The following is a 72089-nucleotide window of genomic DNA, read 5'->3' on the forward strand; positions in this document are numbered from 1 at the left end:
GATACTCTCACTCGCCTATAACGCCTGTCTATAAAATCAACGCTGTTAATTCTGAATTTTTAAAACAGCTATACTGCCTCATTTGAAAATAATTAGAGATCATGTCTATATGATTTGCGATACCTATAATCTGCAACTTCCTTAGTCTAAAGCTGCAGTACTACTTATACCCTATTGGAAATCATAATTATAGAAACCATGCTTATAGGACTTAATGGCTCTAATACATCTTAACTCTGAAACTGTATGCTACCTAATTTGCTCGTGTACATTCGCTGTTTATATGTGGAGGCTTACTTTGGCTTTTAATTGTCTTTATATGAAGTCCTATTTATTTTGAATGTCGCCTAATTTTATTATTTTGAGCAGCCTAAGTAAGTATAGAACCACCCAAATAGAGGTCCATAGCTTCCTGGACCATAGGCATGGGACGGGTAGTGCACACATATGGTACGATTTAGAATTGAATTAGAGGACCTTTAAGTAAACAACTTTAACATAGTAACTGAGTAGCAGGAGATGATAGTCTGTGCTCGTTAAATAATATGAGCAACACCCTACCTTCTGGGAGTTGCAAAGTATTATTTATGTTGCATGGGGTGATCCTTCAGGCTAAAAAACTTAGGACTCCTCTTTTTTCCTTGTTATCTACACTTAGTCGTTTAACATAAACTTATTTAGTTATATCATTTGTAGTTATGAAGATTTGTACCAATTCCAATGTGTTATAATAAAACCCTTTGACTTTTATATTACTTCGTTATATGATCACTTAGCCTAATGACATAATCCACATAGTGTTAAGTTCGGCTGAGACCCACAGTTGTGGACCTCGAAGAGTGCCTTACACATTTTCTTTGAGGTAATTTGGGCCCTTACCCGATCTTTGGTGGCGTTGACTAATCAAACAGAGCTATTTTCAAAAAGGGTGCCCTAGACCTTAAAAAATCGTTAGGTGGTAGCTCTTCTCTTTTAATGCTTATCCTCCATTTAAAAGAGTTGTCACAAGTCGAAACCCGCTTTCGTGAGAAAAAAAGGTGCAACCATCACCCTGCCTACCAACCAAAGACATGTTGACTGATATGATGACATCTACATTGATATGGTACCCCGGTCGTGATGGAAGCAACTAAATTTGCCCGTAGGACTGGGAGATTGTTTTCATTCTGGCTTGGATCTATTCGACTGCAGACAAAGGTCTGCCACCCTTTTGCTTCAAAGTTGAGGGTGCTCCGCTGAATAGGAACCCCTGCTATGATCAATTGTGGTGGTGGTCCTGGAGCTACCAAAATCTCATCTAGCCATGGGCGAGCTGCATCACCCGTTTGAAACTTCTCCAAATATTGTACCGACTCCACATCCTCGAGCCCCAGATATGCGTTCAGGGAGGTTTGATCAATTCTAACTTTTAAGTTCCTCACTTTAGTCACCTTAGTCCCATTCTTGATGTGCGCCACACTGGCGTAGAATTCCCGGACTATGTGCTCATTGGAATCCACCACAGTTTGAGTGAAGCATGTCCACCCTTTTCTCTCCATGTATTGTCTTGCCACATTCGGGTTGTACCTATCCAAGTCTTTCAATTCAAATTGCTGCTCAAGAGTGAGCAACATCTGAGGCCACCACTCTCGGAACTTGTTGAACGCAGCTAAGCTCACAAATTTGTCTTCACAAACTTCTTTCTTCTTCGACCTCTCAAGGCCGACAATTCTGGTATCACCCCCTCGACCATTGTTTGGAATATCATCATCAGCAGTAGTGGATGGTGCATCAAGGGTATGTGTAAAAGAGGGCTCTAAACCCTAATTGTCATCTTTCAAACCCTCAGAAGTACTATTTGAGGAAGAGGGCTCATCTCGGAGCTGATATCTCCCCTGAAGTTGATGTGGCTTTGATTGAGCATCAGGCAGCTCTTCCACAGAGTTGCCCTATGAGGCTTCCCTAGATGGGACATAAGAACTAGACTCAGCAGGCACTAGAGCTCTCTCGGTTGTTGTCTTTTTGCCTATAACTCTTTGCACGGAGATCGGTAAGGTACCCCTGCCTTGGCCTTGGGAGGGTTTACCCATCCCTTTGGATGTATCACCTCGTCCCCGAGATCTAATCATTGTCTGCAATACATAGCAATAGGAATCAATTATAGTTAAAGTTCAAAGTATCAGACAGTGTAGACAAAATAGTATGCAGGATGGGGAAGTGCGGTCCATACATTTTTGAGTGCGGCCGCAGATGGGTTTGTATGGACCACACAATTTGAAAGTGCGGCTGCATTGGCGATTTTGTTGTCCGCACAATTTTTAGTGCAACTGCACAATAGGAATGCAGCCCGCCCAATTTTGAGTGTGGCCGCACAATTATCACTTCAAATGTGCAACTCTCTGACACTAGAGAAAGCCATGATATACGAGTCGCACAATTCTTCTGCGATCACGGTTCAATTTCTTTAGAATGCACAATTTCAAGTGTGGTCCACACAATTCAAAATCAATCGACAGTAAACTTAGGGTTTCTAATTTTGTACAAAAATTCGACATGGTACTAGAAATTTAGACATGATACACAGTTTACCCATCCCCAAATAGCAAATAGGAAATACCCACACAAATTTAAGCTCACATGTTGATGAATTTGACATTAGGTCTAAAGATAACTAAACTAATTATGAACAAAATTAAGAAAATAAAAAAAAATTCAAAGATGAATTGAACATACCAGTAATGTAGTGATGTTAAGGAAGAATCAAAGATGACGAATGAGTTTTAGATGCATGAATCAGTTGAGTGTGCGGTGTTTGCCTTTGTGTTAATTTTCAGAATTTGTAAAGTTTCAACAGTAGTGAGAAGGCCACTGTTTATAATTAACGTGATTTTCCAAAGGAGCAAGAGACGAGTGCGACCGCATAATTTTATGTGTGGTCCGCACTGTGTTACCTGAAGGACATTTTCATTTTGAAGATCTGTGGCCCGCACAATTTTAAGTGTGACCGCAGAATTTTGTGCGTACCGCACAATTCCTTGTGTGGCTGCATTTTGGCCATTTCTTTGACAGGCAAACTTCAGAGAGTGTGCAATTTTAGCTTTCTAGTTGTGCGGCCGCAGATCCCTTTCTGTTGTGGTATTCAAAATTGTGCGGTCCGCATAATAAAGGTGTGGTCAACACTTTTTCCACACTTAGACAATTTTTTTAACACAGTTCTTCCAAAGCACACTTATTCCTGCAACACTTCAAAGCCAGTTAGGACAAAACAAGACCTGTCTAAAGAAAAAGAAAAAGAAACATGGGTTGCCTCCCAAGAAGCACCTGATTTAATGCCGCGTCACAATGCAGATTACCATAATCACTTGAAATGAATCACTGCCACGACGTGGTCATCGCCAACTTGTCCCAGATAATACTTCACCTTGTGACCATTGACTCTAAACACCTCATCATTTTTATTCTTCAAGTCTAATGCACCAAAGGGTGTCACACGCCTACAACCTCGAACGGACCACTCCATTTAGACTTCAACTTTTCTGTAAACATCCGTAAGCAAGGCTTGAACAACTACAACATCACCTTCTTTAAACTCCTTGTTCCAAATGTACTTGTCATGGAGGTACTTCATCTTCTCCTTGTATAGGGACAAACTTATGTATGCATGATACCGGAATTCATCTAGCTCATTCAATTGTGCCACACTTAAGTTTGCGGCGACATCCCACTCAAGATTCAACTTCTTTAAAACCCACATGATATTATGCTCAAGTTCAACCGGAAGATGACAAGCTTTCTCGAACACCAACCGGTATGGAGACATTCCAATCGGTGTTTTGTAAACTGTCCTATAATCCCATAGAGCATTATTGAGTTTCTTGGACCAATCTGTCCCTTTAGCATTTACTATTTTTTACAAAATACTTTTTATATCCCGGTTGGAAACTTCCACTTGACCACTTTCTTGAGGATGATAGGGGGTCGTAACATTATGAGTGACACCATACTTGGAGAGTAAGGTATCAGAAGCTTTGTTTCAAAAATGTGATCCCCCATCACTTATAATAGCCCTTGGAGTACCAAATCTTGTAAAGATGTTCTTCTTCAAAAACGATACCACACTTCTCGCTTCATTGTTGGGCAAAGCAACGGTCTCGACCCATTTGGACACATAATCAACCGCGACCAATGTTGAAACCTAATTTTTCCTCACATATTTTAAACACGTATATATACTTTCAAAATAGTACATATGCATTTATAGCAAGCATAAGTATTTTTTATAATTTTTCTACAGTTTTAAAAGCTCCAAATCAATTTATTTCTCCTCTTTTTATTATATAAATATCCAATAATTATCCTCCAAATTACTTTTGTGATGATTTAGCCATATAAATTCATTATTTATACCAGCATAGTATTTAAATATTTTTTATGCATTTCTTTGTAATTACATTTACATTTTTAGGCTAAATTGCACATCTTTGCAATAATAGCCCATACTAATGTATAATTACATTATTTATGCATAACATGGTCCTTTATATTTTTAAAATATTAAATAACTATTTTAAATCATTTTAGTACACAAAGTTATTTTTGGTACTCATTTATAATGTTTTTATAAATTATTTAGTTATTAAAAGTGGCTATTTCAAATCTGGCCTTAATTTTCACCCAATACTCTGCCCAATCTCAACCTAAACCTACCCAGCCTAAAACTAAATGCCCGGCCCTGCCCCAATCTCATTTAATCTCGGCAGTTAATCATAGAGATCAACGGCCACAATTAGCCCCTTCCTTTTTAGTCCCAAACGACCCCCCAAACCCTCTCATTTCTCATCAACCGCTGCCCTAAAATCCCTTTCCTCTCAAAATCTCTCAAAACCTAACCCTAATTTACCCACATCGCCGGTCATCTGCTGCCTTTCATGGTGTTTCCCCACCACCACCAGACCTCTAATGGCCTCCCTCACGCTGGTATTGCCATCTCTAAGGTCCTTGAAGGACCTGAGTCAGTCCGTTTGCACCTCTAGACCTTTCTCACCTGTTTCAGGCTGTTCCGATTTGGTTCCGAATAATATCTCCCTATATCGTCATGAATCTAGGGGTTTCTAAGCTTGCTTCTTCATCTATGTGATTGTTCTTCTCAAAACCTTAATTTCTTCATTTTGAACTTCTTAGATCTGTACAGATCTGAGATGGTTTGGACCTACTTAATATGAATTTTACAATAACCTTTTGATTCTTTACAAGAATCGTCTGATTTTTGAATGATTTTTCATCTTTCTCTAAACTAGGGTTTCCAAAAATTTCTTTTTTAAAACATTTGATGATTTGGGTGTTTAATCTTCTGTTTCCTATATGTTATAGCCGATTTTGTTAGCTTTGCTCTAACTTCAACTCATTTACACTAAAACCCTAATTGTTTTCGACTCTTTTGTTTGGTTTATGAGTTACTTATGTACTGCCTTTGTTCTTGCCTTGGTTCTTGTGATTTTCCTTTAGCCATTTAGATGTCTCGTGATTTTCTTATCCTAATATGCTTCTACTAAGTTCTTGGTTCAACTTTTCTACTGATTCTATATGTCTATGTTCATTCTGACTATTCTTTTCTTGCTTTATTTAAGTTGTCTACGATATTTGCTGACTCTTTACGTGATTTTCTCCTTAGTTAAACACTTGATTATTCTGAAGTTCTTATATTCGGTTTGAATTGAGCCCTTTTCCCTAACAAATTCCTTGATTCTTACTACTATACTCGGTTTGATTGAACTTCTTGCCTTAATTAGTTTCCTCTTTTTTTACCGTGAAAATGGTAACAATAATCAAATTTGTAAATGGGACTATAAAAATACGTGATCTATTTTTATGCTAGTTGTTAGAGTAGTTGATGCTAAAAATATGAAGTTTAATGAAGAGATACAAGGTAAAACGGGGCAGTAATCAAACCGAGGGGCTTGCTGCCCGAGCTTCGGACTAGTCGATGAAGGGCCTCGGGGCCAATATCCGGCTCGAGCTCGAGCTATCCGAGGTAATCGGGAAGGGATAATAGTTTAGAATATAATTAAGGAAGGCTCTTTATGTCCAATACCCAGCAATAAATGAAGAACAAATATGAAAGCAATAAATGTTAAGAGTGGCCTCGAGCGAGTAAGAGAGAGAAAAGAGAGAGATATATTATTGATCTTGTGTCAAATAGTTGGAGCAACAGCCGAGCCCTACAAAGTGATGGGGATCCCCTTTATATAGGAGGGAAATCTATTATAGTACAAAATGTGTTAGCTATAAAGGCGTGGAGATAGGATGGTTGGACGCGACATCTTGAAATAGGCCCCGGATAGGTCAGTCCAGTCAGGTTAAGCCACGTGCCTTGGGAACTCCCCTCTCCCCTTCTATAGCATTCCATAGCCGTTGGAATGCAATGCCCTTCGAACTGGTACCTGACGACCCCCGAGGGTGAGTCTCGACCTTGGCTTCGAGTTTCGTGGAGCATGACCGCGAGACGATCTTATGACGGGGAAATCGGGGCCCCGAATTTGCCGTATACAGATAGTCTCCATGTTTCATAGAGTGAAAGCGGCAAGAAATGATAAGAAACGATCCTGAACTCCTGCTTCCTTCAATGTTCTTTCAAATGGGTACGAGATGCCAAGACATACCATGCGCGTTGTTCCTGCCGGTTTCCGCATTGACTACAACGGTTGGCTTTCTTCAATGTACACACGGTGCTTTTATAAATTCTCCCTTCTTCCTTTCTAGACTCCATCTCGTCCCAAAAACCCCTAGTAAGGTCTCTTTTCCCTCGTTCTCGCTCCCTTTCGGGAACGCAATCCCTTTTTTTCTTCCTTCAGATTCTCCCAAGGATGGAGAAAATTTCCACTTTTGTTTCCTAGGAGGTTGCAAGCTCATCTTCTTCGTTTTTCTCTCAAGATGAAGTGGCCACTTCACCCCATGTTGAGGAGTGCGTCTCAGGATCCTTTGCGATGACCTCCGGTTTCAGGGTCGAGAGACCTTCCTCGAAGTCAGGGCATCGCGATCTTGTAACTCAGTATACCAGCTCTATAATGGACGTCGAGAGAGTGAGGGTCGAGTGTCACTGGGGGGGATACTGTGGTCGTGGAGATTCCCGCTCAGAAGGAAGATATTACGGCTCATAAAGTCAGCTTTCTAAGTGTGTATACCTACCCATTTACCTTGGGGTAGGTGGGGTCGTCCTCATCCCCGATCGACCACATGATTTTCGACTTTTGTTGGATCTATCTAGTAACTCTGGGTCAAATTCATCCTTCGTTCTGGCGCGTGGTTTATAAGATCAGGCATTACTCAAACATAATAGAGGGAATGCCTTTCACCCTCAACCACCTGATCCGGATGTATAGTCCCCGTCTTCTTTATAGGGGCTTAATCAAGCTTCACTATCGAGCCCCAAGATCCCTTTTTTCCTATATCAAGGATTTCAAGGACGAGAGATGGGTAAGCCGATTCGTCCGAGTGACGATGTCTGACCTGATTCCAGTGGAAAAGATATAGTTCCGTAAGAAGTGGAACGATGGGCGTAAGTAAACATGATGTCTTTGCTCCTTCTTGACAATATCTCCTTATGCGTCTAACTCTGCTTTTCTTGTCTTTTCAGCTGTGGCGATCTACCCTGGTGCGGTGCCGGATCTCCAGGGTTGGGTTGGCTATTTTTACTCGATTTGCCCGTATACCAAACGAGCATGGCGAGATTTGTCCCGAGCTTGGTGGGAAGCCGAAGACCATGGTGAGTCTCGAGCCTTGTTACATACGCATATTTTGATGCATTTTGCTGTTAGTAGCTTTATCTATCCTTTGTATTTAACCTCTACATTTATGTAGGTCTGGGGGAAATCCCTTTAACGAGGGAGGCACCGTCCGTTGGAGGGGATGCTTTGGTGCTTGGCGAGAAGAAGAAAAGGTTGGGGAGTCTATTTGTTGGGCCTCTGGAGCCCAAGAGGGTCAAGGTGGAAGATTCCAAGCTTGACCCAGTAGTTCTGACCCCCGGGGCGACGGGAAACCCCCGTGCTGAAGGTGAGGGAGAAAGCTACTTTTCAACAGCCCCCGATGAGCGTATAGACTTGATTGATCCTCAGGCCATGGGGATGAATGCTCTCGGACATGAGTCTGATGCCGTCGTGGTCCAACTTCGTGGTGGTGAGGCAATGGATGGAGTATCAAGAACTGCCCCGAGTTGGCAAGTGGCCGGAATTCTTCTCGAGCTGGGACTCCCTTGGCGGGTAGTTTAGAGGGGCCTCGATCTGGGATCCAGGGTGAACAAGGGACGGAGATTTTGGGTGATCCTGTTAACCCTTGATTGTTGTTGATTCTCCTCAGGGGGGAGATCGTTCCATCTCACGAAGTGTAAGACGTCCTTCGCGAGGAGCCTTCTGAGGCAGGAGCACTAATCAAAGGTGGAGATGCACTTGAGAGGTCGGCGACCATTCTCGAGGGTAGTTCCGAGGTCGATGCTTCATTCATATTCGGCGAGATGGTCAAACTTTGTGAGTAGGTAACTTTTGCTAACCTTGTCAGCCGCTCTAGGCTAGTCCGGTCTTCGTTCTCCTAACTTGTCTCTTTATATGGTTTTAGGCTAAAGTGATTTATAACCAGGCTCTTGCCTAGTATCAGGATAAGGTGAGCCGCCGCGAACGCGATAAAGCCTATTTTATCGAGCAAGTTATTCATCCCTTGTTTTTACTATCATTTAAGCCCTAGTGAGATTCCACCGCCTTTAAATTCTCGGGCCTTAATTTGTGCAGTTTGAGAAGAAGAACGCCCTACTGAGAGGGGAGCTTCAGGCCAAGCATGCTGAAATCTCCGAGCATAGTCGGCACATGAGCAACATGGCTTTCGAGAGGGACAACCTTCAGGGGAAAGTTACCTTGATCGAGCATCAGCTCCATAATGCGAAAGAGGATAGTGACAGGTACAAGGGCCTCCATTCCGAACTGGTGGCTGTATTGGTTTAGATCAAAGCTGAGGTCGAGGCATTTATATCTTTGCACGGGGGAGGAGAAGTCGTTGCAGATTCTTGCATTGAGAGGACATTTGGATGAGCTGGCCTGATTTTACCTCAAGCCGCGGATCGTGCCTGGCTGGATTCCCGAAAGCAGACTGTTGGGGGTGCATTGGAAGGCAGCTCGAGTGGTGTTAAAAATGGGGGTGGATCCCCGGAAAGAGAGGATGCTGTTGAGAAGGGGCCGTTAGAGGACTCGTAATCGCCTGGGGGTAACCCTTGGGGAGCCATTGAGGCTGCCGGTTTGGAAATAGATTAGGATCTTTGTTGTTTTTTCTTGTCGATCTCCCTATTTGTATATAGTACTTTCATTTTGGCATATGTATAAAGAGAATTCTGCGGCTTTGTTTCCCTTATTCCCTTTTCTACCCCGAATTCAGCAAGAATTGGTGAAAGAACCTTAGACCCGCGATATGGCATTGTGGCTTGTTTAGGCCGGCTCAGGAGTTGTCACTGATGGGTCGATGCAACCTTTAGTGTAAACTGTCGTTTAGAGCTCTTACACTGTTGCTCAACTGTTTTGTGTTGAGTCTCTGAGCCGGGTTTTGACTTAAGTCTACTTGACCTTCAATCTTTTGTGCCTGCATGAGTGGATGAGAAATGGATTTTATGTGCCTTAGGTCGAAGCGACCTTTTCGGTACGTGGCCCTGAGGCTCGTGAAGATGGAGACGGTGGCTCTTACGTTGTGCCCTTAGGCATGTGTAGTTAACTATTTTGGATCCGGTCTCCGAATCGGGTTACGATTCAAGCTCCTTTTAATCCTCAAGTTTTCAATTTTTTCAGCTGGCGGCAGTGGCTCTTATGCTTTTGGTCGTTGAGACCTTTTAGTGTGTGGCCATGAGGCTCATTTGGCTGGCGGCAATGGCTCTTACGCTTTGCCCGTGGGCATATGTAGGCTTTGTTCTCCTCTCTTTAAGGACTTTTGAAGTGATTTTGCCTGACCCGTCGTCGGTTCGAGAAGAACCTCAATTTCAAGTCGTTATCGGCGATGTTCGAGTACCTCAGAAGGTTTAGCTCGTAGGCTGAGTAGCTCGAAGCCTTTTGATTTGGAGCTGACATGGTCAAAGCCTATTTGCCTGTTGAGGGAAGCCTGTTTTAACCGGTTCTTTTCGAAGTAGATTCGAAGTAATGGCCTGTGATTTTGTTAGCGACGGTCGGGCGTCCTCAAGTCGCGTTAATTTGGTTGGTGCAGCCGTTTTGACCGTAGTCATATGTGTTTGGCCGGAGCCATTTTTTATCCCGAGTGATAGTTTAGGCATCTATATCGAGGGTATGCCCTTTCGAGAGTGTTACAAATAGGACATATAGCCTAAACTTTGGGATTGAGTTTTATGCCTGTAGTAAGGTCTTACAAAATTTTATCATGCATGTTGAGGTCTTACATTTTGTCTTGCCTGTTGAGGTCTTACAGTTTGTCATGCCTATTGAGGTCTTACAATTTTTGTTGCTATGTAAAATAGATCTGGCTAGACCGAGTCTGCCCGCTAGGGATCTTACTGCTACGGGTTTTCCAATGTATGGCGATTGACGACAGTCTCCGAGTCATCGAATTTGGTTAGGCTCAAAGGTTGTCATTCATGAGCTCGGAATTGCCTCATTGGGGCTTTATGAGCCCGGGTTCTGACCCTGAGGTTGTGCAGGTGCCAAATTTTTGACACTAAGTCTCCGAGTATTCGGGACGTATTCGGTGGAGGGACCCCTGCCGTGAGCATGCTGAACTTTCTTATGGAGTACGAGACACTTTTTGCTGAAAGATACACTTTGATTGCTTGATGTGAATACGGCTGCCACACCTCCTTTTTTCCTACACCCCGGAAAGGGTATAAGGGAGTTTTTTCCAACTTAAAGTGACAATCGAAACGGGATTCATTTATTATTAAAAATTCAGAGTCACCACTTGGGATAATTTGTGGTGTCCCAAGTCACCGTTTCAAATACCGAATCGAGGAAAAGATTGACTTTGTTTTACAGTCCGCGAAAATCCGAGTAAGGAATTCTGTTAACCCGGGAGAAGGTGTTAGGCATTTCCGGGTTCCGTGATTCTAGCACGGTCGCTCAACTGTTATAATTGGCCTATTATCTAATTTTAATACATGTTTTAGCCTATGGTTCAATTTTAACTTATTAACCGCTCTTATTCATTTTTAGGAAGATTGCAACGTCATTTAAAATATGTCTTGAACCACGTCACATAAATGCACCCGCGGTCCACGACACATTTTATTTAACGTTGTTGGGATTTGGATTTGGGTCACATGAAATGCACACCCGAGTTTAGGAAGGTAATTTCAAATTACGCGCCTAAAGCAACTACGCATTTTTCAACTTTGCGAGGGCCATAGAAAATTCGCTAAATGGCATGCCTCGAATTCTAAGGATTTAAAATTAATTAAATGAGGGTCATGAGTTTTGATAATTTATTGTGGATGGAGTGGTATAAATTGATAAGTACAAAAGGCCTAAAGAAATGGGTTAGCTACATGTATATCACTGGAGCCTTTTGTTATAGCATACTACAATTCAGAAAGGTGGAGTTGACATTTATGTGAAAATAACAAAAGACAGGTGCCAACTTTGGGTTCATCTCCATATCATCTTCAAAAGACCGACTTTCGTTTTCAAATTCTAGAAAGAAACTAACAAAATTTTATAACAAAATAATGAATCTTAAATGACCATATGAGCACAAAAAAAACCATGCTGAGAACTATTCGGATGAACCAGAAGGAACAAAACAAACATGGACATACAAAAATGCATTTTAAACTTGATTATAACAAAGAACACTTAAAGTAATTAATTTATTTAACACTATGCTAAAGAGAAAGTTGTAGTATCACCACTATAACTTCTACAGTACCATTTTGAAGCAGAGGAAGTTGAATCTTCACATGGTTAATTTAAGAAACTATGCAGCCAATAACATAAACTGAAGATAAGATCCTTCCACTAACGCAATCTATTTTTTTTTAACATCTTAATGTTAACAAATTGTTCAACTTCACATACTTCTTTAAATTTCAAAATATGAACATGGTGCTACATGAGCTTGAAATCTAAATGTAAACAAAACAATACCTGCTGGTTACAAGTCATGAGCCAAGAAAAAAAAAAGTAAAAAAAGAGACTGAGTCATGAACATACTAAAATAATGTTAACATTTGCAAATCTCAATTCACTCAATCAAAGAAACATCATTCATGCGAACAGACTAAATACGAAAGAAACTTTATCAAAAGAACCAAATCAATTTGTTTCTGCTTCAATAAAGATGCTCCGACATTTTTTAACTCAAGAGTTTGAATTACATACCTACAAGAGAGTGAATTCAAATGAATAAAATCTGAAAGATGTAGAGTCAATACAGCAGCAACAACAAAATCTCTATCAACTCTTCTTCAAACCTAAGATTCAAGGCCCGAAATATTGAAAGAAAATTTTAATGAAAATTTTCAACCTAAATTTCTCTCCTCCCCCTCTCCTCTTTTTTTTTCTTTCTTCTCAAATTTTCTCTTCTATTTATAGCAAAATTTTCGAGATTTTTCAGATTTTTTTGTTAAAAAATATTTTATTATTTTATTATTTTTTAATTAAAAGAAATCCCACTTACAAATTGCTTTTATTTTTTTTATAAAAAAAAATCTCACCTTTCTTTACTTTTATTTTTTAAATTCCAACTTTAATTACTTTTATCTTATTTAAAATCCCACTTTTTTTTACTTTTTAAAATAGAATTCCACTTATTTAACTTTTCTTAAAAAAATAATTCACTTTCTTTTGCTTTTATTTTAAAAAAGATACTTTCTTTTACTTTAAATTTTTTAAATTTTCAAATACCTTTATATTTATTTTTTAATTCCAACTTTCTTTTACTTTTATTTTTTTAAAATTTCCACAAAACTTTACTTTTATTTTTTTAATTTTCTACTTTCTTTTTCTTTTTAAAAGAGAATTTCACCTACTTTTACTTTTATTTTTTTTATTCAATACTTCCCTTTTTCTTATTTTTTAAATCACTCCTGAAAATTAAAAAAAAATTAATATTTTTTCGGAATTGTTTTTTATTTTAAAATAAAAATAAAAATAAAATAATAGTAATAGTAATAATTCATCTTTTAAAATTTTGTATTTTTACCCTATAATAAAAAGTGTAAAAAAGCTAAAAATTGTAGGTTAAAACCCCTAAAATATTTACATAGAAGAAGTGATAAAAAATTAAATATTATCAAAAATTAGGTGCTCACACCGTTGGGTTGTCGTAAGCCCGGCTCATACGGACACAGTTCGTTCGATCGTTTGTCCCAGTACATCATTTCCTATTGGAACCTTGTTTGTCATTTCTCGGGAAATGCGTGGACGTTGCCTCGTTAAAAACCTTGTCGGTAAAAACCCATTTCGGGGTAAAAGACTCGGTCGAAGGAAAAGAGTACGACATTTGCTCGAGGATATTTATGGGATTTTACGATCGGATGCCCTAGCAGTAGTATCGCTTAAGCATCGATACATTCCAGTTGCTCGGAAGCTGTTCGCCATCCATGGTGCCAAGCTTATAGGATCCTTTGCCAACTATCCCGAGGACACGGTATGACCCTTCCCAATTCTGGCCCCGCTTCCCTTCATTAGGGTTTCGGGTGTTGAGAGTAACCTTCATTAGGACCAAGTCCCCGATCCCGAATATCTGAGATTTGTTCTTCTGTTGTAGTATCTTTCGATTTACTGCTTCTGGGTAGCCATCCGAATCAGCAAGGCCTCCCATCTTTTGTTAAGCAGCTCAAGGGCCGTTGTCATGGCCTCGTTGTTCAAGCCCTCATTAGTGTTCTGGAATATGGCGCTCGGTTCCTCGACTTCCACTGGTATCAATGCTTCGGCACCATATAATAGAGAGAAGGGTGTTTCCCCGGTGCTCGATTTTGAAATTATTTGATATGCCCACAGCACCTCGGGCAGCGTTTGTCTGCATTTTCCCTTGGCGCTCTCTAGTTTCATTTTCAAGTACTGAATGATGGTTTTATTCGTAGATTTGGCCTGGTCGTTTGCACACGGGTGGTAAGGTGTTGACAGGATTCTCTTGATTTTGCTGTCTTCAAGGAACTGTGTTACCTTGTTCCCAATGAACTGCCTCCCTCTATTGCATGTTATTTCAGATGGGATTCCGAACCGGCACATGATGTGATCCCATATAAAATTGATGACTTTCTTCTCTCTTATTTTCTCGAAGGCCTACACTTCCACCCATTTTGAAAAGTAATGAGTCATAAATAGAATGAATCTAGCCTTACCTGGTGTCGTTGGTAAAGGGCCGACGATGTCCATTCCCCATTTCATGAATGGCCATGGTGATAAAATGGAATGCAGTTGCTCGATGGGCTGGTGGATCATGGAAGCGAACCTTTGGCACTTGTCGCATTATCGGATGAATTCTCTGGCATCTTATTCCATGCTGTCCCAATAGTAGCCCGCTCTGATCACCTTTCGAACTAAAGAATCGGCCCCGGAATGATTTCCGCAGGTGCCCTCGTGGATCTCTCGGAGAACATAATCTGTGTCACCTGATACCAAGCATACCGCCAGGGGGGCATCGAAAGTTCTCCTGTACAGAGTCCCATTTTCGTCAAGCGAGAACCGGGCTGCTTTGGTTCGCAAGGCCCTCGATTCTTTTGGATCTGTGGGTAACTTCCCGCCCTTTAGATAAACGATATATTTATTTCTCCAATGCCATGTCAGGATAGTGGAGTTAATCTTCGCGTGGCCTTTCTTGACCACAGATTTGAACAATTGGACGACAGCTCTGGGGAGTAGGTCTTCTTCTTTAGCAGAAGATCCCAAGTTTGCGAGGGCATCGGCCTCGCTTTTTTGCTCTCAGGGTACATGGATTAAGGTCCATTCTTTGAAGCGACGTAATGTGATTTTGATTTTGTCCAAGTACCTCTGCATTCTGTCCTCTCGGGCTTCGTAGCTTTCGTTCACTTGGCTTACTACGAGGAGCGAATCGCATTTTGCCTCAACAGTCTCGGCCCCTAAGTTTTTGGACAATTCTAAACCTGCAATCATAGCCTCATACTCGACTTCATTGTTAGTTATTTTTGCGGTTTTTATGGATTGTCGGATTATGCCGCCAATGGGCGACTTTAGGACTATACCGAGCCCAGATCCTCTTATATTTGTGGCGCCATCTGTGAATAGGGTCTATACTCTGGAGGACGTGCCCGATTTCAATAAAAGTTCCTTCTCTACCTCGGGCATGAGGGATGGCGAGAAATCAGCCACGAAGTCCGCTAGGATTTGGGACTTGATGGTCGTTCAAGGTTGATACTCGATATCATACCCTCCGAGTTCAATGGCCCATTTGGCCAATCAACCCGATAACCCGGGTTTGTGCAGAATGCTCCGGAGGGGATAAATTGACAGAACGCAAATACGGTGATACTGAAAATAAGGCTTCAGCTTGCATGAGTCACTTATCAGTGCGCGAGCCAATTTTTCCGGATGGGGATACCGGGTTTTGGCGTCCTCCAAGGTTCGACTTACATAATAAACAAGAAATTGTGTACCTTTCTCCTCTCAAACCAGTACGCCGCTTACCGCTATTTCAGATACGGCCAGGTATAGAAGTAGCACTTCATCCTCCTTGGGTGTGTGCAGCAAAGGCGGGCTAGTCAGGTATCGTTTCAGTTCTTCTAGGGCGCGTTGGCATTCTAGAGTCCATTCGAAGTTGCTCTTTCTTTTGAGTAGGGACAAGAAATGGTGGCTTTTGTTCGATGACCTTGATATAAATCTGCCCAGGGCCGTTATTTGCCCTGTCAGCCATTGGACCGATTTTACATTGTTCACCATCGTGATCTCTTCGATGGCTTTTATCTTATCGGGATTGATATAGATCCCTCTATTTGAAACCATGAAGCCCAGGAATTTACCCGAACCTACTCCGAAGTAGGGCTGTGCACGGATCGGATCGGATCGGATCGGATTTAACATATTTCGGATTCGGATTTCGGATTTCGGATTCTGAAAAGGGCAATCCGAATCCAATCCGAATTAACATTGGATCGGATGGGATTTGAAACTTTGGATCGGATAATTTTTCGGATTGTCGGATCGGATTGTCACTTTTCAGAACTTGTTCGAAGTACATAAACAAATGTTGGGAATTACTTTCCAAATACAAATGGAGCAATCACTTTTCAAATACTTGTTTGAACTTCGAAATTAAGTACTTCACATTGTTAACAATGTTCAATTTACAGTACACAACTGATTGAACTGAGTACTCATAAAAATTAATAATGCAACTGAGTTCAAAAACGCACAGCCCTAGGGATCTCTACGCAATACGTCTTAAATTTACACAACTGGACTCACTAAGTAACAATGTTCGAACTGCAGGTTGTCCATCAGTTTGAAGTTTGCAGGTTGTCCATCAGTATTGTGAAGTTTGAAGTAACAATGCACAGCCTTAGGGAAGTTTCTGCAGATTGTGAAGTTACACAACAATGCACAACTGAGTAACAATGTTCGAACTTAACAAAACAAAACAACAATCTGAAATTTACACAACTGGACAGTAAACCAAACTGAAGACCCCAAACAAAACACAATCAATTGTCTTTCAAACCATATTTTCACCCCAAACCGAGAGGACTGAGTCACTGAGATAAAGAGTGAAGAAGAAGAGAGACAGAACCGCGGAAGCTTGGTCGACTGAACTCTGAACTTCACTGGCTTGACTGTGGCAACTGGCAACAATGAACTCTGAAGAGTGAAGGTGAACTAGTGAACTGAAGAGAGGCGGAAAAGAGGAAGCATCGATATAACCTAGGAATAGTATTTAGGGTAGTATAGTATACTTAACCGGGTTAAGTTAACCCTAAAATTTTAGGGTAGTATAGAATTTAACTATTTATATATAGGCCCATATAATTTCGGATTTCAGATCGAATCGGATTAAAATCATGCCAATCCGAATCCAATCCGAAAATCCGAAATTTTATAAAACATAATCCGTATCCAATCCGAAAATCCGAAATCCGAAATCTGAAAATCCGAAATAGAGTATGTCGGATCGAATTTCGGATATCCGATCCAAATGCACAGCCCTACTCCGAAGGCACACTTCTCGGGGTTGAGCATCATGTTGTAGCTTCTGAGAATGTTAAAAGTTTCCTGTAAATGGGTCAGATGGTTCTCTGCACGCATGGATTTGACTAGCATGTCATCAATATATACTTCCATTGATTTACCTGCTTGAAGCTTGAACATTTTATTAACAAGATGTTGATATTTTGCTCCTGCATTTTTTAGCCCGAAAGGCATTATACTATAGCAATATGTACCATACTTTGTGATGAACAAGGTCTTTTCCCTGTCCTCGGGGTTCATTTGGATTTGATTATACCCCAAGTAGGCATCAAGAAAAGTGAGGGTCTCGTGGCCGGCCGTTGCATCGATCAGACGATCGATATTAGGCAACGGGAAGGAATCTTTGGGCACGCTTTATTCAAGTCATTATAATCTATGCACATTCTTAACTTGTTCCCATTTTTGGCACTACTACTATGTTACCCAGCCATTCGGGATACTTAATCTCTCTAATGGATCCGATTTTAAGAAGTTTCTATACCTCCTCTTTGATGAAGGCATGTTTTACCTCAGACTGTGGTCTTCGCTTTTGCTTTATGGATTTGAATTTGGGATCAACGCTTAGCCTGTGAGAGGTTATTTCTGGCGAGATTCCTGTCATATCTAGGTGGGACCGGGCGTAACAGTTGATATTATTACTAAGAAATTGAATAAACCCTATCCTAAGTTCGGGGGTCAACTTCGTTCCCAAGTATACCTTACAATCCGGGAGGTGCTCGATCAAAATGGTCTACTCTAGCTCTTCGACTGTTGATTTGATTACATCCAATTCCTCGGGGGCGACAAAGGTACGGGGGGCAAAGAAATCTTCCTCGTCGTCTTCAAGGGTTTGTATGCTTCCCTCCTCGTTCGAGACGGGGAATGTGGGGGTTGGCGCCTCATGGTGGACCGCAAACATTCCTTTCGCTGCCCACTTTTTTCCATGTATTGTCGTGATGCCATCCCTCATGGGAAACCTTATCACCTGGTGTAAGGTTGGGGGCACTGCCCTCATGCTGTGTATCCAAGGCCTGCCGAGTAAGGCGTTGTACCTCATGTCGCCATCGAAGACCTGAAACTCAGTGTTCTGGATCGTGCCAGATGTGATGATCAGGAGGGTGATCTCTCTTTTCGTTACTTTGCCGGTCATGTTGATGCCATGGAGGATTCGAGGGAAGGGAACGACTTGATTGAGCAGCCCCAGCTGTTCTACTACTTCTGATCTGATTATGTTGGCCGAGCTGCCTGGATCCATGAGCATGCGCTTTATCCTGGTGTTGTTTAAAAGAAACGAGATCACTAGCGCGTCGTTGTGCGGCTCCATCATAGCCTTGAGGTCCTCCTCGCTGAATACGAGGGTATCTTTGGGCACGCGATTTTGGGTCGGTCCTTCTTCCGTAGTGGACATTCTCGTTCGTTTGAATATGGGTCCTTGGGGAATGTTGGTTCCCCCAATAATCATGTAGACGTTATGTTGGAGAACCTTCCCTTACATCCGGGTTGAATCCGGTGGTGTACCGGCCTCTAGGACAGTCGTGTCCTTCTCTCTATTGTTTTCACGGTTCTGGTTTCCTATTTTACTTGTCGAGCTAGGCGCTCTGTCCTAAAATTGAGGATCATGGACCAGAAATAGTGTGAAAGATAACTTGCATATTTATGATGAAACCAATAAGAAAATAATCACTATTATTTTTAGCCCTACGGTGGGCGCCAAAATGTTTACCGTGAAAATGGTAACAACAATTAAATTTATAAATAGGACTCTAAAAATACGTGATCTATTTTTATACTAGTTGTTAGAGCAGTTGATGCTAAATATATGGAGTTTAACGAATAGATACAAGCTAAAACGGGGCAGTAATCAAATTGAGAGGCTTGCTACCCAGGCTTCGGACTGGTCGTTGAAGGGCCTTGAGGCCGATATCCGGCTCGAGATCGAGCTATCGGGGGTAACCGGGAAAGAGATAACAGTTTAGAATATAATTAAGGAAGACTCTTTATGGACAATACACAGCAATAAATGAAGAACAAATATGAAAGCAATAAATACTAAGAGTGGCCTCAAGCGAGTAAGAGAGAGAAAAGAGAGAGAGATATTATTGATCTTGTGTCGAATAGTTTGAGCAACAGTCGAGCCCTACAAAGTGATGGGGATCCCATTTATATAGGAGGGAAATCCGTTATAGTAGAAAATGTGTTAGCTGTAAAGGCGTGGAGATAGGATGGCTGGACGGGACATCTTGAAATAGTCCCCGGATAGGTCAGTCCAGTTAGGTTAAGCCACGTGCCTTGGGAACGCCCCTCTTGCTTGCTATAGCCTGCCATAGCCGTTGGAATGCGTTGCCCTCCAGACCGGTACCTGACGACCCCCGAGGGTGAGTCTCGACCTTGGCTTCGAGCTTCATGGATCATGACCGTAAGACGACCTTATGACGGGGAAATCGGGCCCCGGATTTGCTATATACACTCTTTCCTTATTTGTTATTTACTGATTCTTGCTAACTATTTCCTTAATTGGACCCCTGTTCATTCACCCCTAATTACCTTACTTGATTTCCTTCCTTAAAATATCTTTCCTGCTTTTACCGTTGATTGATTATCCCTTGATTAAAGTGAAGACTTACTGATTTTACATGTGATTGATTCCATGAATTTCCCTAATTGCTACTCACTTGATCCCTTGCCTTATTTTGTTTAACTCTTGATTACTATATAAACTCCCTCTTATTTTAACTGCTGAAAACGAACAATAGTTCAAAAACTATCACTTTACACTCTAAAAGGCTCTCTCCGCTCTATTTTCTACTTGTGATCCCTGTTATTCTAGATGGCTACAAGCCAAGGCTGGGAATTGCACAATACCTTGCTCACATCTTGTGTTTTCTTTCTTTAACTAGGTATGCTTTTGATTAATTTTAAGAATCAAAACCTTTGTATTTACTTACTGTGAGCACGTGATTTTTGCCTCGCATGAATTACTCCTACAGAATCTCCAGAATTAGGATTTTTCTTTTTATTATTTGGTTTTTAGGAATTAATTGCTCAATTTTTGTGTTTGTTTACATTTTGTGTGCATAATTAATTTTATTTAAATCATGAAAAATAGTAAAAATATCACTCACTGCATTTAGGACTTAATTTGATATTTTTAGATTAATTAGTAAATTAGTTTGTTTTATAAAATATGAAAATCACAAAAATAGTTCATTTTGCATTTTAACTCTTTAATTTTGAATTTTATAGTTTTTCTTTAAATTTAGAGTTTAATTAATTATTGTAAATACTATGATGAGTGATTAATCTAATTGGGTAGGTTAATTTGGTTTTAAAAAAAATTAATTTTCGTTTTATTTTAATTTGAAAGGAAAAAGAATTTGAAATTGAAAAAGAAAAAGAAAAGAATTTGAATAAGAAGTCTGTTTGGGCCATTTTTATTTAAAATTCCCCAGGCCCAAACGATTATGCCTCATTACCCATCCAGAACCGGCCTAGATCCGGGTCCAACCCGGTCCAAACCCCTCAGTAACCGAAACGACGTCGTTTGATTACCCTTTGATCACGGCCGTTGGATCTCCTTAATCCAACGGTCCGGAACTGGGGAATCAATAATATATATATGTCCAAACGTTACCCTACCCCCCTCGTTTCATCTCCCTCACCTCACTCTTCTCCGGAGACCCTTACCAAAAACCCTAACGCCGCCCCGAAATCCCACTACCTTAGGCCGGCGGCGCCGGTCCCAATCAACACCAGATCAACACTTCAAACTCCCTTTCACCTCCCCATTCCGAATCATCACTCCTCTTCTTTCGAATCTGTCCGGAACGACTCGACTCTTGATTTAAAAGGAAAACCCTAGCGCTGCCCTTGTTTTCTCCGGTGGCGGTGCCACCTATGTTCAACCCCAAATATCACCCGTCCAACCACCAGCCTTCCCTCAGCCCCAATCCACCACCATTTCTCCTTAGATCCTCACCAAATCGGCCTGTTTTTGAATCTGGAAACAAAAAGAAAAGAAATCCATCAAGCTTTCCAATTTCTTTGAGTTATAGGGCTTGAAACGGGTATTAATTGTTTGTTTTCGTTGAGAACATACAGTTAATACTTGTTTTGAGTCAAATAGGAGTTGTTCGAAGGTTCATCAATTCTGGTCCGAGATTTTCTTTTAGGTATTCTTCTTTTCTTTACCTTTTGATTTTTTACTTTTGCTCTCTTCTCATCTTCTTCTACTTTTTCTTTTATTTTTTTTATTTTTATTTTTTATCTTTTCATCTCTTCAAGTCATCCGTATTTGCATGTTAATTTTAGAACTTGTTTAATTAGTATTTATTTTTTGTTTTTTTAAGTTTCTTTGGGCCCAGAATCGCACGAGTCTTTAAGACTCTGTAAACGAACTGGTAAAGGCCTCTGAGCTTTCAATTTTGAAATGAGACTTCGATAAAACCAACAACCCAAGAGGGGATTCGACCTGAATTCACAGACCCATGACATTTGAATTGGGTCAATTTGGCCCATGTGTTGTCTGGTCTCTTATAGTAAAAACAGGGTTCACAAGGGGTGATTTAGGGATTTAAGCTAAAGGAATAATCTGTAACTAACTGAGGAAGCTTCCTAGAAGCTGGGATGGGGATTTAACTGAAAATCTGAGTTGTATACTAAGGATACTTAAGCAAGAATAAAAATTCAAAAAGGGTAAAAAATGCAAAACTGAATTCATTTGGGTTGCCCTAACGCCTTGCCTATAAAGGCATTCTTACTTGAAGCTAAAGCCAAATTTGGAGGAGAGGGGAAAAATTCTGAAAACAACTAAACGGCTGAAACTTTTTGCAGAAAACACTGTTTCATTGGACTTTAGTTTTGAAATCTGAAATCCTCTTCTTTCTGAATCGATTTCTTGATTATTTGAACTTCAAAATGGCTTGAGACTTAGTCATTGAGATTGGTTTAGAGGTCTGTTGGTTAGACTGTGCATTTGAAACTGATTTCTGGGCTGCAGTACTTCATTTTCTGGGTTCTGAAATTGCTTTGCTGGTTTGCTCTTTGTTACTGGACCTGCTGCTAATTCCATGTTGTTTCACTTGCTGATTCTTCACTTCTTTGTTACTCTTTTATTTCCAGATATTTCTTTGAACCACTGAATGGAAAGTGAAGTTATAAAGTGTGTTTTGATTATGGAAAACCTAGAGTCTTGTTGAAAATGCAACTGAGTTCGTTTTGTGTTTGAAGACCAGTCTGCATAAGTTCATAAGCTGTTTAGTTCTTTTTTATTGTATTTTTAGACTTCGTTGTAGTGTTGGACAAATGCTTCTTTCCATTTGTTCAGTTTAAATATTTGAAGTTTTTGATCATATGTGAGGGTGGTAAAGAATTAGTGCAGTAGAAACTTCTGAAGAGTTAAGCATGCTTCAGATTTGTGTTAGCCTGTTGAAACTAGTGCTGCTATGGGAATTTGTTTGAATCTGTTTAAATTCTTAAGGTTGGGAACCAGAAGGTTTCACATTGTAATCTATCTGGTGTTGTACTCTACTATTTAGAAACCATGTAGCAATTTATTTCATGAACTGTTAATTGAATGGCTTCCAAGTTTAGTAGTTAGCTTATAGTTATTGTGAACAAGAAAAATTGGTATTGCTTTAAGAATAGAGGGAGGCACTAATTTACTTCTATTTTACTTATGAGCATATTTAAGTTGAAGTTGTCATTTAAAATTCAGAACGCTTAGCTTTTACTCTGTGCTTGAAACGTTAAAATGCAGAAATAAAATGTTAGTTCAATTTCGTATCTTGTATGGCCTTAGTTGATTGGCATTAAAATGATTCTGTACAAAGGTTTGGTTCTGAAGTTTAGGCCCAATGTTGGCCTAGTTGACAAAAGGTTTGACCTCAGATTTGACTGTCCTAGGACGTCCTTTCCTCCCTAAGAATTGGGCTCATCTTAGGCCTAAGCCTGAAGGCATCTGTAAATGGATTATTTACCTCTTGCTGGTTGGGCCTGTTCGTTTCATCAAATTCAGCTCCTTCGTTTAGTTATTTTATTGTGAAGGCAATTTCTTTTTTTAGACGTTTAGTTGTTCAGTACAGTGCTTAGTAGTTGCTACATAGGTTCGAACAAATAATTAGAATCCCATTAAGCTTTCCTCAATTAATTAGACTCTTAAAATCGGGTTAGAAGTGCGATGCGCCAAATAAAATCTCAAAATGCGTGGCCCTCACTTAATTATATCTTTTAAATTCTTAGAAATCGAGGCGTGCCATTTAGCAAATTTCCATGACCCTCGCAAATTTAAAACACGTAGTTGCTTTAGGCGCATATTTTAATAATATTACCTTCCTAAACTCGGGTGTACATTTCATGTGACCCAAATCCAAATCTCAACAACGTTAAATAAAATGTGTCGTGGACCGCGGGTGCATTTCATGTGACGTGGTTTAAAGACGTGTTTTAGATAACGTTGAATCTTTCTAAAATTAATTAAAAGTGATTAATAATTTAAAATTATACCATAGGCTAAAACATGTTTTTAAAATCAGATAATAGGCTAATTATGATAGTTTAAGCGACCGTGCTAGAACCACGGAATCCGAGGGTGCCTAACACCTTCCCTCGGGTTAACAAAATTCCTTATTCAGAATTTCTGATTCGCAGACTTCAAAAGGAAAGTCTAAATCTTCCTCGATTTGGGATTTAAAATAAAATCGGTGACTTGGGACACCAAATAAACTATTCCAAGTGGCGACTCTGAATTAAATAAATAATTCCATTTCGAATAATGTCACTTAAATTGGAAAAACTCCTTATATACACCTTCGGGTGTGTAAAATGGAGGTGTGACACTTATTGCTTTAGCCCATATGATTTGAGTCGATTCTTGCCTTTGTTTACTGCTTACTCATGCATGCCCAATATTGCCTATTCAAACTTGTGATTAACATGTTTCTACTTTACTTGCTTGTCTGCTATCTTGATTAACATGTCTACATATATAGCTAGCTTGTTTGACTGACTACTATTTCTGTAGCATGACTAAACTCTGCTTTTGTGTAACTAGCATGCCTACACTTGTTAACACTTGGCGAACATGTCCATTTAAATCCTTGTTTGTTCTGCCTTACTTCTGCTAAGTTAGTTACACACCCCAGAGTGGCTTCAACATGTTTCTGTTGTGATCCTTTGTTGCATGACCTGATTCTATCTAATCTACTAGTTCTATAGAACCCCCTTCGAACTCTATGTATCATGTCGTTTGTGTGCTCTATTAAGGTGCACTCTCTATGTTCCCAATCCCTCTTCCCTTGTGTGAAAGCTGTTTGCCAAAGTGCTTCCTAAAGTTTCTTTATTCTATGACTTGTGTTCTGATTGCAAAAGGTTCCTAAGACCTTTCTTTAAATTGTCTATTAAACTCTTTCAAACCATTATGCACTTCCACTTACTCTTAGAATACTAGGTCCTACCCCTATGATATGTGTACTGCCTTGAGACCCTTGAGATCTCTCTGAACTCTGACATGTCAGGGCTAACATTTTCACACTGCACCTAAATCAGTTATTATTTGAGAAAGGTCTAGGTATGAGCACTGCCCGGGATCCTTGAGGTCCTTAGGGAACTCTGACACACCTAGACATGAAATTGGCTGTGGAACTTTTGAATTTGAGACTACTGGAGGCTTGGAAATCATTTGGGCCTACTTCATGCTCCCTATAGCTTAATTTCTGTTCTATTTATGTAATTCATTCAATTCTTGGTCTATAATAATTAGTTGTAAACAAACATTGGGGTGACTAGTGAAAAGGGTGGGTAGTTATATATTGTGGGTAAAATTGGGTAGATACCATGCCTATAGGGTCTTTATTGATTCAAATGTTTTTGTTAGATAACATGCCTATAGGGACTGCTTTGGTTTAAAATAAGTTCTATTTGCTTTACTTCCACACAATTAGAAGGCATGCATATAGGATCTAAATAAGCTTTTTAATAATTAGATATCATGCCTATAGGAGTTAAAATCAGATTTAATAGAAGTCATGCCTATAGGGGTTTCACTTTGGTTATATGAATGTTGTTTGTTTCACTTTGTGCTTAACTAGATATCATGCCTATAAGGGTTTCACTTTGGTTAAATGAATATTGTTTGCTTCACCTTATGCTTAACTATAAATCATGCCTATATGACTTAAAACAAGTTTAGTTAGAAAAACAGTTTAATTCATGTTTGTTTATTCTGAATCGGTTTAATTTACTAATATGTCCGCTTCTTTAATAAGTTTCAACGATGCCCTAAATAACATTGCTAGAAAGCATGATTATAGGATCTCAAATTGCCGTTTAAAAATTATTTACTGTTTTACTGCATTCCTAATCAATAATAGATATCATGCTCATAGGATATCACTATTATACGCCAAGGCAAGCCTGTAGGGCAATTAAAATCCTGCAATTGAATAACTATTTTTTGTTATCTGTGTCTGCTCATGTGCAAACAGATCTAAAATCAGTAGGCAAGGCTGAATAGGTCTTTGACACTTTGGTCCTAATTCAATACCGTATAATCTCTGCTCACCTAGATATCATGTTCTAAGGTTTTCTCTTAAATATTTGAAATTTTTATTTGAGACGTGAAGTTATTTGTTATGTTTGTGGAGGTAAATGTTAGCCTTTAGATGTTCTCCTTAAATGCAGTCCTAATTTTTTTAATTGATGCTTAGACTTTTCTCCTTTAAATACCTTTGGATGATCTAGAACTACCTAAATTAGAGGTCCTAAATGCCTCCAAGGCAACAAGGAAGGACGGGTAGTGCACGCATAGGACATCTTTCAAGGTTGCTAGAACACTTTAGGTTATGACCAAGAGGAGGGAATTGGGTAGTAAGGATATGATGAATATGCGCTAATGTCACGTGTAGCCTCTCATTGAGGAGTGATTACTGGGCATTGTGTGGGTATGATCCCGTAGGCTAACCAACCTAGGACCCCTCTTTCCCAACCCTCGCTGTTTAAACAAATTTACTTTTCTTTATATGTGCAACTTGTTTAAACCCTACTCTCTTGTTTCATTACTTGAATCATACATGTGCGTGGAATATCAAAACATACCTTTACTTGCGAGTATGTGTTAAAACTGTTTATTTGTTAAAATGACTAATTCACATAGTTTAAGTTCGGCCGAGACCCACTGTTCTAGACCACGAGGGTCGTCTAACACCTTCCCTTTAAGGTTATTTCGAGCCCTTACCCTAAATCTCTAGTAATGCAAACTAGTCCGTGAGTTAATTGCTCTAAGGTTCCCTAACGCACCATAATCTGTTAGGTGGCGACTCTTCAAATATCCAATTCCTAAAAGGAAACAAGTTATTTTCCCCATGAATGTCGAAACCCGCACTTCCCCGTCAAAAAGGGAAAAAGGGGGTGCGACAGCATGGTGACTCTGCTGGGGTTATTTTTAGGCTCTTACCATAACGAACTTATCTTTTGTGAATTAGTCCAAGCATGATCTATCCCACGTACCCTTTTCCCTTATTTGAATTTAACTGTCTATTTTTAAGCATTTATGATTCTTCTATTCCTAAAACTGACTTGTCACCTTGTTTTTTCTTTTTTCTGTAACTATCTCTTCAATTATTTAAATACTGTATTTATTATTTTCTTACGTGCAAATACTTGACAACATGCTCTTTATTGCTGCATAAATCATGCTCAACATCATATTCCACTCGTGCGTAATTAATCCTATAGCAACGCTTGATGAGTGTTCGCGCTCTTCCTATATATCACCATTTATATTCGAAAAGGTGTATTTGCGGTAAAACTAGTCGATCAGCGGTGCATTTGACGGTTCCGTGTCTTTCCCCCTCAAGTTGTCCGCTTGAGGGTCCCAGTCTAGACCTCTATAGCAACCCTACTCTGATTAAATTGTACATGCATCATGGTCAAACATAGCTGGGTTAATATGTCGCCCGCATAATAACCCTTTAAGATAAGCCTTGTCCAAAAGTCAATCGGGTTTTTCATAATCCCAATGGACATAACCACGATTATGTGCATTGATTTAGAGAAATAAGTGTCGATATGTTAATTATTACTATATAAATAGACGACCCTGTAGGGGGAAAGGGCCTATCTCTCTTTGTTTTACAGAAAATGAGGCACGAGGTCCCCAGATTCGGTATGGTTAGCACACCCTCACTTTTGCTAGATTGGTGGAGGGATCTTCCTTCATGTGACCAAAACCATGTGAAACGAGTCTTAGGAAACTTGCCTTCTTTGATGGACCTTCAGCTCAACAAAATGCTGATCGAGCCTGCAACTATGTTTTGGGACAAGGAAAGGGCTGTGTTTCGTTTTAGGAACATAGAAATGACACCTCTTCTAGAAGAGATAGGAGGATTTGCTGGGTTACCTTGGGATAGTCCTAATCTGTTGGCCCCTGAAAATCACACTGTTAGGCGGTTTATGAAGATGATAGGGTTGAAGAGAAAGGACAACTTGAAATGCCTAAAGGAGTCCTACATACCTTTTGAGTTCCTTTATTGAAGATACGGTCACAGCAGTTCCTACCATATTTTTGATGATGAGTTCTCAATCACTTCTTTATGTTGGATTCATCATAGGGTCTTCGTATTTATCATGTGTTTCTTGGGCATGCTGGTATTCCCAATCCAAGGGGATAGGATCCATACTACGTTGGCAATGGTGACCAAAACTCTGATGGACGGGATTGAAAGGGAGACATACACTATCATCCCTATGATCATTGCAAACATGTACCGAACTTTGGAGAGATGTCAAAAAGGGTTCAGTTTCTTCGAGGGTTGCAACTTGCGCTGCAGGTCTGGTTTTTGGAACATCTCTAAAAGGGACAATACCATCAAGAATTTCCGTGAAGGCCGTGGAATGATCATATAGCCTTCCATTACCCCAAAAGAATGAACTACATTCCAGACATGTTTGCTCAGCCAGAGGATGTTGTGGGATGGGTACAACTTTTCGAAAATTTGACTGAGGATCAAGTCCATTGGATGTTCGTGTGGTTCCCTACCGATGAATTCATCATCAGATCCTGGGATTTTCCGCATTTGGTGTTGATCGGGTTTAGGGGCATATACCCTTACGCTCCTCTTAGGGTTATGAGACAAGCAGGAAGAAGACAAATCATACCACGGGTTGCTAAACTTTGACACTTCATAGCCAATTTCCAAGGTGACACCATCCCCTATAAGAATGAAGTGCAACACATGTGAACTTTAAAGATTATTGTAGAGAAGGATACTATTGATCCATACTGATATCATGGGGGAAACTCATACCTTTACCCTTCCTGGTTGGAGGAAAACATAACTGGGGTCATTGAGCCAAGGGTTGGGCCAGGAAACAGGGTCATAGACGAGGTTGCTGAAGTTGAGGTAAAGTATAACAAGCTGTGGGAAAGGGTTCGAGAGTTTGAAGCCGAGCATATGTCACTGCACAAAGCTGGCATGGAGATGATTAACAAATGGAAAGAAAGAGCCGTTAAATCCAGCGAGAGGTTGGAATACCTGGAGTACAGTTTAATGGAGTTGGAAGGGAAGATGAGAAAAAGGGTCACTACCTGCCAAAATGCTGAAGGAAATGAAGGAGCGCATCTTGCTAGGGCATTCCTGCTGTTGAACCTGCGCAAGTTGGGATAGTTGATCGACAAGAGCATCTAGTCTGGAGAGGGTCTTTTTGGGACCAAGTAGATTAGATTTATTTCCTTTCCTTTCAAATGTAATAAGTCCAAGAGCCATTAGTGACATTACTTTATTTAGTTGCGTTTTGGTTTGTTTACTTTTACTTTAATGAAATGAGGCGATTATTGGCACTAAATTTCTCCAAATTTACTTGTCGCTAGGCCTACCTCGGGCACAACGAGGCTCCCAAATTTGGACACGAATTTACATTCCTACAATATGTGTTTAAATGTTGCAAACGTTTTAAAATCCTTACTGACTTGTTCACCTTTTCATTTTTTCTTTGTTTCTTATTCCCTTCCCCTAAGGTTGGTTCTCTCATACTGGCATCGTCAGCATATCACACCAGATCCAGAGGCCCTCCACCACCTCCTCCTCCAAGCAATACAAAAGGCAAAGGAAAAGTAAAAATGGACGATTTAAGTGGTATCCGAAAGGAGAATGCTGAGAACGCAGAAGCTTCAGATGGCCAGAGTACCCCGTCACCAAATGATTTAGTCTTGAGTCTGGAACAAAAGATATTAGAGCTACAGGGAGAACTTGAGCAGGTCGGAACTTGAAAAACTTGTCACTCACCCTGAATGTCCCGACATCAACCAACAAAACACAAAGAACCTAGCACCTCCCCAAAACACACCAAGCCAACATCCGCAAAACCCTCCTGCACCGCATTAATACGCAACCCCACCCCAAAATCTGAATCCCCTACCAATACCAACTCCGCCACAACACCATCATCAACCAATTAATTACCCGCCAACCGCCACTTACCATACTCTCCAGAATACACCACAACCCATTTCTGACTCTCAAAACTTTACTAATGACCACCACTACACCCAGGCACCGGGCACTCACCAAAACAATCCCCTATATGGGGAAACCGTGCCTCACTCTATCCAACCAATCTCCTATACCCCAGAATCATCCAAGAAGGACCTGTTCATTAAAAACATGGCTAAAGAACTCAAGAAGTTGACGAGTCGAGTTCAGGGTGTCGAAGGCGACAAGGGAATAGAAGGTTTGAATTATGAAGACCTATGCATTTAGCCAGATATAAAATTACCGGAGGGATACAAACCTCCTAAGTTTGAGATGTCTAATGGAACAAGTGATCCCAGGGTTCATTTGAGGACCTATTGCGACAAGCTTGTCGGGGTCGGGAAAGACGAAAAGATCCGGATGAAATTCTTTGTGAGGAGTCTTATTGGAGATGCTTTGTCCCGGTACATCAGCCAGGATCCCAAAAAATGGTCCAATTGGGTGAGTATGGCGTCAGATTTCATTGACCGGTTCAGGTTCAATACAGAGAATGCACCAGATGTTTTCTACATCCAGAATCTTAAGAAGAAACCCACTGAAACCTTCCATGAGTATGCTACTCGTTGGAGGTCAGAATTGGCCAAGGTCAGGCCATCTTTGGATGAGGAACAGATGAACAAGTTTTTCGTCAGAGCACAAGATCCGTAGTATTACGAAAGATTGATGGTTATTGAAAATCATAAATTCTCTGAAATCATCAAGCTTGGGGAAAGAATTGAGGAAGGCATCAAAAGCGGGATGGTAATGAATTTTGAGGCATTACAGGCCACAAATAAAGCATTGCAATCAGGAGGCATATTGAAGAAAAGATACGTTGGGCAGTAATGGTGGCTCAAGGCCCGAAATCTCAACTTACATATCAAACACCTCCACTCACATATCAAACACCTCCACCCACATACCAAGCACCACCACCCACATATCAACCCTCATCTTCCAGATATTCCCAACCAGCCACTACCTATTATACATATAATTCCGAACCATCCCGTTTCTAATCACCTCCAACTCACCAAAATTTTCCAAGACCATGACCAAACTTTGACCGCAAGCCACCTAGACATTATACTGCTATTGCTGAACCCATCGACCAACTATATGAAATGTTGAAAGTCTCTAGTTATATCACCCTTATTCCTGCTATGGCATTAGAGAACCCATCCCAAAGGGTTAACCCAAACAAAACCTGTGCATACCACTCCGGTATGAAAGGGTACACCATTGACGAATGCCGAATGTTGAAAGACAAGATCCAGACGTTGATTGAAAACAAAGTCATACATGCAAAGGAAGCCACACATTTGTCCGCAACAACCCTCTCCCTGATCATAGAGGTGGTGGGGTACATATGATAGAGACGAACGAAGAGTGGGATCTTGAGGGGTCAATCTGGCTTATTCGGGAAGGCGATGACTTTAAATTGCAGTCACACTCACTCTCATTGTAGTACAAACTCAGTAACCAATCGAAGTTGAGATAACCGCATTAGTTCTATTTGAGGTAGATGTAGCTCCGCCTGCAGCCACCCCTGTTCCATTTGAAATGGAAGTGGCCACACCTTTCACGGTGATAGTATTAACCACACCTACTTTCAACTCAAAAGCAATACCCTAGGATTATGTTGCCGAGGTTAGGCGAAAAAGTAAGGCAAAATGGAGGAATGCGATGCTGCACAAGGAATGACCAGGACTGGGAGAATCTATACACCCGAAAACTTGGGAGGACCAAGTAATGATGCTGCTGCCAAGCAGCCTATCATTGAAACAGGACCAGATGACCTTTGGAGGAAAGTGCAAGCATGGAATATAGGAATATTCTATCATTGTTCATTTGAACAAAACCACAGCTCAGATATCCATACTGTCACTGTTGCAAAATTCAGGCACATAAGAATGCTTTGATAAAGGTGTTTAGCGAAGTCTACGTGCCCAACAATATCACCTACAGAGAGATAGCCAATATGGTAGGGCAGGTGCTGGAAATTCATAAGATAATCTTCCATGAAGATGAGTTGCCACCTGAAGGGTTGAATCACAACAGAGCATTGCATATCACAGTTCTATTTGAAGACAAGTTCATTTCCAGGGTCTTGGTTGATAGAGGTTCAAGCCCCAATATTTGTTCGTTGGATACTCTAAAAAGACTAGGCAAAGGTTTTCATGGGTAGGGAGCATGAATGTGAAAGTTTTTGATGGGTCCCAAAGGTCCATGATTGGAGAAATTAATCTTTGTCTACAAATGGCCAACTTGGTTCGACGTTGAATTTTAAGTGCTCGACATATCAGCCTCATAAAATCTTTTGTTAGGCCGACCATGGATACATACCGTTGGGATTGTAGCTTCCATACTACATCAAGCCGTGAAATTCGAATGGAACCATCAAGAAGCGGTCATTCATGGAGAAAGGAGTAACCCTATTTATACCAGTCAAACCATCCCGGTTATTGGAAACAAAAGAAGGTTAGGGGGAGAAACCTACCATCACATCGAACGTGTCAATGCCATCGAGAAAGATAAATGGTGGAGAAGCAAAATAGAAAGCATATTGGCATTGTCTGGGTATGAACCCGGCAAGGGGCTTGGGAAGAATCTCCAGGGTATTAGTAAGCCAATACAGCTGAAGCGTCATGGCACTACCTTCGGGCTCGGATACCAGTATACATGGCAAGAGTATGATGATTGGTCGCCTCTATGGCACAGACCTTATTACGCTCTCGAGCAACTAGTGTCGCATCTGGATCCGACTTTTCACCAAGCTAGCACAATATGGGGAACTGCGAAAGAAGAAGCATTAGCGGGGCTGGGGAATCTGTTCTTGGAGGATAAAGACATGGACTGCAGTGCAATAATTTAGGAGGAAGAGGAAGAAGGCCCCATTATTCAAACTGTGAAGAAAGGAGCTGTTCTCAAAAACTAGACCGCCACACCATCCCGGGCCCGCTGAGTCCCTGGGTAGCCCGGCATATTTTATTTCTATAGACATTCTAGGCATCTATGATTTTTAGTAATTTTGCTTTTAAAAGACTCACTTGTTTAAAAATCAATGCTCGATTCATCGGGCCGTACTCGTTTGGATGTTTTAAGTATTAATCAAATGCATTGCTCTTTATTATTTATTATTATCTTTCATATTTTTCTTTCTACAGTGTTATTGTTACTTTTCCTGATGAACCTGTGGCTTTGACATGTTACGAGGCAACGCAAGAATAGTGATTCGGATGAAGAAGACGAAATACCTGAGGAAGTTGTGAGGGAAGTTAAAAACGTTGAGAATAAGACTAAGTTCAACCTGGACGAGACCGAAGCAGTAAATTTGGGGGACGTCATGCTCGTCAAGGAGACTCGCATCAGCATTCACTTATCCCCGACAGAGAAAGAGGATTACATTCATTTTCTAAAGGAATATGAGGACATTTTTGCATGGTGATATGATGACATGACCGGTTTGAGAATGTCCATAGTAGCTCACAAGTTGCCTACTAATCTCATGTGTCCGCCGGTAAAGTAGAAACTCAGAAAATTCAAGCTAGATATGAGACTGAAAATCAAGAAGGAGGTTTACCAAGCAGATCAAAGCCAAAGTCCTCAAGGTCATTGAATACCCAATCAAGTTAGCTAACATTGTGCCAGCACCAAAGAAATATGGGAAAGTCAGAGTATGTGTTGACTATCGGGATTTAAATATAGAAAGTCCCAAGGACGACTTCCCACTGCCAAACACACATCATGATCGATAATTGCGCCAAGCATGAACTCCAATCTTTTGTAGATTGCTTCGTGGGTTATCACCGAATCTGGATGGATGAAGAAGACGTGGAGAAAACCGCTTTTATTACACCGTGAGGGGTATACTTCTACAAGATGATGTCATTTGGTCTCAAGAATGTCGAGGCTACCTACATGAGAGCAATGACAACCATCTTCCATGATATAATACACAAAGAAATAGAGGTGTATGTGGATGACGTCATTATCAAATCCAATAGGGCTACAGATCACATAGCAGACTTGAGAAAGTTATTTGACAGGTTAAGGAGGTATAACTTGAAACTGAACCCTGCAACGTGTGCATTCGGGGTTCCGCAGGAAAATTACTGGGATTCATTATCAGTCGCCGAGGAATCGAGTTCGATCCGTCTAAAGTCAAGGCTATTTAGGAGTTACCGCCACCTAGGAGCAAAAAGTACATGATAGCACAGTCCACAGTCATATGTGAACCTATCTTCAAGATGTTGAGGAAAGATGCCGAGACAAGATGGACCAAGGATTGTCAGAAAGCCTTTGACAAAATCAAGGAGTACTTGTCCACACCACCAGTTTTGGTCCCGCTAGAGCCGGGGCGGCCTTTGCTACTCTATCTATCTGTGTTGGATGGAGCTTTTGGATGTGTTCTGGGACAACATGACGAGACCGGAAGAAAGGAGCGAGCCATATACTACTTGAGTACGAAGTTCACACCTTACGAAACACAATACTCTCTACTATAGCACACTTGATGTGCTTTGACCTGGACAGCCCAGAAGCTAAGGCATTACTTTTGTGCCTATACTACATACCTCATATCCAGGATGGACCCTTTGAAGTATATATTTCATAAATCCATGCCGACTGGAAAGTTAGCCAAATGGAAAATACTGTTGAGTGAGTTCGATATCGTCTACGTAACTCAAAAGGTGGTCAAAGGACAAGCATTGGCAGGTCATCTTACTGAAAACCCGGTGGGAGGGGAATATGAACCCTTGAAAACTTATTTTCCTGATGAAGAGGTGTCATTTGTAGGAGAGGACATTACCGAAGCATACGACGGTTGGAGGATGTTCTTTGATGGAGTTGAAAATTTCAAAGGAGTGGACATTGGAGCAGTTTTGGTATCAGAAATAGGTGAACATTATCTGGTATCTGCTAAACTCAGATTTCCCTGCACCAACAACATGGCAGAATATGAAGCCTGTATACTAGAACTCAACATGGCAATCGACATGAATATTCAGGAGTTGCTGGTAATCGGTGATTCAGATTTGCTCGTGCACAATGTACAAGGAGAATGGGCCATAGAAAATTCCAAGATATTGCCATATCTGCACCATGTGCAGGAATTGAGAAAGAGGTTCATGAAGATAAAGTTCTGACATGTGCCAAGAATTCAAAATGAGTTTGCCGATGCGTTGTCCACTTTATCATCCATGATACAGCATCCAGATAAGAACTATATTGATCTCATTCCGGTGGGAATTCATAATCAGCCGGCATATTATGCCCATGTTAAAGAAGAAACAGATGGAAAACCTTGGTTCCATGACATCAAGGAGTATTTGGCGAAAGGAAAGTATCAGGAGCATGCAAACCACACTCAGAAGTGCACACTCCGTAGATTGTCCAATCACTTGTTCCACATCGGAGGAAACTTGTATAGAAGAACTTTTAATTTGGGATTTCTAAGATGTGTCGATGCAAAGGAAGCTTCTAAGCTACTTGAGGATATACATGTTGGGACCTGCGGCCCGCATATGAATGGTTTTGTCTTAGCCAAGAAGATACTCAGGGCCGGTTACTCTTGGATGACCATGGAAACAAATTGCGTCCAGTACGTCCACAATGCCACCAATATCAAGTGCATGCTGATATGATAAAAGTACTGCCAAACGAGCTCAATGCAACAAGCTCACCTTGGCCATTCGCCGCCTAGGGAATGGATGTCATTGGACCAATTGAGTCCACTACTTCAAACAGACACAAGTTTATTCTGGTAGCCATTGATTACTTCACAAAATGGGTAGAGGCTGCGTCTTACAAAGATGTAACAAAGAAAGTCATCGTAGACTTTGTCAAGGATCGTATTGTATGCAGGTTCGGAGTTCCCGAGTCCATTGGTAGTGATAATGCTGCCAATATCTACAGTGATCTAATGACAGCCCTGTGTGAAACTTTTAAAATCAAGCACAAGAATTCCACAGCCTATAGACCTTAGATTAATGGAGTCGTAGAAGCCGCCACCAAAAACATCAAGAAGATACTAAGGAAGATGGTAGAAAACCACAAACAATGGAATGAGAAGATACCTTTTGCTTTGTTGGGATACCGCACTACAATTCGCACATCAACTGAAGTAACCCCTTACATGCTGGTTTATGGTACCGAGTCTGTCATCCCACCCGAGGTAGAGATTCCTTCTTTAAGAAGCATACAGGAAGCCGAACTCAGAGATGTAGAAGGGATAAGGAGTCATTATGAACAATTGGCCCTCATAAATGGAAAAAGGATGAATGCAGTATGTCATGATCAGCTTATCAGAATAGAATATCCATAGCTTTCAACAAAAGGGTCAAACTAAGGCAATTTGCGCCAGGACAGCTGGTGCTAAAGAAGATTTTCCCACACCAAGATGAAGGCAAAGGGAAATTCTCTCCCAATTGGAAAGGTCCGTACATGGTTCACAGGGTGCTAACAGGAGGAGCACTTATACTTGAAGAAATAGACGGAGTAATTTGGCCAAAACCAATCAATTCAGACGTAGTCAAGAGATAATATGCTTAGACTATTTACATTTCCTCATTTGATGTAATTGAACTACACTTGACCTGATTCACGTTTAAGAGGGGATACGTAGGCAGCCTTATAGATTCGGTCATATCATAATAAAATTTCCATTTGCCCCCAAAATCAGAAACTAGGGCAGAATTTTAAGGACCCTCAAAATTTCGGTATATATGTTAGACAGTCAAAAATTGGTTAAGAAACTGGGGCAGAATTTTGAGAAGGATTTTCAAAATTCCGAAGAAGGTTTAACAAGGATCATTACCCGCAAACAGCCAAAGGATAATCTACCATACTGGGGCAGAATTTTGAAGAGGGCCCTCAAAATTCTAACATTAGAAAGCTGCAATGTCTCTGAAATGTGTTATAGTCACTAGTTCATCTAAAATCACTTGATATAGCAATATGTTTCTAAAATGACTTTCTTTTTATCAATAACTACATATTTTCTAAAAACTCTATTTTCATACAGTCAAGTTTTACCCAGGGAAACTCAAATAAGGCCTCCAGAATGGAGCAAAGCAAGGCCAGCGGACAAAAGCACGAACCAACCTCCCCACACAAAACTTACAATTTTTCTTTGAACGCAGGAACATTTGACGTAGCGATAGCATTCGCAAACATGTATACAAAAGGAAAATTCACTATCAATCCGGCCATCAGATACCGAATATATCTCCATCTAAGAAATATACTACTCTTATTTGTTACTCGCTCTTTGCATGGGACTAAGCCTTGTCCCGCATACTTGCATGAGACTAGTTCTTGCCTCCATACTTGCATGAGGCTAATCCTTGCCTCCATATCTGCATGATGCTAATCCTTGCCTCCATACTTGCATGAGGCTAATCCCTGCCTCCATATTTGCATGAGGCTAATCCTTGCCTCCATATCTGCATGAGGCTAATCCTTGCCTCCATATTTGCATGAGGCTAATCCCTGCCTCCATACTTGCATGAGGCTAATCCTTGCCTCCCTATTTTCATGAGGCTAATCCCTGCCTCCATATTTTCTTGAGGCTAATCACTGCCTCCATACCTGCATGAGGCTAATCATTGCCTCCCTATTTGCATGAGGTTGATCCCTGCCTCCATATCCGCATGAGGCTAATCCTTGCCTCCATATCTGCATGAGGCTAATCTCCACCTCCCTACTTGCATGAGGCTAATCCCTGCCTCCATATTTGCATGAGACTAATCCCTGCCTCCATATCTGCATGATGCTAATCCTTGTCTCCATATTTATATGAGGCTAATCCCTGCCTCCATATTTGCATGAGGCTAATCCTTACCTCCACATTTGCATGAGGCCAATCATTGCCTCCACATTTGCACTGGACTAAGCACTATCCCCCCTTATAAAAATATTGCTCTATTGAGGTACTATCTATTTGTTTTTCGATCGGGCTAAGCCCTACCCTGCATTTCACAAGACTAAGCCTTGTCTTGGTAGCATCGTATTATTGCATCTCATGGGATGAAATATCGCCAATATATCCAAAGGCGTCATAATCTAAATGGCATCATCCTCACAGCCAGAAGACGCCATGCCATGGCCTGAGGATCCCTCAAATTTGCATATTATTATTCAAAGGCGTCATGGTTCGGAGACACCATCTGCATGGCCCAAGAATAAGTTCTGTTTGCTTTACTTCCACATAATTAAAAGTCATGCCTAGAGGATCTAAATTAGCTTTTTAGTAATTAGATATCATGCCAATATGAGTTAAAATCAGTTTTAATAGAAGTCATGTCTATAGGGGTTTCACTTTGGTTAAATGAATGTTGTTTGTTTCACCTTGTGCTTAACTAGAAATCATGTTTATAGGGGTTTCACTTTGGTTAAATGAATGTTGTTTTCTTCACCTTATGCTTAACTAGAAATCATGCATATAGGACTTAAAACTAGTTTAGTGAGAAAAACAATTTAATTCATGTTTGTTTATTCTGAATTGGTTTAATTTACTAATCTGTATGCTTCTTTAATAACTTTCAACGCTGCCCTAAATAACATTGCTAGAAAGCATGCCTATAGTATCCCAAATTGCCCGTTTAAAAATTGTTTACTATTTTACTACATTCCTAATCTGTAATAGATACCATGCTCATAGGATATCACTATTATACGCCTAGGCAAGCCTGTAGGGCGATTAAAATCCTATAACTGTATAACTATTTTCTATTATCTGTGACTGCTCATGTGCAAACAGATCTAAAATCAGTAGGAAAGCTGAATAGGTCTGTGACACTTTGGTCTTAATTCAATACCGTATAATCTCTGTTCACCTAGATATCATATTCTAAGGCTTTCTCTTAAATTTTTGAAACTGTTGTTTGACACGTGCACTTATTTGTTATGTTTGTGGAGGTAAATGTGAGCCTTTAATTATTCTCTTTAAATGCAGTCCTAATTGTTTTGATAGATGCTTAGACTTTTCTCCTTTAAATACCTTAGGATGGTCTAGAACTACGTAAGTTAGAGGTCCTAAACGCCTTCAGGGCCACAAGGAAGGGGCGGGTAGTGCACGCATAGGACATCTTTCATGGTTGCTAGAACGCTTTAGGTTATGACCAAGGGGAGGGAATTGGGTAGTAAGGATATGACGATTACGCGCTAATGTCACGTGCAGCCCCTCATTGAGGAGTGATTATTGGACATTGTGTGGGTCTGATCATGTAGGCTAACCAATCTATGACCCCTCTTTCCCAACTCTAGCTGTTTAAATAAATTTACTTTTCTTTATATGTGCAACTTATTTAAACCCTTCTCCCTTGTTTCATTACTTGAATTATACATGTGCATGGAATATCAAAACATGCATTTACTTGCGAGTATGTGTTAAAACTATTTATTTGTTAAAATGACTAATTCACATAGTTTAAGTTCGGCCGAGACACACCGTTGTGGACCGCGAAGGGTGCCTAACACCTTTCCCTCAAGGTTATTTCGATCCCTTACCCTAAATCTCTGGTAATGAAAACTAGTCCGTGAGTTAATTGCTCTAAGGTGCCCTAACACACCATAATCCGTTAGGTGGTGACTCTTCAAATACTCAATTCCCAAAAGGAAACAAGTGATTTCCCCCATGAATGTTGAAACCCGGACTCCCGTCAAAAAGGGAAAAAAGGGGGCGTGATAACAAAAATGTAGGTGTTTTCACATGAACTCACAAAGGGACCCATAATGTCAATACCCCACTCATCAAAAATGTCAATCTCCAAAATGGTGGTGAGCGGCATTTTATTTTTCTTTGAGATTCCGTCGGCCCTTTGACATTCATCATAATGCTTGACAAGATCACTTGCATCCTTGTAGAGAGTGGGCCATTAGAAACTGCAATTTAACACTTTGGTCATCGTTCTTGCTCCACCATGGCAACCACCATAAGGTGAAGAATGACAAGCCCCAAGAATTTCAGCTTGTTCCTCTTCCGGTACACATCTTCTAATCACTCCATCCGTAAAAATTTGAAAAAGGTATGGTTTATCCTAATAATAGTCTTGACAATCCCGTTTGAGCTTCTTTCTTTGGTTTGAAGAGAACTCAACTGGAATGATGCCACTTACAAAATAGTTTGCTAGATCCGCGAACCAAGGCACCTCCTTCATAGAAATAGCCAAGAGTTGCTCATTTGGGAAGGAGTGATTGATTTCAAGGCCATCATGTGACCTCCCCTCCTTCTCCAAACGAAACAAGTGGTTCGCCACTTGGTTTTCACTTCCTTTTCGATCTTGGATGTCTATATCAAACTCTTGCAACAAAGTACCCATCTCATCAACCAGGCTTTGGAATCTTTCTTGCTCATGATATAACAAAGTATCGCATCATCCATGTGAACAATCACTTTTGCACCTATCAAGTACGGGAAAAACTTCTCCAGAGCAAAAACAAAGGCAAGGAGCTCTTTTTCCGTAACGTGTAGTTGACTTGGGCACTATTCATGGTCTTGCTTTCATAATAAACCGGATGAAAGATCTTGTTGATACATTGCCCCAAAACAGCCCCGACCGCTACATCACTTGCATCGCACATAAGCTCAAAAGGAGCACTCCAATTTGGAGCGGTGATGATGGGAGTAGTAGTCAAATTTAGCTTTAACAACTCAAAGGCTCTCATGCAATCATCATTGAAATGGAATTTGGCATCTTTATCCAAAAGCTTGCACAACGGGTTTACCACTTTAGAGAAATCCTTGATGAAACGCTGGTAAAATCCCGCGTGGCCTAGGAAACTCTGCACGCCTTTGACTGAAGTTGGAGGTGGAAGTTTAGAAATCACCTCAATCTTTGCCTTTTCGACTTCAATGCCATTCTTTGAGATCTTGTGACCAAGGACAATGCCTTCCTCAACCATGAAATGACACTTCTCCTAATTGAGCACCAAGTTTGTTTCTTCACATCTTGCCAACACTTAGTCCAAGTTTGCTAAAAAATCATCAAAAGAATTTCCGACCACCGAAAAGTCATCCATGAAAGACTTCAAGGAAATCCTCCACCATGTCCGTGAAGATAGCCATCGTACATCTTTGAAAAGTCTTCGGTGCATTGCATAACCCAAATGGCATACTTGAGAATGCGAAAGTACCATAAGGACATGTGAAAGTAGTTTTCTCTTGATCCTCCGGAGCAATAAGAATTTGATTGTAGCTGGAATACCCATCAAGGAAACAATAGAAAGCGCGTCTGGCCAATTTATCAAGCATTTGATCTAGGAAGGGAAGTGGGAAATGATCCTACCTTGTGACTTTGTTAAGCTTGTGATAGTCCATACACACTCTCCACCCGGTCAACGTTCTTGTAGGAATCAACTCATTCTTGTCATTGATGACCACCATCATATCCCCTTTCTTTGGGACATATTGAATCAGAGAAGTCCACGAACTATCGTAAATGGGCTACACAACCCCGACATCTAACCACTTGATGATCTCCTTCTTAACAACTTCTTGTATGGATTCATTTAGTCTCTTTTGATGTTCAATAGATGGTTTGGAACCTTCCTCCAAATTAATCTTGTCATGCAAAATGCGGGGCTTATACCCCGAATATCTGCCAAAGTTCATCCAATAGTCTTCTTCCTCTTTTGTAGCACCGCCAATGTAGAATCTACCTGTATATTAGTAAAACAAGAGGAAAGAATAACCGGTAAAGTAAAAGAAGGGCCAAAAAATTCACACCGAAGATGTGGAGGCAACGGCTTCAACTCCAAGATGGGAGGATCCTCAATTAAAGGCTTTGTTGGAGGAGTGGTTCTATTCTCAAGATCCAAGGACAATTTGCAGGGCTCATAAGTGTATGACCCTCCATTTCTACATCATCATAATTGAGCAAGACGGCCTCCAATTATCATCAACATTCATCATGAAACTTCTTTCATCAATAATTACGTCGGTCACCAAGTCCACGAAAGATCACACCTCATTGCTATTGGGTTGACTTATAGACTTACACCCATGGAAAACCACTTTCTCATCACCAACCCAAAAAGTAAGTTCTTCGGCTGCAACATCAAATTGAGCCTTCCCCATAGCAAGGAAAGGTCTCCCAAGAATAATCGGCACCTCATAATCAACCTCACAATCAAGAATAACAAAACCTACCGGATGAATGAATTTATCAATACGAACCAACGCATCATCAATTATACCCAATAGTCTCTTCATGGTACGATCCGCCATTTGTAATCTCATGGATATGAGTCTTGGTTTCCCAATCCCCAAAGTCTTGAAAACCGAATAGGGAATCAAATTTATACTTGCCCCATGATCAAAAGGAGCTTTAAAGTTAGCACTTCCAATGGTACAAGGGATAGTGAAAGCGTCGGGATCTTCTAATTTAGGGGCCATTGAATGCACAATTGCACTTACTTGATGAGTCATCTTTAGAGTTTCACAATTCATTGATCACTTCTTTGTCACCAAGTCCTTCATGAACTTTGCATAACCGGGCATTTTCTCTAAAGCCTCAACCAATGGCACATTGATCGATAGACTCTTCATCATGTCAATGAACATTTTGAAGTGATTCTCGCCATTTTGCTTGGCGAGCCTTTGAGGATATAGAGGAGGAGGCCTAGGCATTGGTGCCTTAGCCTTTGGCTCTACCGGCTTTGTTATGTCAACAATGTGCTTCCTAGACAGGCTCACTTCCTCATGAGTCTCCTCCACATTGTCACCAATATCAATCTTCACTTCATTATTTGCTTTCACCTCATTATTCAGGATCTCATCTTCTTGTACCACTTGCCCATCATCCATAATTTTCCTTTTACTTGAGGTGGTTGTACCCCCACCTTTTCCACTCGTTGTAGTAATGGTCCTGGCATGTCCCATGTTCTTCCCACCCTTTTGGTTCACCACCATGTCACTTGGTAGTGCCCTCTTAGGATGAGTGTTTAAAGCTTGTGAGATTTGCCCTAATTGAACTTCCAAATTGCAAATTGAAGTATTGTGAGAGGCTAGTTGGGCATCAGAGTCGGCATTCTTCTCCATCATTTGTTTGAACATGTTCTCAATTCGTCCCACGTCATTGTTGGAAGAGCTTGGACCATGGGAAGGATAAGGAGACAGGTTGCTCAATTGTTGATACATCGGGGGCCTTTGAAAGCCTGACCCCCCGATTTCCTTGGTTATTGTTCCATCCCTCTTGGTTGTTGCCTCCCCAATATCCTTGACTATTTCCACTCCAATTGCCTTGGTTATTTTGACCATTCCAATTTCCTTGATTGTTTTGATTGCTCCAATTCCCTTGGTTGTTACCACCATTCCAATTACCTTGGTTACCTTGAGGTTTCCATTGTTGTTGATTTGGGCTTTGAGAGTTGTTTCTTTGCCTTTGGAAGTTGTTCACATATTTCACTTCCTCCTTTTGTTCATTGTAAGATTCATCTTGATCAAACCCACTATCTTCTTGCATATAATTCTCCACACGGTTTTTCACTTGTGGACCTTTTGCCTTCTCTTGTTTACCGTCACATTAACACTCTCCATGGCATTGACTTTCTTAGGACCTTGCACTTGTTGAAGTTGATCTTTGGCTAATTCATTCATTGTGGTGGTCAACTCGGCAATTTCTTGTCCATGATCATGTAATTCTTTGTGTAGGTGAATTACATTTGGGTCACCTTGAGGAACGTGTGCTCTACTTTGCCATGCTGATTAAGTATCCGCCATTTTGTCTAAGATCTCACAAGCTTCCGCATATGGCGTTTTCATGAAATTTCAACCGGCAAGTTGGTTGACCACGCATTGATTGGTAGTGTTTATCCCCCGATATAAAGTTTGTTGAATCATAGCTTCCGTCTAGTCATTATTGGGGCACTCTTTGACCATTGTTCGGTACCTCTCCCATATTTCGTGCAAAGGCTCATTGGGTTCTTGTTTGAATGCTAGAATCTCGTCACCAAGAGTAACCATATGCCCGGGAGAAAAGAACTTGGAAATAAATTTCTCTGCCAATTCATCCCAAGGCTTCCCCCACAGAGAAAATGGAAATAGCCTCAACCTTAAAACATCCTCAGAGACATTTGTCTGTTTAGTCCCCTAGCAAGTGTCTACAAACCCCTTCAAGTATTTGTATTCCCCGATAAAGAATCTCAGTTGCTCTAGCAATATGAGCATTACATTCGTAATTTGAAAGTTGCCTACCGTAATGCAGGCAGGACAATAGAACTAGCATACCCTTCATTTGGCAACACCCAGTGTGGAGCCGTTCTTGGTAAAGGTGGGGGTGGAACGAGAACGTTATCTTGAGGCGATCGGCCTCGTCTATGTGCTTGAGGTTCAGGAGGAACCTCTTCAACTTGGTCATCTTCCACGTCCACATCCCCCATAGGCATGTTTCCGAGTGGATCATTGTTGTTGAGAGCAATTGTTGCACCTACAATTGTTTTACAAAAAAGATTAGTAACACGGAAGGAAAAGAAGACAATTCACATGCAAAACCAAATATATAGCTAAATCTATTTTTAGCTCCCCGGTAACGGCGCCAAAAATTGATCTCGTCCAAGTCATACCTCTATTTGAGGTTATGAAACGCTCGATTGCAATAATAATACCCAATAAGGAGTCAGGATCGAATCCACAGGGAGCTGAGATGGGAATTAGTAGTATATATTTGGATTGAGCACGTGAAGTATCTACATTGCATTTTCACAAATATGGTTTTATTTTTACTTCTAAAGGATTACAACTATTTTAAGGATTACAATTCTAAAGTTATAAAGTAGGGAATATTTTTTTGATGTTTTTCAATGATAATAAATGGCCTAGGGCTTTGACCTTTACTAGGTGTTTGCGTAACGAGTTGTAAATTTTAAAGCTTTTTTCGTTGGTCGGGGTGTATTATAGCTATCAGCACTCAAGTACTCACTCAATACCTCTCGGTAAGAGAGTGATTTTGCCCAATTTGACTTTCTTAAATCCTAATGGGTATTGAACAAAGCAGTTGATAAAATGCTCAAGTTGGATTTTACTATCTCTAGGTTCAACCCTTTAATTGGGACTATCAATCTCTTAATTTTATCCCAAATTCTTGTTAGCCAAGTTTTTCTAGACTAAGTCTCTCTTTCTCAAGTAGAGACCAAGTGAAATAAGTATGAACTAATGTTTACAATCATTAATTCTACAATTAAAAGCAAGAACAAGTATAAATAATAAACATCCAAACATAAACAAGCCATAAATCAAACACCCATTAGGTTTACACATTAGGGTTAGGTCACAACCCTAGTTAAAAATCTAGCTACTCATAATGGGCATAGAAGAAAACTAGGAAGAAATGATGATAAAACTCATATTGAAAGATTAAAAGATAATAATCCAATGTTAAATCACCAAAGTAATCTAAAGTTGCCTAAAGTAGCAAGTAAAAATGTCTACAGGACTTTCAATATTCAAAAGTTGACCTAAATTCGTGAAACTATTCAATTTATACAAAGCTGGAATTTTCGGACAAAAATGCCTTTTCGGAGGTTCTGCGGCCGCACAATTCTATGTGCGGTTTGCACATTGCTTCACTCTTAACAGGAGTTTAAATATGCAGTCGCACAATTCTGGAATGTGTCCATATCTTTCATAATCTGTGGTCAGCACAATTCTTGGTGCGACTGCATAGGGCTCTTCTGCGGACCGCACATTTTTGAGTGTGGCCGCATGGCTGACTTCTACGGCCGCACAATAATTGTGTGGTCTGCACTTCCTTTGAACTTCATATGCACACTCTCTGAACTTCTATCTTGGGTAGCTTATATGGCTGCAAAATAATTGTACGGTCCACACATTGCACTAGTTCTCTAACAGACTTCCCTTCACATTCTGCGGACGCAGATGAAAATCTGCAGTCCGCACTTTAAGCCTTTGTTCCCAATTTTTTTCCTTGAGTTTAGATCACTCCTTTTTGAGTTGGATTTCATCTTTCTGGCTCATTTTCCAATACTCTTGTAATTAAACATATTTCATCAGTTTTTGGGAATACAATTGAATATTTTTGGACTAAAACGATGCTAAAGGGCGCTAATAAGTAGTCAAAATCCCCACTTATCAGCACTCTGCAAGACTTGGTGGAGTTAGATAAAATCAGTTCTAATGACTTTATTATGTATTAACGGGTTTTGAGGAATTCACAATGGTTATGTCCACGGTTCGGAGTTGATAACTTCTACGGGCATAGAATGTGTGATGTGCGCGGCGATGTCCTTCCAAATTGGGTTAAATGGAAAGTTCTCGGTTGATGAGGTGTTCATCTTGTTTGTGACTTAAAGTTGATTATGAGATTTTCATAATTTTCATGAGTTAGCATGATAGTGTCGGTGCGCTGTGTGGGACTAAAAGTTCTAAGCACAAGGTTGCAGTTTAATTTCGAAGGGAAGGTCACATGGTCTTGATGACACAGATGATTTCAGATGTTTAAGAGAATGTTGGCACTATTTGATGTCACATGAGAAGAGTGCGCATTGTCTTTTGACTTGCGGATGCTTGGATAGCGCTATGGTGATCGCCTGGGTTTGGATGATGAGGTTCAGGTTTTACTACATGGCACAAGAGATCTATATGAGCATTTTCTATAAGATAAAAGAGTATGAGTGATGTACCAACCATTTGAGCAGTAGAGTTGGGATTGGGTATGAAGATTTCGTGATTGTTTAGGTTTAGAGGTTGGATGTTCTTGTGGATGGACTATTCCTTGGTTATGGATTGTGAAAATATGTTAATTGGATAGTTGATGGTATGTGTTATGGATTGGTTACTATGGACATTTGGAAGGTTATATACCTGTTTGGGAATGATCAGAATTGGTTTGTGGGCTATTTGTAAGCCTAATGAGAATGTGTATTCTATATCTGATCGGGTTGCTTATTCTTATTCAATTGGTACCATGGGCATATCATCGGGCGGAATGGATGTTATCACGCCCTGGTTTATATTATATGTTTCTCTGGTATGTTAGGACGGGTTATGAGGCTATTTGGTGATTCGCACGCGTGATGTAATCTTGTTTAGGCCTTATGGCGATATGGGCAAGATGGATTGTCACGACCCCAATTTCCCTCTGTAGGATGTCGTGGTGGCACATAGTCTCTAAGACTAGGTAAGTCAAACATTCATGCAGAATATAACAGAATTAATAATTAAAGTCCCAATAACTCAACAACTAAAATAAAATAAACTCCGCAACTCAGCAGAAGTACTAATCATCCCTATACAACAATGTGTCTATAAATGGAAAGAGCATGAAGTAGATAAGATAGAGCAGGACTTCGAGGCCTGCGGACGCCGGCAGGTATATCTTGAAGTTTCCGAAGCTGAACTCGTCTCAATAGTGCTTGGACTAGTAGGAGGTACCTAGATCTGCACAAAAAGATGTGTAGAAGCGTAGCATGAGTAAACTACAACGGTACCCAGTAAGTTTCAAGCCTAATCTCGGTATAGTAGTGACGAGGTCAGGTCGAGGCCCTACTGGAATAAATAAGAAATGGAACGAATGATTAACAGTGTAATAATAATAACAATGGAGATGAAACGAGTAAGAAATATACAGAGATTAACTACACTGAACTAAGGCAAATAATGCAATCACAATAGAAAATAAGGAATATTATGCCAAGGAAACGAAACAACCAAACACAAGTGAAGCAATAGAGGAGTATCAACAAGAGTCACTAACGAGGTACCACCTCGTAGTCTCAAATCACAAAACAGTTCACAATCTTTCCTTATATCACCACGGGAGCCTTGCATTTAGTTTTAAAAATCATTTTCCCGAAATAGATTCCCGTATTTTAGCCCACTTTATCACACCGCGTGGCTTCAAGTAGTTCCCCTACTAGCCACACGCGTATCAAGCCACATTATCTCATCACATGCATTTCAACCCCAAAACCTTATACCACTGCATGCGTATCAATATCACAACATATCAAAAATCACACCTCAAGTTTCCAATATCACAACTTGCCAATTAAATCAACAATAACAGTGTTTTCACAATAAATAGCCCATGGCTCAACTACAGTGTGCACAAGAGTATCAAAAATAATAACCGGAAGTAATTAACTCAACAAGATTAGTATTTCACAACTTCATAACTTTGCCTCAATGTAAATCATGGCCTTTAAAACTCAAACCAATTTCAACGATAAAATAATCCAAAAATGGCAACTTCAAGTAATGAACTCAACGGTTAAACAATAAATAAGGAATAGAGGAAACAATACTTCAACTAAACATGTAAAGGCAATTAACAAATAAGAGATAAGACAAGTAGAGAACGTGAAGATAGACTAATGATGATGAACATAACATGTTAAGATAACTCAATTAAGTCTCGAAAGGAATCTACATAGCTAAAACCGGTAAATCTCCACATTTAGCCCGTTTACACACTCGTCACTCTGCGTACACGTCTTCCACACATCACAATTATCACAAACAATACCAATCCTAAGAGGTAATTTTCCCACACAAAGTTAGGCAAGACATTTACCACAAACATGCTAACTCAATCCACTAGTAGGCCTTTCCCTGGATTATCTAGCTCCGAACGGCTCGAATCTAACCAAAACAACTTCATACAATAAATATAAACTATAGGAAACTATTTCGAACAATAAGGTTACAATCTTTGCAAAGAAATAAAAAGTCAACTCGGGCCCACGTCTCGAAACCCGACCAAAATTACATAATTCTAACACCCATTCGATAATGAGTCCAACCATACAATAATTACTCAAACCTGACCTCAAATCACCTTTCAAAACCCCAATATTTAGTCTATGAAGTTTACACAATTTCCCCCCAAATTTCCAACTTACATCACTAATTAAATGATAAAAATAACAATAGATTTAGGAAATATAGTTCAATTGGGGTTAGAATCACTTACCCCAACGATTCTTTGAAATAATCTGGTAAAATCGCCATAAACCAAGCTCTCTAGGTCCAAATTGTGAAAAATGCGATGAAACTCACGTTTTGAAATTTTTATTATGTTGCCCAGTCGCACTTTATCACGATCGCGGACAAAGACTCGCGATCACGTAAAACAATTCTCCCCAGCTTAATAAAATACACTTCGCCATCGCGTGAAACCAGTCGGAAACATGATGTCATGTCATGCGACCGCGTCCAAGGTCATGCGAACACGATGCACAAGCATGCCTCAGCCCCCAGCCTCACCTTTCTTATACGCGGACGCGATATACCTCACGCGTTCGTGATGAACAAGCCCAGCAAGCTTCATGATTGCATCTTTACCTTCGCGAATGCAAAGAGAAATATCCCAGCTTACCCTGAAGACTTTACGCGATCGCGGGAGAAATTTGACGAATGCGTAGAAGGATACCATAACAGAAGAAAACCAGCAGCTTAAGCAATAATGACTAAGTCCAATTTTGGTTCAGGATTTAATTTGAATCACACCCGAAGCCCATGGGACTCGTCCAAATATACCAACAAGTTCCAAAATACTTAACAGACCTACTCGAGGCCAAAAATCACATCAAATAACATCGATTCTACAAATCGCAACCCAATTCAAGCCTATTGAAACTATGAACTCCCGAATTCCAATACTAATGTCGATTCATGCCAAAACAACTTTGATTGACTTCAAATTTTGCACACAAGTCATAAACAACATGATGGACCTATTTCAACTTCCAAAATCGGAATCTGACCCTGATATCAATAAAGTCAACTCCCGATCAAACTTTCCAAACCTTTAACTTTCTAACTTTCGCAAATTATAGTCGAAACGCCCTACGGACCTCCAAATCAACATCCGGACACACTCCTAAGTCCAAAATCACCTTACGAAGCTATTAGAACCTTCAAAACTCCATTCCGGAGTTGTCTACACAATAGTCAAACTACGGTCAACTTTTTTAACTTAAAGCTCCAACTTAGGGACTATGTGTCCCATTTCACTCCGAAACTCACACGAAACTAAAACCAAACACCCCGGAAAGTCACCTAACCACAATATAGCATAGAGGAGGCAATAAATAGGGGATCGGGGCTAAAATACTCAAAATGATCGGTCGAGTCATTAGATATTCCCCCTCTTAAAATAAACATTTGTCCTCGAACGAGTATAGAGACATACCTGAAGTGGTGAAAATATGAAGATAATGGTTACACATATTATGCTCAGTCTCCCAAGTCGCCTCCTCGACTGGCTGGCCCTTCCACTGAACCTTTACTAAAGCCATCTGAATGCTCGATTGTATCTGTACCCAATAGCCTAGCCTCACCTGGCTCAAACCAACCCACCGAAAACCGACACCACCTCCCATATAAAGCCTCATATGGAGCCATCTGAATGCTCGATTATAGTTGTTGTTGTAGGTAAACTCCTCAAGCGGCAAAAACTGATCCCAAGAACCCCCAAACTCCATCACACATGCACGAAGCATATCCACCAATATTTGAATAGTGCAGTCAGACTATCCATCCGTCTGAGGGTGGAATGTTGTGCTCAACTCAACTCAACTCGCGTGCCCAACTCTCGATGTAAGCCTTCGAGAATTGCAATGTAAATTGCTTACCCCAATCAGAGATGATGGATACCGGCACGCCATGAAGTAGGAAAATCTCGCAAATATATATAAACCTGAGCCAGCTGCTCTGAAGAATAAGTAGTCACCACCGGAATGAATGAGCCAACTTAGTCAACCTATCTACAATCACCCATACTTTATCGAACTTCTTCTGAGTCCGTGGGACCCCAACAACAAAATCCATAGTAACCCACTCCCATTTCCACTCTGGAATCTCTAGCCTCTTAAGCAATCTACCTGGCTGTTGATGCTCATACTTCACCTGCTGACAATTTAGGCACCAAGCTATATACTCCACTATGTCCTTCTTCATTCTTCTCCACCAATAGTGCTGCCTCGAATCCTGATACATCTTAGTGGCACCCGGATGAATGGAGTACCGTGAACTGTGGGCCTCCTAAAGAATCAACTCACGCAAACCATCTACATTGGGCACACATAGCCAACCCTGCATCCGTAACACACCGTCATCCCTAATAGTGACCTCCTTGGCATCACCATGCTGAACTGTGTCCTTGAGGAAAAGCAAATGGGGGTCATCATACTGACACTCTCTGATACGATCATATAGAGAAGACTGAGAAATCACACATGCCAAAATCAACTCTGCTCTGAAACATCCAATCTAAAAAACTGGTTGATCAAGGCCTGAACATATAATGTTAATGGCCTCTCCACTACTGGTAGATATGCTAAACTGCCCAAACTCTCTCCCTTATGATTCAATGCATCGGCCATGACATTGGACTACCCAAGATGATAAAGAATGGTGATATTATAGTCCTTAAGCAACTCTAACCATCTCCGCTGATGCAAGTTAAGATCCTTCTATTTCAAAAGATGTTGTAGACTTCGGTGGTCGGTATAGACCTCACAAGGGACACCATACAAATAGTGTCGCCAGATCTTTAAGTCATGAACAGTAGCAGCTAACTCAAGGTCGTAGAAAGGATAATTCTTATCATGCACCTTTAGTTATCTAGACGCGTAGGCAATCATCCGACCGTCCTGCATCAACATCGCACCAAGACCAATATGTGACGCATCACACTACACAGTATAAGAACCTGAACCCGAAGGCAACACCAACACTAGGCTATAGTCAAAACTGTCTTGAGCTTTTGAAAGTTCTCCTCACACTCCTCAGTCTACCTGAATGGAGCACACTTCTGGGTCAATTTGGTCATAGGTGTTGCAATAGATGAGAAACCCTCTATAAATCGACGGTAATACCCTGCCAAACAAAGAAAACTCCAGATCTCCATAGCTGAAGACGGTATGGGCAAACTATGCACCGCTTCAATCTTCTTCATATCCACTTTGATCCCCTCACTCGACACTATATGACCCAAAAATGTAATAGAATCAAGCCTAAATTCACACTTTGAAAATTTTTCATATAACTTCTTTTCTCTTACGGTATGGAGCATGGTCCTCAAGTACTGCTCATGATCCTCCCGGCTCTGGGAGTACACCAGAATGTCGTCAATAAACACAATGACGAATGAGTCAAGATAGGGCCGGAATACATTATTCATCAAGTTCATGAATTCTCCTGGGCGTTGGTTAGCCCAAAAGACATCACAAGGAACTCGTAATGACCATACCGAGTCTTAAAGGCAGTCTTCGGGATATCTGGCTCAATGCACATGCGCATAGAACCATCCTTCTTCTTTACAAACAAGATCGGAGCACCCCCAAAGTGATACACTGGGTCGAATGAAACCCTTATCAAACAACTCCTACAACTAGCTCCTTTAACTCCTTCAACTCCGGTGGGGCCTTGCGATATGGAGGAATATCTGAGTTCCTAGTAATAAATCAATATCAAAGTTGATATCCATGTCGGGCGTCATACCCGGAAGGTCCGCCGGGAATATATCTGGATAATCCCTCACTACCGGAACTAAATCGATGGTAGGAGTATCAACACTGACATCTCTCACATATGATATATGCGCATCACACCCCTTCTCAACCATCCGCTGAGCCTTTAGGAATGAGATAACCCTGCTAGGAACATAATCTAAAGTACATCTCCACTCTAACCGTGGTAAACCTGACATAACTAGCGTCACGGTCTTAGCGTGACAATCAAGAATAGCATGATAGGGTGACAACAGTTTATGTTTAAAAAAACATCAAAATCTATCATACTAAGCAACAACAAATCGGCTCTAGTCTCAAAACAACTAAGAACAATCAAACATGACCGATACACACGGTCAACAACAAAGGAATCTCCTATAAGTGTGGACACATAGACGGGAGAACTCAAGGAATCATGGGATACACCTAAATATGGAGAAAAATAAGATGACACATAGGAATAAGTTGAGCCTGGATCAAATAAGACAGATGAATCTCTATGACAGACCTGAACAATACTTGTAATGACTGAGTCTGAAGCAACTACCTCTGTCCTAGCAGGGAGAGCATAATATCTGGCTTGGCCTCCCCCTCTAAGGCGACAATCATGGCCTGAGAAGTCTGCTGACCCTACTGAATCCGTGGAGACTGAGTAGTCTTGAAAGATGCACCCCTACTGAGTCTGGTCAATCCCTGACCATATGGCGGGTATCACCATACTCAAAACAAGCTCTTGGAGGACGTGGAGGTTGAGACTAGATCGGGACTGGTCGGCTGGACTGATCGCTAAAGGCACCCCGTGTAGGAGGTGCACTAGAAAATGTCTGAGCAAAGTGTGTAACCTAGGACCTCGATACAACCGGAGCACCACTAGAAGCTGTAAGTGCTGAGTGAACTGGGCAACTCACATAGCCCATACCATGACGGGCTGAAGCTGCAGCGCGACCACTACTAAATCCCCTGTGCCACAAGGCCTCTTAGCCTCCCTTTCCTCTCTATCACGGTCTCGCATGCCCTCCAACCTCCGTGCAATCTCAACCACATACTGATACAGATTGTCTAACTCCAACACCATGGCCATGCTCTATCTAATACTCTGGTTGAGCCTCTCGATAAATCGACGGACTCGTTCCCTGACTATGGCAACCAAGGCTGGTGCATGCTTGGACAAATCACTGAATCAGACAATATACTACGACATTGACATGGTACCCCGGCGCAGCCGCTCAAACTCCGCGTGCCAAGCATCCTAAAGCATCTGAGGAATAAACTCTCTCAAGAAGAACTTTGAAAACCGATCCCATGTGAGTGAAGTTGCCTCAGTTGGGCTACCTAGAACAAATAATGCCGCAAAATTTTCAAGGCATAAACAATAGTTGTTAACTCAAGGTCATGGACAAGATAGTTCTTCTCATGTACCTTCAGCTATCTAGATGCATAGGTTATCACCCTACCGTCTTGCATCAATATCGCATCGAGGCTAACATGTGACGCATCACAGTACACAGTGTAAGACCCCAAACCCCTAGGCAATACCAACACTGGGGCTATATTCACAGCAGTCTTGAGCTTTTAGAAGCTCTTCTCACACTCCTCATTCCACCTGAATGAAGCATCCTTCTGGGTCAATTTGGTCATTGGTGCTGCAATAAATAAGAAACCCTCTATGAAACAACAGTAATACCCTGCCAAACCAAGAAAACTTCGGATCTTAGTAGCTGAAGACGGTCTGGGCTGACTCTGCACTACTTCAATCTTCTTCGGGTCTAGCATGATCCCCTCACTCAACACTACATGACCCAAAAATGCCACCGAATCACGCCAGAATTCACACTTTAAAATTTTTGCATACAACTTCTTTTCCCTCAAGGTCTCGAGCACGGTCCTCAGGTACTGCTCATGATCCTCCCGGCTCTGGGAGTATACCAAGATGTCGTCAATAAAAACAATGACGAATGGGTCAAGATAGGGCTGGAATACACTATTCATTAAGTGCATGAATGTTGCTGGAATGTTGGCCAGCCCAAATGACATAACAACTCGTAACGACCATACCGAGCCTTGAAGACAGTCTTCGAAATATCCAGCTCGCAAATCTTTGATTATTAATAGATACCTGTTCTTCACTGTAACCTTCTTCAACTGTCGATAATCAATACACGTGCGCATAGAAACATCTTTCTTCTTTACAAACAAGACCGGAGCACTCCAAGGTGACACACTAGGCCAAATAAAGTCCTTATCAAGCAACTCTTGCAACTTCTCCTTTTAACTCTTTCGACTCCGCTAGGGCCATACGATATGGTGGAATAAAAATGGGCTGAGTGCTCAGCAATAAATCAATACCAAAATCAATATCCCTATTGGGCGGCATGCCCTGAAGATCAGATGAAAATATATCTGGATAGTCTCTCACTATCGAAACTGACTCGACGGTAGGAGTATCAGCACTGACATCCCTCACATAGGCTAGATGCGAATCGTATCCCTTCCCAACTATCGCCTTAAGTAAGGACACCTCCCTGCTAGCAACATAATCTAAAGTACCTCTTCACTCCAACCGCGGCAAACCTGGCATAGCCAACATCACCGTCTTGGCGTGACAATCAAGGATAACATGATAGAGCAACAACCGATCCATACCCAAAATAACATCAAAATCTACCATACTGAGCAATAATAGGTCAGCTCTGGTTTCAAAACCACCAAGAACAACCAGTCAATCATTCTTCTTTCTAGTGGAATATAAGCCAACCGAGTATTCCTTATAGCATTTATTCATATACAAAGTAATCTCTCGTTAGGGTAGACTTTCTTTCAGCAAATGCAATGTTGCACGTGCATAAAGACAAAAAAAATACACAAAATAAAGCGCACACATAAAAAAAAATATACATTCCACGTGTATTTTATGATAATTAATAAAAACAAATAAGATAATATATTAAAGACATATACCTTAAAATAGTAATTTATATAAAGTAAGATTAATAAATTATAAGAATTCAAAAATATTATGCTCTAGATAAATTTTCTAAAAAAAAGATGAGTGAGTTCCTGCATAAAATTAAATGAATTTGACACTTTCTAAAACTGAATTAAATTATGAAGGGAAAATACATATTTATCTCCCCTGGCATTGAACGACTTATTAGATGCACCCTTTATTTTTATGAGGGTCCTGTGACCCCGGCGCTATGTATGAAATGTAACAAATAACACCTTTTAAAGCTATATTGTGTAGAGAGTATAAATCACTCTATTGAAGAGTTTGAGAGGCAAAAATAAATATTAAAAATTTATATTTTTTAATATTTTTATTAAGTATTAATTAGTATCACTACCCGCGCGATGCACGGATAAATTATTTCAAATTGCGATGTAGATTGTTTGAATCATGTACAAATAACCTTAAAATATAAACCTCTCAGATACAAATTATATAACATGAGAATTTAATTATGAAACATGATATGAAATTATTGTTCAAATCTCGTAGTGAACAACCAATCTTTTTAATATATATTTATATCAACCTAACCCCTTGATTTTGGTACTTGTATTTCGTTCCGCTGTCGATATTAAAGAATACTAAACATGCCATATTGTGATCTATCTTGTTCGAGCACATTAGATCATAATATCTTAACAAAATTCTTATTATCACTTTATTTTTATCTAGACGTCAAATATATCTTATTCATCACATCGCTTTTACATAAATTCTTTTTTTGTTCTTTTCTTATAGTTATTGTATTATTTAATATTTAATATTATTATACTATAATATAATTTGTTTATTAGCTTATAATTAAATTAATGTCTTACTTTTTATCCTTTTAATAGTATTTAATAAAAATAAATATTTTATTTTTGAAATTTGGTATTTTTTATGCTTTTATCCTCTTACTCATAATATTTTAATCATTTAAATTTATCAGTAATATTTTTAAATATAATTTAATTATTTTATTTTATCTATTTTTAAAATATAAGTATCCTCACACTACCTTTATTTTTGTATGTACATTCTCTTCCTATTACAAATGTTAATTAGTTTTTATATTAATGTTTTACCTATAGCCAAAATAATATCATATTTTGTTTTAAATTGTAATTCTTAATTAGTCTAAAATATTAATGCATAAGCTATTTGATTATCATGTTCCAAATGTATTGAGTTCTCTTATAATTAATTTTGTATTAGATTAAGTTAAATTTTCTTCCTTTTTTAGCTATAAGATACAATTTAATTTTTAATTTTCATTAGTAAGATTACCAATATTAGAAATTTATTTTGTATTTTTAAAATTTTATTTAATCATAGAAAAAAATTTCTTAATTATTTGAACACATTATTTCTAAATATTGTAGTAATATTTTTACTGTCATTTTAGTTCTTTACATAATATTTTTAAAAATAAAAAAATAATCTCATCTCAAATTCAGATAATTCTTATCATTCTATTTTCTAAAATGGACCGCATTTTTAAAAATTTATGCTATGCATTCAAACTCAAACTAACTGCACTCGATTCAGATATTAATCATAGAAAAATATTTTCGTAATTGTTTGAACATATCTAAATGTTGTAATAATATTTTCACTGTCATTTTATTTCTTTACATAAAATTTCTTTCTTTTTTAGTTTTAAGATACAAATTTAATTGTTGTAAAATTACCTATATTAGAAATTTATTTTGTCATTTAAAAATTTTATTTTTTATTATTGTTTTATTTTTCATAAGTAAGACTTCAATTTCGTGGTATTATCCATAATTTGAGCATTCGCATCATAGTTTTAAGAACTTTTTAATCTCAAATTCAAATAGCCTTTTCTTTTAATTTCTAATATTAAATTTTTAATAATTTAACATAATTTTGCTATTTTTTTAATCTAATATATAGTCTTATTATATTTTATGTGGCTTTTCATTAACTTGTAAATTTATTTAATATCATTATCAACTACTTTTCTTTAATAATATAAGATAAATATATAATTTTTTTAATTATGAAATAAATATTTATTTTGTTTTAAAAACATTGCTCGAAAATTTTAAATTATTTTAAATTTAATAATATTTTTAAATATTGTATATTTATTTTATTTTATTTTCTAAACTTATGATTTATAAATGTCCTTACATTATCTCTAATTTATTTTTATTGTTTAATTTTTTTAGTTTTTTATTTTAACTATTGGACTTGAGTTATGTGGACATATATTATGACTTTTCTTAGTATAATATAAAAAACTTTCTCGTCTGAAATTTAAATAAGTTTGACCCTTTTTTCTATGATAAAGAATCTGAATTTTTATATTTTCTCTTATTCGTTATTTTTGATTTTATATTATTCAATACCTAATATTATTACATTGTCATATGAATTTTTATTAGCCTGTCTGAATTTAGTATTTATTTTTGCCACACTCATTCTAATATAATATAGATAAAAATTTAAAAACTTTCGCATCTCAAATTCAATTAATTTTTATCTTTCTATTTTTTTTAATAGGACCGTATTTTAAAAAAATTATGTTATGCTTTCAAATTTAAACTAACCGAACTTAATTCAAATATAATCAAATAAAAATATTTTTCTTAATTGTTCGAACACATTATATCTAAATGTTGTAGTAATATTTACGTATAAAATATTCGTTCGCACGATTTATCAGTATTAATATGAATTTATTATTCTTGTTATTAAAATATCTTTTGTTGATTATTTAATTTTTCTCTTACCTTATAAATAATTTGTATACTTTATGTAAGATCTTATTTTGCTGCTTGAAATTATTTAATTTTTAAACTCAATAAATCCTTAATATCTTACGTAAATTTTAGTTTTATTCTATATTTTAACTTACTCCAAAGTATAAATAGTTATAGGTTATCTCAATTTACGTCTTTATATATTTTTATTTTTTTATTATAGTTTTTAATTAATTTTTCACCTCCATATTTCTAGTTAATATAGAAAAAAATTTATGAGTAGATTAATATATAGATATAAATATAGATATAGATACAAATATAAATATAAATTTAATTATAGATATATAGATTAGATTTGTCTAAGATCTATTTAGATTATGTATAAGATTCATTAAACTACTTCCATTAATTATGTTTCTATATATAATTTCTAATTACTAATGTTGTCCAAAAATTGCCAAGTGACTTCTATTTATCTTGCCACTTGACTTAACCACAATGCATACTACTCTCCTTTTAATATAATATAGATTATCTTTTACATTTTGAAGATATGTAAAAATTTGTGGGTCCTTTTTTCTTTTACATAACATATTTTTTTCTAGTCTTCTCCGTTATTACATCTCCCACAAGTGCTATTCTTACCGCCATCACACAACCGTGGTTACCACCACCAGCAAAATCAATCCCTATATATCTACACTATGCTACTACCCACTTTCTTTGTCTTCGCTTCTCCATTATTTTTTGTTTTCTTTTCGACTACCATCTCTTCCTTCAGTGTCATCATAAACCACCACTATATAAGCCTACATTCTGTCAAAAGCAAAATAAACCAAATAATAAGTCTTTATCCTTGGTGCGTTTAAATTCGTATATTCACTCATAAACATAAGACACCTTTGCACTAGTATCTCCCATCAAAATTATTTGTTGAGTATGACCAATTTCACAATTAATCGATTCTTTCACAAAATCACAACAAAAAAAAAATGATTTCACTTGTTGCAATACCAGGTTCAAATTTCAACTTACCAAAAAATTTTGAATCTTATTTAGAAAGGATGAGCAGGGGCGGATGCAACATAGGGTTACCGAGTTCAACTAACCCAGTACTTTTGATACGGAATATTAATTTATGAGCAAATATCAATTCTAACAAGAAGTAGTAATCTAATAAAAAGTAAATATGAACCCATTACTTAAAAAATTCATGAGTTCAATACTAAAATTTTTAATGTTAAACCCATAAAATTAAAATCCTAGATCCCTTTGATTAGATGAGCGAAGTTTAAGAGTTTTAGTCTCGGGTTTTGATGGCTTCTTCCATTGTTGGCGACTCTTTCATTACTTCTATTCAAATCAGTTTCAAGCATCACTAGTGATTTGGTGCTGGACTCAATTCCCGTCGAGTCAACAATTTTTCCGCGAGGTGTTTGGGCTATTCAGAAGCAAAAGGGGAGCAGGTTACGGGCATAAGGATAGTGATGAAGACAAAGCGAAATAGGAAATACAATTTAATTAAACTTGTTCACACTTTTCACCGAGACACTCTATCTTAAATTCATTCCATTTGAACATTCCAACCAGCCCTCTACTGTATTATTTAGACACAATATGCTGACATAGCAAGAAGGTAAGTGTTTCTCAAATTTTTCAAGCACGTGAAATCATCCCGAAAAATAAATTCCACTCGAAAAATTTATAGCTTCTGGCGAAAAATATATAGCTTCCGCCGGAATCCGGTCATCTTCTTAGCCCAAATTTTATTTGTTCACACCATTACTACCATATCCTCCTCTAGATCTGGACACACCACCATCACATTTTTATTTGGCTGCCATCTAAACTTGCTTCTTTTAGTAGCAATGGTAGCTACCAACATTCTTTCTTTGTATCACCTCTCTTCCAATCTCCAATCCAAGCCCCCTGTTGCTCCTCTTGTTCCTGACCACCTTCTTCACCAGCTTCAAACCATACGCGCCACCATTTACCACCTCACGCGCCTCCAGCCTCCTACTCCTCCAGCTGCTGCTGCCAAGAAATCTGCACTCACCATCCCTTCAGACCTCCTCCTTTACACCCACCTATCACCCATTGCTTCTTCCTGTAAATATCATCCTGATTTGCTTCATCAGTATATGAATTATACACCCTTTAGTCTTTGCCCCTCAGATTCTTCACCAGAAATAACAAGTTTGGCGACACCTATGCATTGGTGTCTTCTTCTCCTCGTTTTATTTTTTATTTTTGTCCACTTCTTATAGATCTAAAAACATATGGTGAAACTCCATCATTTTTTAATTCGATCCGAATTTATTTCTGGCGATTTTGTGATTTGTACGGAGTTTCATTTTTTGGAAAACTTCATCTTCTGTTAATTCATTGTCATCATTAAGTTTTGTTATTCTTTGTTGTCCAAATTTGTTGACTTGTTTGCCAAATGATATTCTATTAATGTTGTTCAGTTTATTAGTTGCTGCAATTTGGAAGAAAAGTTGGCTGGAAAATAATTTTTCTAGTAAGAAGGGGTCGTTGGAAAAGACGACGACTGGTGGGGTTAATTAAATCCACGTGTCTATCTTTTTCGTCACTTCGGCATGTGAATTACACGCACCTTTTGTGTTTGTCTACCTAAGAATTTTGTGTCTAAATAACATAGTAATAACGTTCAAATAAAATAGACTTAAAATAATGTGTTAAAGTGAAAAAAGAGGACAAATTTAATGACCCGCCGATATATTCTGCCTGAAAGAAACAATGGATAAAATAAGAAGAAAAGATAAATTAAAAGAAGACAAAATTTAATTGATTTTACATGTGGCAAGTAAATATTGGTGCGTAATTTACACTTCTTTTTTGAAATTGAGATTGGCTTTAACAAGTGTTACTTATTACACTTAAACATTGCTGGGGTGTCATAAAATCCTTGCAACGATAAAAGATGCACCTGACAAAATCGTTTAACGCCAAAGGGGTAGTTATGCATTTTTACATTTATAAAATTAAAAGTTATAACTTTTACCCTCATATCATCTCTCATAAGAATGTTTGATGGCTTCAGCTGTTATAGATGAAGCTCTGTTGAGGTAAACCGTAAATATACTCTTTTTTTTAACACAACACATAGATATATTATACTCCCTCCGTTTCAATTTATGTGAACACATTTGACTGGACACGGAATTTAAGAAAAGAGAGAAGACTTTGGATCTTGTGGTGTAAAATGAGGCACACATATTTTGTGTGGCTATAAAACATTGTGTAAAGGTAATTTGTTTCCAAATAAGGAAAGGGGTCATTCTTTTTGGCACGGACTAAAAAGGAAATAGGTTCACATAAATTGAAACGGAGGGAGTATTACTTAAAGCAAAAACTACACAGGCATAGTAGATGTTTTTAGGGCATTATTGTTGCCCATAGTTGCCAAATAGTTACAAACACTAGTAGAAATATTCTTAAAACTATTACAAATAACATGTTTGTTCTTGATCACTTCTTGCTCAATAAAATAAGGTGGACAGGCATGGTAAAAACAGTTTGTAGATGGTGGGCTCTTGATAGCTTGTGTCACGACCCAAAATCTAACCATGTCGTGATGGCGCCTATCGTAATACTAGGCCAGCCACTTATTTCCAAATACTCCATTTTTCAAATAAAAACTTAAGAAAATCATAATTTTAACAGAAATTCAATAAGATAAAAGTAGAAATCAAAATCCAGCGTAAAGAAACACAATCCCGACCTCGGGTGTCACTAAGTCATGAGCTAGAACTACTACATCTGTTCGAAATAACATGACCAACACGGTCTGAGAATACCCAAATAAATATACTAAAGGAAGATAAGGAAAGGAGAAGGCAAAACTGCAGTCGCCAAGTAGCTACCTCGCAATCTCCACAGAAAGTCTCCAACTGGTGTGATCAACAACCGCTGTCGTGCCCCGAGATACCTGGATCTGCCCACAAGGGTGCAGGGGGTAACGTGAGTACACAAACTCAGTAAGTAACAAGTCCAAACTATGGACTGACGGTAGTGACGGACCAAACCTCAACAGGTTGTAACAGTTAATTGTACGGAAAAGTAGACATGCTTACAATTCATGTAGTTTCTCAGCAGTAATTAAACACAATATGAACGATACAGAGTATAAAGCTCAGGAACCTCTAAGTACCAATGCACAGATAGCATGATCAATATTACGTATAATACTTTCACTCACAGTGCTCAACTATTCGGTACTATATATGGCCCATTCGGCCCAGGGAAGATCCATCCCGGAATATATATACATCATAGACTATAAGTCACCCAGTACCGAGAAAAACAGGTCAATCCAGCCTCATGGAGAAGATCAATCTCCATACCAATACTTCGGACAAGATCCATGTCCAGGGATGATCCATCCCTCAATATCATCAACTACGCTCACTAGGGGTGTAAAGACTCCGGAGGAGCTTCTTTGAGCCCAAGCGCTATATCAATGCAAGCGAAGGCATGATCAATATCTCGCTGCGGCGTGCAGCCCGATCCCATACTGTCAATTAATATCAGGCTCTCAGCCTCACTTAGTTAATACTCTCCAGTCTCACACACACGGACTAGCTATGTCATGATACAAGCTCGAACAATGATATGATATGTCAAATGGCAATAATCGAAACTGAGGCACGTTATACTATGCATGAACAGGACTGAGTATAGAATACAAATGAATCTAATGACATGTCAGTAAGAAACAACCTCTCGTGTCTCAACAGTGTTGGCGTGAAGCCTTAACATGATAATTAGCATGATTTGCAGCTCATTAACTTAATCACATAATTACAGCACAGATATCAACATAAAAGAGTCACTAAGTGGTGCCATGGAATGATCCAAGCCGCATTTCTCACGGTGCACGCCCACACGCCCGTCGCTTGGCATTGCGTCACCTCAATAATAATCATAGAACACATAGTTCGGGGTTTCGAACCCTCAGAACCAAGTTTGGAAGCGCTACTTACCTCAAGCCAAGCCAAACTCTAGCCCGTGACGCCCTTGCCTCTCGATTCAGCCTCTAAATGCCCCGAATCTAGCCAAAATCAGCATATAATCATCAAAATATGCTGAGGGAACAAAGCCCACTCGAAAATAATCAAATTGCATCAAAAATCCCGAATTTGGTCAAACCCGACCTCCGGGCCCACGCCTTGAATTCCGATAAAAATCACAAAACTAGAATCCTTACACTCTCACGAGTTCATACATACCAAATACACCAAAATGCGACCACAAACGACCCTTCAAATCCTCAAATCAAAGTCTCCAATTCCAAGCCCTAATTCCCCAAGTTTATGCTTTAAATTCCACAAATTTCATGACTAATTAGGTAGAAATCAATATAGAATCGGGTATTGAGTTCAACAATCTTACCTCCAAGTATTTCCCTTCGATTCCCTCTTCAATCACTCTCAAAAAGCTCCAAATTTGGCCAACAATGGTGAAAATAGACCAAAAATCGTGATAACAACTATTTAAACATTCTGCCTAGATATATTTCCTTCTTCGCGAACGCGGTCAAAGCCTCGCATTTGCGAAGAACAAAAATTCCGTTGACCAAAAATCCTCTTACGCGAGCGCGAAAGCCTCATCGCAAACGTGATGCTTCAACCGACCAAACTTTCGCGAATGCGACTACACCTACGCGAATGTAAAGCACAAAGCTCCTGGGACCCCACCTACTCCAAATACTCTACGCGAACGCGGGACCTTCTTCGCGTTCGCAATGCACACTCAACCTCAAACTTCGCGAACGCGGGACTAACATCGCGAACGCAAAGGGCAACTGGCCAACCTCACTCAACATCTCTTCGCGAACGCGAGGGTCCTCTCGCGAACACGAAGAGTAAAACTCTGCAATACAGAACTGAAGAAATCTGCAACTTTCAAAACAAGGATTTGATCCGTTTAACCACCCGAAACTCACCCGAGGTCCTCGGGACCTCAACCAAACATGCCAACATATCCCATAACATAATTCAAACTTGTTCCAACCTTTGGAACGCTCAAAACAACATCAAAATATCAAATCATCATCGGATTCAAGCCTAAGAATTCCAAAAAGCTTCCGAATTTCGAATTCGATCAAAACGTCTATCAAACCTCGTCCGAATGACTTGAAATTTTGCACACACGTCCCAAATAACACAATGGACTTACTCCAAATTCTGAAATTTCATTCCGACCCTGATATCAAAATTTCCACTACCAACCGGAAAGCGCCAAAATTCCAATTTCGCCAATTCAAGCCTAAATCTACCGCGGACCTCCAAATTACTTTCCAAACACGCTCCTACGTCCCAAATCACCTCACGAATCTATCCGAATCATAAAAACCAAATTTCGAGATGGTTTACTCACAAATCAACTTTCGATTGACTTTTCCAACTAAATGACCAACTTAATAAACTAAGTATCTCATAACACACCAAAACTATCCCAAACCCAAACCAACCAACACGATACAATGAAATGTAGCTGAACAACACACAAGAAAGCAGAAATGGGGGAAACAAAATGGCAACTCCTGAAACGACCGGCCGGGTCGTTACAGCTTGCTTGGCCAGTTTATGTGCCACCTCATTTCCTTCTTTGAAATTATGCTTCAGGTGTGGGAGCTTCAATTGGTGCATCAACCATATGAATTCAGAGGCAACGTTACAAAAGTTATAGCTATCCTCATATATAAGCTTGATGACATCCGTATAGTCAGTTTCAATTTCCAGATTTAGGAAGTTCATTTCTCTAGCAATTTTCAATCCCTCTAGCAATACCATCAACTCTGCATGTGTAGGAGAAATTTCTTGGCTTGCTTTGTGGAATCCCACACTCCAGTCTCCATTAGTACTTTGGAATGCACCACCAAGTCCAGCTGCATTATTGTTACTAGAAAAAGCACCATCACAATTTAATTTTATCATACCTTTAGGAGGTTTGTTTCAACTGATCTCAATTGTGATTTTTTTGTGTGTGAAGTTATTTTTCTCTGTGAAAAAATTGAACTCCTATGCCAGATGTATAATTTTTCCTACTTCCAGATAATTATTAAGATTTTTAATATTATTATGATTCCTATTTTTCCATAATTCCCAAATGGAGAAGGAAAATAAAGTAACCCAATTTATTTAGTGATTACAGTTTTGAATGAAGATATCCCTCAACTTTACTAGCCAATTTGTGTCACTAATAATGTTTATGGAGGGAAGAAATATTTTTTTCCGAAGATGGTTAGATACTGGACAATTAACAAAAATGTGTTGGATGTGCTCTACACCAGTTTTGCAAATGGTACAAGTAGCGTCAATATTAATTCCTATTTTATCTAGATAGGCTCAGCAAGGGATACGATTGTGAATGCATTGCTAAAGGAAGAACTTTATTTATTGGGGCAATGGAGGTTCCAAATCCACTTAAAAGACTTGGAAGGTGGATTGTCCTCAGATAGAAGTTTATAGCAAGACTTGGTGGTAAAAAAATATTTGAGTTGAGGCTCCAACTAGTTTTATCGATTTTTGATCCCTTACTAGTTAGGGACGGGGGTAAGGGTAAGTTTATTAAGGATATCACTGGGCAAATCAAAATAATATCCTTAGTATTCCATTCCTTGTTATTGATGAGGTCTCCTATAGAAAGAATTAGGTCTTTCCTACGTAGTGGGCCTTTTATTGAGATTCTAAAAGATTTTGAGTTATAGATCCAATTGGTATACCAAATACTAATCCTATAGTTAATAGTTGGATGTCAAAGAATACCATTGTTGCACACTTTCCATGCCTTTAGGATAGATTTCAAGATTAAACATGTGGTAGTGACAATTTTATTTGTTGCATATTTGACCATAATCAGGTGGCCCCATGGAGTGGTAAGGTTTTTCAAAAGTCTCCATGCAAGACTTGAGAGTAACACCAAATTTTTAGCTTTAGCAAAGCGAATACCCAACCCCCTCGTTTTTATCATTAGTACCTTTTTGCCAGCTAATTAGGTGATATTTTTTAGCTGAGCTAGTAGATCCCCAAATAAAGTCTGTTTGAATTTTATCAATCTTCTTTAAGATTTTAGGGGGAAGAAGGGTGTATTGCATAGAGTGAGCAGGAATTGCACTTAAGGTACTAGAAGTTAGAGTCGTCCTTCCAGCCATATTTATGAATGAGCATTTCCAGTGAGACAACTTGGTTTGCAATTTATCTATGATAAATTGTAAGTCTTTAGTAGTCGGAGAGTGATTTAGGATTGGAAAGCCAAGGTACTTACCAAATTCATAGGTGGATTTTATACCAAAGAGGCTTGTTAGAAATAAGCTGAAATCCTTGGGGCATTTTTTAGGTAAGACAATTCTTGACTTAGAGGTGTTTATGGCTAGCCCTGATTCAATGTAAACAAAATCCATGCGAGATTTTATGCAATGGCCTATTTTTTTGTTTGCTTTCTCATTAGGATTATATCATCAGCAAAAAGAATATGGGAAAAAGGGGGATTTTTTGTCTAATATTAATAAGATCCCATCTTAATGTGTCTACTTGGTGGTTTATTAATCTAGATAAGAGTTCGAGGCAGAGAATGAATATATAGGAAGATATGTGATCACCTTGATGAATACCCCGACTAGGTTGAAAAAAATTTCTTCTAGCACCATTCACTAGGATTCCCATAGAGCTAATACTTATACAGTGCATAATGAGTCGAGATAAATTTGGGGGAAACTGGAAATATCTAAGGGTCTTATACACAAAAGACCATTCCAGTCTATCAAAAGCCTTCTCCAAATCTAATTTGATTATCATATCAATGTTGGATTTTTTTTATCTACGAAGGTTGTTCATAATTTCCTGAATGATAATGGCATTATCACAGGCTCTTGTATTCTTAATAAAGATGGATTTCATAAGACTGATAAGATAAGGGAGGGAGGTTTAATCCTATTAGCAATAATTTTAGTAATTATCTTGTAAGAGGTGTTACAAAGACCAATAGGTCGAACGTTTTTAAGGTTATTTGCATTAGAAAACTTAGGAATGAGACAAATAAAGGTATCATTGATGCCACTAGGTAGATATTGAGTTTTGAAAACCTTGTGATAGTAGTTTATTATGGAGTCAGCAATGATATGCCAATATTTTTGGTAAAAAAAAAAAAGATGAATGCCATATAGACCTAGAGCCTTAAAAGGTTTAAAAGAAAATATAGCCTTGGTGATTTCCATATTTATTAAAGGGTTATCAAGGCTAATTATGTCAACCTTAAAGCACAAGGGATCACCTATGATAATGTTGTTAGGGGAGGAAGTTTTGGATGTCTTAAAGGATTTTCTAGAAAAGGAGAGAGTATAGTCAAGAATTTGTTTAGGTTCAGAGATCCAGTCTCCATTCTCATTTGTGAAATACATAATGGCATTATGACGTTTATGATTAGAGGCCATAATATGGTAGTATTTTGGTATTTTCCTCACTTTCATTTAGCCAATTAATTCTAGATCTCAGTTTTCAGAAGTCATGCTCTATTTTTAAAATATTATTATATTCAAGTTGTAAATTAGATTCAAGATCTTGTAAGAAATGACTTATATGATAATTAGGTGAAGATTAGATTCCACTTAGTCTAGCTAGAATCCGTTTTTTTTTGTGAAAATGTTTCTAAATGTATTATTTTTCCATAATATGGCCTCATCTCTTAAGATATTTTGAGCACCAATAAAGTCATTATCAGACCAACAATGTTTAACTAAGTTAATAAAGTCCGGATGCCTTCACCAAATGATTTCCAAACTGAATAGTTTACTACAATGATTCAAATTTTTAGGGGAGAGATTAATTAACAAGGGGTTGTAATAAGAGTGGGTCTTAGGAAGGTGGATGACCGCTACTTTGGGATATAAAGATAACCACTCTTTTTTAACAAAAACTCTATCTAGTATTTCCATAATTAAACCCCTAGACTTTTTCCTATGATTTGACCAAGTATATTTGCACCCCTTGTAGCCTAGATCTAGTAAGTTACAATTGTTTATGCTATTCCAAATAGAATTACTACGCCTACGGTTGATGGGGTTACCACCAAGTTTGTCATTTGAACTAAGGATATCATTAAATTCTCCCCCTAACAACCAAGGAACCTTATAACCCGTATAAACATTTTCTATATTTTGCCATAATTCACATCTTTTTTAATCTTGGTACTAGCATAAATAGAGGAAAAAAGCCAAGTAGTTTGAGAAGGGAGTACCTCAATAGTGACATGAATCTCCTGATTTCTCCTAACAAAGTTATGGACCTTAACAATACTGGAATCCCAGAGGATCACCATGCCTCCAGATTGTCCATCACTTGGAACCTCAATCATTTCTGAGAATGCAAAATCAGTAAGGAGGGAGATGTGATTTTTCATTCTTGTTTCCAATAGTGTAACCATGCATGGCCTTTGTGTATCTATCATTTCTCTAAAATTAATCCTGAAGTTCTCATTGTTACCTCCACGGATGTTCCATATAATTATATTAGTAGGCCTAAACATTATTGCATGGTTGTTTGTTGGACCATTATCCATCTGAGCTTGTAGCACTGGGTTCCTCCTTAGTGAAGGGACCAAGATTATTGTATGATTCCACATCATTGGGTCCTGAGGAGGACTCACATCCATTGAGCACTTGTAAAGTGCAGGAGGGCAACTAAGCGCATATCTCTTCTCTAGTAGTTCCCTGAAAAGAAACACTTTTACCTCGTTAAGACTTGAAAATTCTAGGACTGGTCCGGACCCCAGCAGGTTTATTTCCTCTGCTTCCTCCATTTGAATATTTTCTGGTGCATTGGGAGGGGGCTGTACCTGAGGAGCTGGATGTGGTATTGGTGGTGGAACATTTGGTGGATTTTGTGGTTGAAATGGATTTGCATGGGAGGGGTTTCAATGTGGAAGTTTGATTGAGTTATTACATTGTCGACTGGGCTGGACCAACGCATGAAGATGGGGTTCATGTTGGTGATTTCCCCCGGAGGAAAGAAGGGAAGCTCCACTGGCACATTTTGATTTTGGATTGGAATGAAGTGATGTGGTAAGCTCCACTAATTCCTCATGGATTGGGCTTGACTTAAGTTCATTGATGGGGCTAGAGGGTGAAGGATGTTGTTCATCCACACATGGTTGAGGTAGTTGTTCATTGCCATGTGTATTCCCTCTATCACTAACTTGGCTAGGAAGTGAGAGTTTTGAAGGACAATAACTGTCTCTTGACCATCCAATACCATGTTGAATGTTATTATATGCCCTATTAGTGCTTGTTCTACCTATGAGAAGGGTTGATGATCTTGGGGTAGTGGGGGTTGAATGAAAACTTTTTGGTTTCCTGTTGGTGTGTTATGAGGAAGTGGTGGATTTGTCATGTTTAGAGAATATTGGTGTCTCAATATTTGGATTAGTATATCTCCTTCTCTGAGAGATTGGGATCACTGACATTGTTAATGGATTGTTGGTGGTTTATATTGAGGCAGTGTATTGAGTTGTTTTGGGCTGGTTTTGAGTTGACCGAATGTCACGACCCCAGTTCGCCCTCTATGAACTATCGTGACGGCACCTAGTCTTTATAACTAAGAAAGCCTAACAATTTACCGAAAAAAGGAAACAACAGATAAAAACTAGAAGAAACTGCGGATAAACATAATGAAAATGTTTAAGATGCCGCTCGGAATATATAAATACACACTCTCAACTGAAAAGATCTCCCTAAACCCGGAATCTCATGAATTCACAAGCTATAGATACTACATAGTGCTCCAAGTCCAGAATGTCTAAATCCAAATAAATACAGAAGGGCTATAACTACAAGAGAGAATGGAGAGGGACTTCTCAGGCTGCAGACGCGGTAGATATACGTAGAAGTCTTTGAAGAATTGTCTCGCCTCAAGGATAGTAGGGATGAGTCAAAGAACCTGGATCTGCACACGAAAAACATGTGCAGGAAAGGGCATTAGTACACCACAGGGGTACCTAGTAAGTGCCAAGCCTAACCTCAGTCGGGTATTGACGAGGAATGTCAGGTCCCTACCGGTCATATGCATGTATATATAAGGAAATGAAACAGTAAGAAGTAACACATGATAATAAGAATAACAATAATTACAACAGAGAGAGAAATCACAGAAAGAATATAGCTCCACACAGAGATAACAACTGGGGATCTCCCAGGATATCGTCCTATAGTACCCAAATGTTAATATCCAGTGGATCTTCCGGGTGTCGTCCTGTAGTCGAACTCATAGTACACAGGGGATCTACCGGAATAACAATCCGTAGTCCCAAATGTAAATATCCAATACAGGGGAATCTACCAGGTGCAGTCCCGTAGTTTCAATGTAAATGTGCAGGGGGATCTACCGGAATACCATTCCGTAGTACCAAACAAACAGGCAAGGGGGATCTACCGAGATATCGCCCTTAGTTACAAAGTACACACGCAACAACATCACGAAGAATATTCAATTCTATCAAATTCCATACCAAGGAAAAATAGGTATTTCTAACCTAGCATGCTGCATAGAAGTCAAATAAGGCAGTTTGAGCAACTAAAACAGTTAAGTCACTTAGACATGCTTTCCTAAGCTAACAGTAGGCTTAAATTGCAAGTTAGTACAACAAGGAAGAAAACACGATTATAGTTATTTAATGAAAATAGGATTTTCAACAATTAGCACATATACACACTTTTCACCTCACGTACAAGGTATTTCATATATCAACAATACCAAATCCTAGGGAGTTCCCCCCCACAAGGTTAGGCAAGCCACTTACCTTGAACTAGCTCAATCAACTCGATATCACATTCTTGCCACGAGTACCCAACTCGAAATGGCCCAAATCTATTCAAAGTAATTGCATAATGTAAATATAACTTCAAGTAACTAATTCAACTAATTAATTCGAAGCTAATACGCGAAATTAGGAAAATCGCCCAAAAAGTCCCTTAAACCCACATCTCGGAATCGGATAAAATTCTCAAAACCAGAATCCTCACACTCTCACGAGTTCATACATACCAAATACACAAAAATCGGACCACAAACAACCCCTCAAATCCCCAATTCCAAGTCTCCAATTTCAAACCCTAAACCCCCAAAATTAACCCTTATTTTCCTAAATTTCTTTCCAAATCAGTAGAAAGATACCATAATAATGAGTTTGGGTTCCAAAAATCTTACCTCCTTGAAGCATCCTTGAAACCTCTCTCAAAAACCTCCCAAAAGCTCAAATTCTCGGATAAAATGGTGAAGGAATAGGCCAAAAGGGCAACAGAAACCTTATATAGGTTCTGACCCAGGGTTTCTGCACCAAAAGACGCACATGCGCTTCTTCTATCGCACCTGCAGTCTCGCAGGTGTGCAGTCTCGCAGGTGTGCTCCCGCTCTCACACCTGCAACTTCAGAACTCCAAATGCCCAGCCACATCTGCGACTTCTCCATCACTTCTACGGGCCCGCACCTACGGTCCCATGTACGCAGGTGCGGTTATGACAGATCCAACCAACTTCAAATTTTTCCTAAATCCAATTCAACTTCCGTTAAGCACTCGAAACTCACCCGAGGCCCCCAGAACCTCAACCAAATATGCCAACCAATCCAAAAATATCATACAAACTTATTTCCACCCTCGAATCACATCAAACAATGCTAAAACCACAAATCACTCTCCAATCCAAGCCTAAGGATTCCCAAAACTTCCAAATTCCGCTTTCGATCAAAAAGTCTATCAAACCTCATCTGATGACCTGAAATTTTGCACATACGTCCCAAATAACACGACGGACCTACTGCAACTTCTGGAATTATATTCCGACCTTGATATCAAAATTTCACTATCGAACCGGAAACTTCAAAACTCCGACTTTCGACATTTCAAGCCTAATTAAGTTACAAGAATTAAAATGACCAGCCGGGTCATTACTATCGCGCCCTCTTTTTTCCTTTTTGCATCGGAAAATCGGGTTTATGACATTTGTGGGGTAGGACAACTCATTCCTTTTGGGAACTGGGTTTGCATTTGAAGAGCCGCCATATAATGATTTAAGTTGCATTAGAACACTTATAAGGTTCATTTCTAAATTTGTTTGATAACCAGAGACAGGGTAAGGGCTTAAAATTATCTTAAGGGGAAGGTGTTAGGCACCCCTCAGGATTCACTAGTGTGGTTCCCGGCTGAACAGTTTTGTGAATTTTGTACAAGTAGCAAACAA

Source organism: Nicotiana tabacum, chromosome 10, assembly GCF_000715075.1.
Source record: "Nicotiana tabacum cultivar K326 chromosome 10, ASM71507v2, whole genome shotgun sequence".
Lineage (NCBI taxonomy): Eukaryota > Viridiplantae > Streptophyta > Magnoliopsida > Solanales > Solanaceae > Nicotiana > Nicotiana tabacum.